A 72,089-nucleotide genomic window follows, 5' to 3' on the forward strand; every position below is an offset into this window, starting at 1 on the left:
GGTTTTGGGAGGTTAATTTAGGTGTTTCATATATTGTGTTAGGTAGCTATAATTAATAGAGAGAAGTGTCCTCTCTTATGTCCGTGCTTGGTCGACGCTACGTACTATACATACGTATAGAGAGGACTAGACACGCTAGCTAGCTAGTAAGCAAACGAAGGAAACAGAAGATCGTCATGAACATATATGCATACAGAGAGAAGTGATATCGACCATCTCTCCTTCTCCGAGAGATTGGTCGAACAACAAGTTCTCGTATATCTATCCGACACTACCGGCTACATATATACAATAATTATCTCTTACAAATATAATCATACGGACTCGTGGTCCACATAGTATTCTCCGTCTTCAGCGATCACGTGGTCAAGAAAGAATGCCGCCAATTCTTCTTAAATTGCTCGCATGCGAGCTGGTGCTAGGAGTTCATCCCGCTTCCGAAACATCTAATTTGAAGAAGGGGGTCAATACATATATATATGAATGAATGAAACTCAACACAGATGATGGTAACAAAATAAAATTGTGAATGTTGTTATTTACGTACTTCATATTGTTCGTCAGAGTACCCGCCCCGCTCACAGGTCGTGTGGCGGATGGACTCGCAGACGTAGTATCCACAGAAATCATTCCCTTATTCCTGCCACAACCACTTTACAAGAAATAGAGGTCAATCAAACTGATAAGCAAGAATGCTAAATGGTATTGATGAAACTAGCGCTTGAATCACTAGCTAGGAGATGCGCGGAACATGCTACTATAGTACTTACTTTCGGGTGTCTAAATTCCAGATCCTTCGGCAGTCCCGAAACTTTTCTGGTGAATTTTCTCCAAACCCTGCCGGACAAAGAAAACAATTACTTGATATCAGGAAATGAACAAAGTTGCTGATATGGTGGATAATGATCGATTTAACTTACTTCTTGAGGATTTCAGTCATGTCCGCATACTCCTGGGGATCTTTTCGTTTAGAGTCCAAGACAGTTACTACTCCCCGCTCAAGCCTAATCTCTAGGAGAATATAGTGGTACCTGCGCACGCATGCATAACTCATCAATTATATTACTATAACCTGGACTAATATATTATGGAAACCGAATATGCACAAGATAGTAACACTCACTTGAAGTTGTAAGGAAAGAGTATTATATCTTTGTTTTCATTTTTTTTGAATGATCGTAGCAAGTTGGCCTCGGTATCTTCAGGACGATGTTCAACCTCAGTTGCATCTATGAGATATGTGTTAACGAACCCAATATCACTGATTTGTCTTTTCTTCAATTCGGCGATCTTCAATCTGCATAATATAGTGAGGATAATTATAAATACATGCAATGAAAGAGATGAGCTATATAGAGAGACTTAATGACAGAAGTAGTAGTACTTACAGACAGTAGCAGGTGACCGTTGTTTTATCGAGGGCCAATTGATTGAAAAACTGATAGAACTCCTCAAATGGAATAGGCATCAGTTCAATTCCAACGAGGTCATGCTCCGGTTTAACTCTCGCATACAAAGTACTCCTCCCCCAGACTCTCTGCAGATTTTCAAGTACCAATCATGTAATCTTCGCATCATCGTTGTTAAAGATTTTTCATCTTTGACGAGAGGCTTCCCGTACTCGTATCTATGTATCTGCACCTCCATGGGATCATAATGTACATCGTCTGGCAGGTAATCGTCAACATTGCAATAACCGGGCACCATCCTCGGATCGACGATGTCGCTAGGCACCTTGAGCGGGGGGCACGATTTCTTCGCTTGTTCGCCGAGCTGGGCAATTTGTTTCCCAGCTGCTCGTCGTCCTTTCAGCCTTTGATCACTGATTGTACTTCCCGACCGCTCCGCTTCGGCCCATGTCTTTGCAATAATGCGCTCATAGTTGCCTTTCGGCGGAGACTTGGGTGGTTTTGCCAGGGCAGCCAGAGTGCGCTTCACTTTCACCAGATCTACCTTCTCCTCCGGAGGTGGATGTCTCTTTGCTTTCAACCCTTTAAACCAGTCATCCACTTCGGTTCGCATGATCTTCGCGTTCTCCTCCGGGGTCCTCTCGTATGGTAACTTCTGTGGACTCTTCAGATAAGGACCGAATCTGTATGTCCTCCCGCCTCTGGTTTTACTGCTAGACGTCGGCCGAGCAGACGGAGCGGTTGTCTTCTTTACTTGCTTACGAGGCGGAGGAGAAGGACTACGACGCGCCGGAGCAGCTGCCGGAGCGGCGACGGGTCTCTTCCGCCCTTGCTGACGAGGCGGAGAAGGAGGAGGCTGGCTGCTCGGGCGCGCCGGCGCAGGCGGAGAAGGAGGCAGAGTGCCGCCATGCGCCGGAGAAGGAGCCGGCCGAGGGCCCTGATCTTCACTCGCCGGAGGAGGAGGCGGTGGAGGAGGCGGAGTGCCCTAACTCGCCGGAGGAGGAGGAGGAGGCGGAGGCGTCCAGTTCAGAAGGTTGATGAGCTCCTTCCGCCATAGGCATGGAGTCTTCAGAGCAGACCCTACCCGAGTCTCCCCTTCACCGGTAGGGGGTGGTCAAGCTGGAGGTCCTCAAATCCCTCCGTTATTTCATCCACCATCACCCTAGCATATCCTTCTGGAATCGGCCGGCAGTGAAAAGTTGCGCCGGGTTCAGTAGGATAAACAGAGCCAACAGCCGCCTTGACCTTCAAATTCATCCATTGCGTCATAAGGTGGCAATTTTGAGACTCAGTGATAGCATCCACGGGATAGCTGGCAGGAGCCGTCAAGGCATGCTCCGGCTGAAGCAGCTCGGTGGAAGCCACGCTGCTTCTTCGCTGAGATGGCGGGGTAGCTTCAGGGGAAGCTTCGGCAGTACGTTTGTTGCGATTTGCTTCTCGTTCCTCTATCGCGTCTACCCTTGCTTGTAGCGCCTGCATTTGGGTCTGCTGCATTTTTTTCCTCCTCTCATGGGATTTGTAACCGCCTGCGTCCGGAAACCCAACCTTCCACGGAATGAAGCCTGGCATGCCTCGTGTCCGTCCAGGGTGCTCAGGATTCCCGAGGGCCATTGTGAGCTTGTTGTTCTCTCTGTCTGGAAAGAACGTCCCTTCCTGCGCTGCTTTGATATACTACTTAAGCTTCCTGACTGGTATGTCCATTTGATCGTTCGTCCAAATGCACTTCCATGTTACAGGGTCCAAGGTTTCGCCAGCCCCGAAGAACCAAGTCCGGCAACGGTCTGGCCAGTTAATTGTCTCTGGTTTGATCCCTTTATCAACCAGATCATTCTCAGTCTTGGCCCACTTAGGCCGGGCTACGAGGTAGCCACCTGAACCCGTGCGATGGTGAAGCTTCTTCTTCGCAGCATTTTGCTTGTTTGTCGCCGACATCTTCTTACTCTTTTCCGATGTCTTGTGGGCCACAAATGCGGGCCAGTGATCTCTGATCTTCTCATATCTGCCCTTGAATTCTGGTGTCTCATTATTTTCGACAAACTTATTCAGCTCTTTCTTCCACCTCCTGAATAGTTCTGCCATCCTCTTAAGAGCAAAAGACTTGATTAATTGCTCTTTAACTGGGTTCTGTGGATTATCCTCTGGCGGTAGGGTGAAATTTGACTTCAGCTCGGTCCAAAGATCATTTTTTTTGCATATCATTGACATAAGACACCTCAGGGTCTTCTTTACCCGGCTTAAACCATTGCTGGATGCTTATCGGGATCTTGTCCCTAACCAGAACCCCGCACTGAGCAACAAATGTGTTCTTTGTTCGGATGGGTTCAATCGGTTGGCCGTCGGGCGCGATTGCTATGATCTCAAACCTTTCATCCGAGCTCAACTTTTTCTTCGCGCCTCGTATCTTTACCGAAGTTGTGCTCGATCCGGAGGGCTAGAAAAAAGAACAAAGACTTAATTAATATGTGTACATACCAAAACAATGAATGCATCAATCGGCTAGTTAGCACAGGCTTAACTAATATATATACCTGGCCGGACTCGGTTCGGTCACCGGAGCCGTCATCACGGTCTCCTTCTTGCACCGGCATTGGGTCACCGGAGCCGTCCTCATGTTCTTCTTCTTGCACCGGCATTAGGTCACCGTAGCCAGCTTCTTCACCCTCTCCTTCCAGACCATCGGTGTCGTTGAGAAACAACGAGACGGCATCACTTCCTTCTGCGATTATGTCCCTCAACAACGCTTCTTTTGCTTCGTCTCGGGCGGTGTCCATAGTTTCTACAAATATTTACAACATAGCAATTATTATTCAAACATGACAGATGGATATATTAGTGGCAAACGTAGAACTAGCTACCTAATCATAGTAAGGAATCATATATATTAATTAGTGGCCTCGACGCTGCTTCTCTAGGGTTTGGGGTGGCCTCGACAACGCTTCAAGGGTTTGGGGTGGCCTCGAGAACGCTTCAAGGAGGGGGTAATATCGACCCCCCCCCCCCGTGTTGAAGCTATCGGGAGGGGGTATATATCGACAACGATGACACTACATCTATGTCCCCCGACGACCCTCGTTCCCGATAAAAAAAAGAGGAAGAAGAAGAAAAAAAGAGGAGAAGAAAGAATAGAGGAGAAGAACTCCTCTAATCTTTCTTCTCCTCTATTCCTTTCTTCTTCTCCTCTTCTTATTTTCCTTTTTCCTCTCCTTCTTTTTCTTCTTCTTCCTTCTTTCTAGCTAGATATATAAAACTTTTCTAAAAATGTAACTTTTGCATATATACATGGAAAAAATTGTTATCGGGGAGGGAGTATATCGACCCCCCCCCTCAACCCTCTTTTACTTCTTCTTCCTTCTTCCTTCTTCCTCTTTTCTTCTCCAACACAAAACACATCTCATCTCATCTCATTTCATCCAAAAATAATTCTTTGCATATGAACATACATACATTTACTTTTTTTCTTAAATGTTACATATGAACATTTTCTTAAATGAGCATATGAACATTTTTTGCATATGAACATATATACATTTCTTGGTAACAAAAAAAAAATGAAAAAACGAGCATTATATATACAGCATATACAGAGCATTATACAGTGAACATACATACATACATACATACATACATACATACATACATACATACATACATACATACAGTGAGCATATACATGAGCATTATACGGTGACGGCGACGATGGTTGGCGGTGGCGCGCGCTTACGGATGACGTGCGGGGACGGCAATGAGAAGGAAAAGGGGAGGAGGCAGGGGCTCACAGCGCGGGGAGGGGTCGAGGTCGCCGGCCGGAATCGGTGCGGGCGACGATGACGGCGTCGGCGGGGGCGGCAGGCGGCTTCGGGGCGGCCTGGCGAGCAGGGTAGTTCAAGGCGACGGCGGGGGCGGCGAGGGCGCCGGCGCGCGGGGGCGGGACGGGGCAGGGGCAGGGCGACGGCGACGAGGAGCGGGCGGCGATGGCGAGCACGGGGCAGGGGCGCGGGGCGACGGCGACGGCGAGCACGGGCAGCCTGGCGGCGTCGGGGGCAAATGGTCGATGAGAAACTGAAATTTCCTAAGTCCTGCTTATATACGCAGAGTATTGGTCCCGGTTCGTGGCATCAACCGGGACCAATGCCACCTTTAGTCCCGGTTGGTGCCACCAACCAGGACCATGGGTCTCTTTTCAGCAGCCGAAAGGGCGGGAAGGAGAGGCCTATGGTCCCGGTTGGTGGCACCAACCGGGACTAAAGGGGGGCATTGGTCACGGTTGGTTCCACGAACCGTGACCAATGCCCCCTTTAGTCCCGCTTGGTGCCACCAACCGGAACCAATGGCCTTGTGCTGCCCCGTGCCCAAAAGTTTAGTCCCACCTCGCTAGTTGAGAGGGCTCGGGAGTGGTTTATAAGCGCTGCTGCATCCACCCTCCCGAGCTCCTCTCAACTGCAGGCTTTCGGGCCTAATCTGTCACTGCAATGCCTGTGGGCCTACTGGGCCTGCTACGGGCCTAAATCCTGGCCCATGGTAGGGTTTCTAGTCGTATTCAGGCCGTGGTGGCCCAGTAGGTGGCATTTTTTTGTTTTTTTGTTGCTTTATTTATTTTCTTTTGTTTTTTGCTTTATTTTTTAATTCTTTATGCAAATAGTTTTAGAAAAATTATAAACTTCTTGTTAATGCCATTAGTTTTCAAATTTGAAAACACTTTTTTAGTTTTTTTGTTTTCTTTGTTGCTTTATTTATTTTATTTTGTGATTAACTTTACTATAAAAATAGTTTTTTCCTGTTTTTTTGATTTGTTTTTTGCATTATTTATTTTCTTTTGTTTTTTGCTTTAATTTTTAATTCTGTTTGCTTTTAGGTTAGCAAAATTATAAACTTTCCGTTAGTGCCATTAGTTTTAGAAAAATTATAAACTTTCTGTTAGTGCCATTAGTTTTCAAATTTGAAAACACTTTTTTAGTTATTTTGTTTTCTTTGTTGCTTTATTTATTTTATTTTCTGATTAACTTTACTAGAAAAATAGTTTTTTCCTGTTTTTTTGATTTGTTTTTTGCATTATTTATTTTCTTTTGTTTTTTGCTTTAATTTTTAATTCTGTTTGCTTTTAGGTTAGCAAAATTATAAACTTTCTGTTAGTGCCATTAGTTTTAGAAAAATTATAAACTTTCTGTTAGTGCCATTAGTTTTCAAATTTGAAAATACTTTTTTAGTTATTTTGTTTTCTTTGTTGCTTTATTTATTTTATTTTCTGATTAACTTTACTATAAAAATAGTTTTTTCCTGTTTTTTTATTTGTTTTTTGCATTATTTATTTTCTTTTGTTTTTTGCTTTAATTTTTAATTCTGTTTGCTTTTAGGTTAGCAAAATTATAAACTTTCTATTAGTGCCATTAGTTTTAGAAAAATTATAAACTTTCTGTTAGTGCCATTAGTTTTCAAATTTGAAAACACTTTTTTAGTTATTTTGTTTTCTTTGTTGCTTTATTTATTTTATTTCCTGATTAACTTTACTATAAAAATAGTTGTTTCCTGTTTTTTTATTTGTTTTTTGCATTATTTATTTTCTTTTGTTTTTTGCTTTAATTTTTAATTCTGTTTGCTTTTAGGTTAGCAAAATTATAAACTTTCTGTTAGTGCCATTAGTTTTAGAAAAATTATAAACTTTCTGTTAGTGCCATTAGTTTTCAAATTTGAAAACACTTTTTTAGTTATTTTGTTTTCTTTGTTGCTTTATTTATTTTATTTTCTGATTAACTTTACTATAAAAATAGTTTTTTCCTGTTTTTTTATTTGTTTTTTGCATTATTTATTTTCTGTTAGTGCATTAGTTTTAGAAAGTTGAAAGTTGAAAGTTGGCATGGGCCAGGGACTAATGGTCATGGTATACGAGGGCCGAACCATAAGACATGAAAGCATTTCAAATGAACTCTGAAAAAGTTGAAAGTTGGGATGGTATCATAATTTCACCCACATAGCATGTGCATGTACAAAACGGACAATGGTAGCATGTTTGTGTGTTACAAAGTTGCGGGAGAAAGTCTTCACTTTTTCTTCGCTTGTGTCATTTGCTTATTGCGCCGTAACCATGGATAATCTTCATTGTTTATCAGGATGCTTGGGTCAGCCTTGACATTGAAGGGAGGAATTTCATGAAACTTTTCATAATCTTCAGACATGTCTGTCTTGCCATCCACTCCCAGGATGTCCCTTTTTCCTGAAAGAACTATGTGGCGCTTTGGCTCATCGTATGATGTATTCGCTTCCTTATCTTTTCTTTTTCTCGGTTTGGTAGACATGTCCTTCACATAGATAACCTGTGCCACATCATTGGCTAGGACGAACGGTTCGTCAGTGTACCCAAGATTTTTCAGATCCACTGTTGTCATTCCGTACTGTGGGTCTACTTATATCCCGCCGCCTAACAGATTGACCCATTTGCACTTAAACAAAGGGACCTTAAAATCAGGTCCGTAGTCAAGTTCCCATATGTCCACTATGTAACCATAATATGTGTCCTTTCCGCTCTCAGTTGCTGCATCAAAGCGGACACCGCTGTTTTGGTTGGTGCTCTTTTGATCTTGGGCGATCGTGTAAAATGTATTCCCATTTATCTCGTATCCTTTGTAAGTCAATACAGTCAAAGATGGTTCCCTGGACAACAAGTACAACTCATCACAAACAGTGTTGTCACCTCTGAGACGTGTTTCCAACCAACTGCTGAAAGTCCTGATGTGTTCACATGTAATCCAGTCGCCGCACTGCTCCGGGTGTTTGGAGCGCAGACTGTTCTTGTGTTCATCGACATACGGGGTCATCAAGGTAGAGTCCTGTAGAACTGTGTAGTGTGCTTGAGACCAAGAATATCCGTCCCTGCATATTATTGAGTCTCTTCCAAGAATGCATTTTCCAGTCAGTCTCCCCTCATACCGCGATTTAGGGAGACCTATCTTCTCAAGGCCAGGAATGAAGTCAACACAAAACCCGATAACATCATCTGTTTGATGGCCCATGGAGATGCTTCCTTCTGGCCTAGCGCGGTTACGGACATATTTCTTCAGGACTCCCATGAACCTCTCAAAGGGGAACATATTGTGTAGAAATACGGGCCCCAGGATGACAATCTCGTCGACTAGATGAACTAGGACGTGCGTCATGATATTGAAGAAGGATGGTGGGAACACCAGCTCGAAACTGACAAGACATTGCGCCACATCACTCCTTAGCCTTGGTACGATTTATGGATCGATCACCTTCTGAGAGATTGCATTGAGGAATGCACATAGCTTCACAATGGCTAATCGGACGTTTTCCGGTAGAAGCCCCCTCAATGCAACCGGAAGCAGTTGCGTCATAATCACGTGGCAGTCATGAGACTTTAGGTTCTGAAACTTTTTCTCTGACATATTTATTATTTCCTTTATATTCGACGAGAAGCCAGTCGTGACCTTCATACTGAGCAGGCATTCAAAGAAGATTTCTTTCTCTTCTTTCGTAAGAGCGTAGCTGTCAGGACCTTTATACTGCTTCGGAGGCATGCCGTCTTTTTCGTGCAAACGTTGCAGGTCCTCCCGTGCCTCAGGTGTATCTTTTGTCTTCCCATACACGCCCAAGAAGCCTAGCAGGTTCACGCAAAGGTTCTTCGTTACGTGCATCACGTCGACTGAGGAGCGGACCTCTAGGTCTTTCCAGTAGGGTAGGTCCCAAAATATAGATTTCTTCTTTCACATGGGTGCGTGTCCCTCAGCGTCATTCGGAACAGCTAGTCCACCGGGACCCTTTCCAAAGATTACATAGTGTAAATCATTGACCATAGCAAGCACGTGATCATCGGTGCGCATGGCGGGCTTCTTCCGGTGATCTGCCTCGCCTTTGAAATGCTTGCCTTTCTTTCGACATTGATGGTTGGTCGGAAGAAATCGACGATGGCCCAGGTACACATTCTTCCTACATTTGTCCAGGTATATACTTTCAGTGACATCTAAACAGTGCGTGCATGCGTGGTATCCTTTGTTTGTCTGTCCTGAAAGGTTACTGAGAACGGGCCAATCGTTGATGGTCACGAACAGCAACACCTTAAGGTTAAATTCCTCCTGTCTGTGCTCATCCCACGTACGTACACCGTTTCCATTCCACAGCTGTAAAAGTTCTTCAACTAATGGCCTTAGGTACACATCAATTTCGTTGCCGGGTTGCTTAGGGCCTTGGATGAGAACAAGCATCATAATGAACTTCCGCTTCATGCACATCCAAGGAGGAAGGTTATACATACATAGAGTCACGGGCCAGGTGCTGTGATTGCTGCTCTGCTCCCCGAAAGGATTAATGCCATCCGCGCTTAAAGCAAACCATACATTCCTTGGGTCCTTTGCAAACTCATCCCAGTACTTTCTCTCGATTTTTCTCCACTGCGACCCGTCAGCGGGTGCTCTCAACTTCCCATCTTTCTTTTGGTTCTCACTGTGCCATCGCATGAACTTGGCATGCTCTTCGTTTCTGAACAGACGTTTCAACCGTGGTATTATAGGAGCATACCACATCACCTTCGCAGGAACCCTCTTCCTGGGGGGCTCGCCGTCAACATCACCAGGGTCATCTCGTCTGATCTTATACCGCAATGCACCGCATACCGGGCATGCGTTCAGATCCTTGTATGCACCGCGGTAGAGGATGCAGTCATTAGGGCATGCATGTATCTTCTCCACCTCCAATCCTAGAGGGCATACGACCTTCTTTGCTGCGTATGTACTGTCGGGCAATTCGTTATTCTTTGGAAGCTTCTTCTTCAATATTTTCAGTAGCTTCTCAAATCCTTTGTCAGCCACAACATTCTCTGCCTTCCACTGCAGCAATTCCAGTACGGTACCGAGCTTTGTGTTGCCATCTTCGCAATTGGGGTACAACCCTTTTTTGTGATCCTCTAACATGCGATCGAACTTCAGCTTCTACTTTTCACTTTCGCATTGCGTCCTTGCATCGACAATGACCCGGCAGAGATCACAATCATCGGGCACATCGTCTGGTTCCTCGTGATCTTCAGCAGCTTCACCCGTTGCAGCATCATTGGGCACATTGTCTGGTTCCTCTTGATCTTCACCAGCTCCCCCCGTTGCAGCATCACCGTATTCAGGGGGCACATAGTTGTCATCGTACTCTTCTTCTTCGTCGTCTTCCATCATAACCCCTATTTCTCCGTGCCTCGTCCAAACATTATAGTGTGGCATGAAACCCTTGTAAAGCAGGTGGGAGTGAAGGATTTTCCGGTTAGAGTAAGACCTCGTATTCCCACATTCAGTGCATGGACAACACATAAAACCATTCTGCTTGTTTGCCTCGGCCGCTTCGAGAAACTCATGCACGCCCTTAATGTACTCGTGGGTGTGTCTGTCACCGTACATCCATTGCCGGTTCATCTGCGTGCATTATATATAATTAAGTGTCCAAATTAATAAAAGTTCATCATCACATTAAAACCAAAGTGCATACATAGTTCTCATCTAACAACATATAGCTCTCCAGAGCATCTAATTAATTAAACCATACATTGAAACTATGTAAAACATTTCAATGCGAAAACAAATGCGATCATAATCGCAACCAAGGTAACAATTGATCCAACGGCATAATGATACCAAGCCTCGGTATGACATATTTTCTAATCTTTCTAATCTTCAAGTGCATTGCGTCCATCTTGATCTTGTGATCATCGACGACATCCGCAACATGCAACTCCAATATCATCTTCTCCTCCTCATTTTTTTTATTTTTTCCTTCAACAAATTGTTTTCTTCTTCAACTAAATTTAACCGATCGACAATAGGGTCGGTTGGCATTTCCGATTCACATACATCCTACATAAATAATATCTATGTCATGTTGGTCGGCATAATTTTCATAAACAATAAATGAACCAATAGTTATAAAGATAATATATATACCACATCCGAATCATAGACAGGACGAGGGCCGACGGGGGCGGATACCAAAACTATCGCACTATATAAGATGCAATAATAAAATTAAGCAAATAATACAAGTATCTATGTAAACATGCAAGTAAGAATATTTTTCCTTTCAGAAAGAAGATAAAACAAGAGGCTCAGCACGGTGGTGCCGGCGATGAGCTCGGCGCGGGTGATCGACGGCGGTGAAGACGGGGACGGGGCGTGACGGACCGCTAAACCTAGACAAATATTATGGAAAATGGAGTTTGGAGGTCGAGCTTGGAGAGGAGAAAGCTTAAGTAGTGTGGCTCGGGCATTCCATCGAACACCTTGTGTGCATAGGAGGTGAGCTAGAGCACCACCAAGCCCTCTCCCCCTCGGCCAGAGAAAAACAGAGCATTGGGGTGCTCTGCTCGCGAGCGAGGGGTATATATAGGCACCTCATTGGTCCCGATTGATGACATGAGCCGGGACTAAAGGGGAGCCTTTGGTCCCGGTTCAAGCCACCAACCGGGACCAATGGTGGTGGGCCAGGAGCGAGGCCCATTGGTCCCGGTTCATCCCACCAACCGGGACCAAAAGGTCCAGATGAACCGGGACCAATGGCCCACGTGGCCCGGCCGGCCCCCTGGGCTCACGAACCGGGACCAATGCCCACATTAGTCCCGGTTCTGGACTGAACCGGGACTAATGGGCTGAGCCGGCCTGGACCAAAGCCCTGTTTTCTACTAGTGTGCGAATCTGTTGTAAACGGACAGTCGGCAGGAATTTAGCTTTTGCCTTATACAAATATTTGTGTAATCAAGATAATAATTACTAGTTGTAATTTGGAAAATATTTTGTATTATTATAAATTGTACAAAAATTCTTATAATCAGAAATACTATTCTATTTATATAATTTTTCAAAAAATAAGACTTCAAACATTCGCGTGTTATTTTGCTAAATAAGTTATTTTTTGTATGTATAATATTTATAACACGCGAATGTTTGAACATTATTTTTATTACTATCATTATAATTTACATACTTTTTACAAATACCAAAAAAACTAACAAGTGCAACATGGGCCGCCCAGACAACAACCTATTTAAACCACATGAGCGTGTTCGTTTATAATATAGACTATCATTAATTATAGTTTTCACCTCCCCAAAAAATATAGGCTATTATCTCTATTCTTAATGGAGCAGTTGGTAGACTGGTACGGTTTATTTTCGTCCCACCTCCCATCTTAGCTGGGTTTTTTTTCGTCCTCCTCCCACCTCGTATGGTTTTTTTTGTCTCCCCCTCCCCCCCACGAAAATAAACAGAGGAAGCGACGCCCCTCGCACGAAAAAACAGAAGAAAACGGACGAACCGGAGTGAGGCCCCTCGCACGAAAAAAATGACGAAGTAGGCTGTCCTCGATCTATTCCTACGACGACGGGAACCACGCCCCAGCCGCCATCAATCCCTTCTATCGTCGATCCCAGTACGACGACGGGAACCACACCCCAGCCGCCATCGATTCATTCTGTCGTCGATCCCAGCGAGGCCGCATCCGATCTCATGGAGGCCGCCTCAGATCATGCACATACGTGACCGTGCCAGGTCTCGCCGTCGCCGCACAATCCCACTGACGCCTCCGCCGCCGCCGATCCGTGGGAGGCTGCCGCACAACCCCACGCACGCATCTGCCTCCGCCGATCCCAGGGGAGGGTGCCGCCGATCAGGTTCCGCCTAAATCAGGTTCGCCTAAACCCTAAACCCTTCGTCCATTCAACAGGGCCCAACACACATACGTACAGAACTCCGATGGAGCAATACCTTCCTGTACGTATGATGATTTTTTATGCTTCCGCCGGCAGCACATTCAATAAGACACTTGAAGGTTTTCGGACTTGTGAATCATACAATTTATACATATGCAACTTCTCTGAATTTTACTCAAAGCTAAATTACACCTTTTCTTTATCAATGTTCCCAGCTCGACCAGGTTCAAGCTTTTCCTGTAAGCAGTTGGTAGCTTTGTCCTCATGTAAGTTTACTTTGTGATGGACCTCTACTCCAGCTTCTCATGTTGGCCTACATTTATGATAGGTCACTCCAGCTTCTCATGTTGGCCTACATGCAAGAAAATAATAGCCAAGCAATTTCAAAATTGCGAATATGCTAGATGAGATTAATCTCATAAGATGGGGTTTCGATAAGATGTCTTGACGGTCGCACTAGCCGCTACGAGCAAAGACAAATAAAAGTAGCAATATAGCTAAACTTCTCTAAACAAAACCGAATCTAAAACATAATCTAGGGTAACTATTTATTAGAGGCAGACGTGCTGTCGAGTCGGTTCGCTGTGTCCCATCCGGACTCTGCTTCGGGCGTACGTGCACGGGCCCACGTGTAGAGGCCGCAGCGTTCCAGGGCCAGACTGAGAAACCACGATCTGATTCCTAATCCAAGTGCTTCGGTCCTGGTGCCCTCTGTCCTTGTGCACGTAACATCAAATGATGGTTGTGATGGATCATGGATGGTTCGATGGTGCATGCATGGCATGTACATGCATGTGTATGTGTTCCATGCATATGAACTGCTCCTCATTTTCACACGGCCCTTGTACAAATATTCTGGTATTCTGCATACAATAAAAGAACGTGTTGTATTTCTACTCCGAGTAACAAAATTATAATTTATATAATTATTAATAGAAATCACCTGATTATTGTATATGAGGATAATATTTTTGGTCTCATCGGTGGAGGCTATGTCCACATCATCCTCCCTTTCTTGAAAACAAAGCCGTCCTCGGCTTTCATTTATCTGAAACACATCATAGAGCAACGCAAAAATACATGCAACATATATAGGCCGTTCCGAAGGCATTAACTCATGAGGATGAAATAAATTTGCCATAACATCATTAGGAATATCATGAAAAGTTTGATCCCACACAAAGTTTATGTATGAATTATGGGGATGCAAACTAACTATATGGGTACAATGTATATCCGGATCACAAGTTGGTACACTCAACGGAAACATTTCAGAATTGATAGCAAGCATAGTGTGCATAGCATGGTCCGTTGATTTAGATTTCCCATCATTTACTATTTCATCAGGGGTCATAGGAAGCAAGTTGATGGTTTTTCCTTCAAACACAAGAGTATACGAATTTGTTCTACTATGATGAGTAACACTATTATCATATTGCCAAGGTCGACCTAACAATAAAGAACATGCTTGCATAGGAACGACATCACAGTCAACATAATCATGATACGAACCAAGTGTAAAATGGACTCTCACACGGCGCGTTACCTTCAACTTACCACAGTCGTTGAACCATTGGATGTAATATGGATGGGGGTGTCTTGTAGTGGCGAGGCAAAGCTTCTCTACCATTTCAATACTCGCCAAATTATTGCAGCTTCCACCATCAATGATCACACGAACAGAATGCCCTTTGACAACAAACTTAGTTTGAAAAAGATTATGGCGTTGAAGCATCTCATCATGCCCCACCTGGGCACTAAGTACTCGCATGGTTACAAGGCTTGGGTACTGATCTGCCATCTCAGCATTAATATGTATCTCATCCGTGTCATGCTCCTTAGAGTCACCTGCATTATTAGTGGCAAGCATGGCACGTGTATCCTCATCCAAATCACTAGCAGAAGAGTACTCACCATCTTCCCGCACAATGAATGTTCGTTTATTTGGACAGTCCTTCATCAAGTGCCCGCCACCTTTGCATATATGACACTTCATGTCCCTTGTGCGTCCAGACGAAGTGGTGGGTGCTACAGAAATTGCTTTCGAACCCTCGGATGATTGTGGAGCTGATTTTGAACTTGATGAGTGTGCACCATTGTGCAAGATAGGTGGTGTTGACTCAGTAGTGGACGGAACAGTAGGAGAGGGTGTCCATGATGAGCGGCGACCTGCAGAAAAGTTACCTCGTCCCTTGTTGTGTCGTCCCTGTACTTCCCTTTCAGCTTTACAAGAAAAATGAAACAAACGAGTAATAGAATTGTACTCCTTATAGTCCAATATATCCTGAATATCACGATTCAAACCACCTAAAAATCTAGCCATCATAGCATCTTCGGTTTCAACTAATCCACATCGCACTAAGCCAGTTTGCAATTCTTGATAATAATCCTCTACAGAACTGCTACCTTGTTTTAGACGTTGCAATTCATTTAGTTTATCACGAGCATAATATGAAGGAACATAACGTTGTCGCATAGCTCGTTTTAAAGCATCCCTAGAAGTAGGTATATTATTTGCATTAATACGACAATATTCACTCCACCACATGGAAGCAAAGTTTGTAAATTCACTAGTGGCTGCCCTAACTCATTGGTTTTCAGGAATATCATGACATGTAAATTTTTGTTCAACAGAAAGTTTCCAATCAAGATAGACATCTGAATTATATTTACCATTGAAAGCAGGCATAGTAAATTTAATTAGCACTAGAGTGGTCATAATCTCGAACATCATACCTGTGTGGACCTCGTGCCATACCTTGACGGTTGAAACGTAGTTGTCGATGAGCACAATCATTATGGTGGTTGACCATTTGGTCGTCTTCTGTGTCACCAGAATAATCCTCATAGTTGTCCCCATGTTGCTCGACGCGGGGAGGAATTTGTTGGTGTTGGTTTATGGTGGCGGCATCAGTGGCAGTAGCTGGGTGTTGTGGATGCCCCATGGGCACACGCCGAGCTCGCGAAATAGCGGTGCCATCCGTGGAGTTGTGAGGATCCGCGTTGTTGTTGATGGGGGCTGCAGTCCGCAACTCGTCAAGACGTGACAAGATGTCCTTTAGCTGTGTGTTCGCAACACCCTGTGCATCCTCTATGGCCTTGAGCCTCTCTTCGGCCGCAATCTGAGCACCCTCAAGTTGGGCGAGACGCTCGCTGGTGACTTTCACATCCGCGGTGAGGCCCTCAAGTGTGGATTGATCCTGTGCCATTGTTAGCGAAAGAGAAAAAAACACAATGTATAATCCCTATCAACTAACAGGATGTGGTGGACAAAATTCGCTCACACTCAAACTTAGTATCAAATTCTTACTTGTTCTTACCAATGCAACAGGTGGTGATCGACGCGTTGGTGTTGGCTTCAAACTACCGATGAAGATTGGATGGAGCGATAACCAGGAATCAGTAGAGCCGGAACCTGTACTTATTGGTAGAAAAAGTGTAGCTTGGCAAAGGCTTCTCAACTCACAATATTAGTGGCACAATTTAGCAAAAAGCAATGCAAGTTGAATAATTGCTCAAACTCCTAACTAGTGCTGGCAGTCGACTAGTAAGAGATAAAACAATCTAAGTCCAGATACTGAATCAAGGGAGTGGAAACGACGAAAATATGGTAGCTCTAAGTAAATAGATATAAATGAGGTATAAACGCCGTGTATAATAAACCTCGAAAGCAGATGATAAATGACACGGCAATGAACACTGTAGCAGCAAAAGAATGTCCAGAAAAGGAAATATCAGCCCAAAACAGATGCTAGCCGGCCTGATTTTTTGCAACTTTTTCTTTTAGCTTCTTTTTATCTTTTTTTTGCTCTTTTTTTTTTGCTTTTCTTTTTTGTCAAGCCGGTACTAGCAAGAAATCAAGCAGTACTACCAAAGATGAGACTGCAATAGAAAAAAAATTGAGGACACTCGTTGGAACTTGTGTGCTACTGTGAAAGCAATTAGGTCCAACTCACGGTGATGGATGGGTGCTACTAGCGGTGGATCTAATGAAGTGCTGATGGTTGAACTGATGGGGTCACGCTCCCTGGCTAGAGGCCAGAAGCTGGGACGTCCGCTCGGCAGCACGGAACAATTTTTTTAAGGCGGATGGGACGTGGGGTGCAGGTACAGCTAGAGCAGGCGCGTGTGCGAAACGGAACACAGTGGCGGACGGCAAGATTCGTCTTTCGTTTACTTTTTCAGATCACGGACGATTTTGCGTCGGAAAATATTGTGGACAAAAATAAGGTTTGATCTAGCAGATAATTTTACACCCTAACCAATCTAAACCAGCACTATTTGTAGGATGGATGCAACCAAAAATTCAACAAAGCAAATACTAGATGCAAATTGCTAAAGGCTAAAAAAGATAGGTGCAGTGAATGAACTAATTTAATTTTTTTGGACTTTTTTTTAGTGGGTTGTAGGATTGAAAAACAATCTAACCTGATAAAACTGTAAATCTCTCATCGATGAACCTGAAAACTGATATCACTTGATGTGAAGTGGGGACCCGATCTTTCGATGAGAGGGAGATAACTATGATTTTGGATGGGACTTGACCCTCACGATCCGGCTACCAACCGTACAGGGAGAACCGTACACGACTGATATCCACGGCAATCGCTGAACCAACTTCACGGCGTTATCGACCGAGCCAACGGCATGATCAACCTATCCACGAAGGATTTTTCCTGCAAGCAAATCAAAGAACATGCAAGAAAATAATAGCCAAGCAATCTCAAAATTGCGAATATGCTAGATGGGATTAATCTCATAAGATGGGGTTCTGATAGAATGTCTTGACGGTCGCACTAGCCGCTACGAACGAAAACAAATAAAAGTAGCAATATAGCTAAACTTCCCTAAACAAAACCCAAGTCTAAAACATAATCTAGGGTAACTATTTATTAGAGGCAGACGTGCTGTCGAGTCGGTTCGCTGTGTCCCATCCGGACTCTGCTTCTGGCGTACGTGCACGGGCCCACGTGTAGAGGCCGCAGCGTTCCAGGGCCAGACTGAGAAACCACGATCTGATTCCTAATCCAAGTGCTTCGGTCCTGGTGCCCTCTGTCCTTGTGCACGTAACATCAAATGATGGTTGTGATGGATCATGGATGATTCGATGGTGCATGCATGGCATGTACATGCATGTGTATGTGTTCCATGCATATGAACTGCTCCTCATTTTCACACGGCCCTTGTACAAATATTCTGGTATTCTGCATACAATAAAAGAACGTGTTGTATTTCTACTCCGAGTAACAAAATTATAATTTATATAATTATTAATAGAAATCACCTGATTATTGTATATGAGGATAATATTTTTGGTCTCATCGGTGGAGGCTATGTCCACATCACCTCTACCCCGTCTTGTTGACCTTCATTCTGGTGTAAACACAACATTGCATATAACTACCGTGTTACAGGCCATAATGAGGGTATAAATGTCGATGAATCCATCTCAGAAATCGTCGCCGCACCGAGTCACAACATTGACGAGTATTACCCAATTACTCCAGGTATGGGGCTTTTTAAATAACGTGCATTATCAAATAGTTCTTATTTGATCTTCTCATGTTGACCTACATTTGTGATATGTCACTCATCAGAACCAAAGTTAAGTATGGGAAATTCAAATAGCAAGGCACCGGAACAAAGAAAAGCATCGGATGTACCTCTACCACCTCTTGTTGATCTACATCCCCAAGGAAGTCCAGGTATACCCTCTACCCCGTCTTGTTGACCTTCATTCTGGTATAAACACAACATTGCATATAACTTCCGCGTTACAGGCCATAATGAGGGTATAAATGTCAACGAATCCATCCCAGAAATCGTTCCCGCACCGAGTCACAACATTGACGAGTATTACCCAATGACTCTAGGTATGGGGCTTTTGTAAATAACGTGCATTATCAAATGGGTTTTATTTGATCATTTCATCAATCGTGCCTAACAGATTTGGACAAAAACCATAACCCAAAAGAACCTACCATGTCAGTATTGCATATTAGTCCCTCTGAAGGGGCGATACTAGAACAGGACATCACAAATGACGATGACTTTAGACAGGCTTTACATAGTTCAACCTTAAAAAGCTAAATGGTTTGAGCCATGCGTCCATCTGCACCATACTACTTTCCACGTGTCTTAAAAAATAGGGTATCAGGCTGGCTCTGACAAGTAACAAAATACTACTTTCTGTTCTGCTTATGGACTATAACGACGGACACCTACGCATAACATCTGTCATGTGCGCCACGTAGTGTGACTAATATTCATTTACTGCCTCCGATCCATGGATTGGATACTAAGTTCTGGAATTGGTAGGAAAGAAGTGGTAAATAACAAGCACATAAAAGCATTCTAAAAGTTTTCCAAGATTTTATCAAGAAAATCTTGGTAAAATCTCCTTGCAATTCTATGAGCACGAAGAAATGCAGGACAGATGTAACATCTTGACTCCAATCTTTGTACTGTGAAGTATGTGATAAAACTTTGTGGTAACATGCTTGCAGAAAGAAACCTGTAGTAACTTAGGAAATGGACATTGGACTGCAATTGGAACAATCGCATAATGGCCGGCTAGAAACAAGATACATAGCTTCATTAACTGATCGCATCAAAATATTGGCTGTAGCTGCATTTATCCGTCCCTCGTCAAGCATTGCCCAGTAACTGGCTTGCACACCTGAAGACAATATTTACAAAAAGGAAAAATAATCTTTGTTAACTGACCGCATTTAGTATGAAACTAAACATCTCCATAAAATACAGAGACAAGATATAATTATGGACGTATATCAAGCCAACTATTTAAGGGCAAAAAAGAGAAAATGACCCTTCGGATGGATGTGATCGTGATTGTCATCATGTGGATGTGCATGTTCATCTTCCAAGTTACTCAAGCCTGTGATATATCTCTTAACTGTAACCCGGTCAGCAGGACCAAGCTCCTCATCATCTTTGAGATCACCAAAAGCTTCTAATGTCTTGTTTAGAATTTCATGTCTGGCATAATTCAACATGCGAAGCTGCAGCAGTAATCAGAATACAACTTTTATGCCGAACCTGAACAGAACATTACTACACTATATATATATTTAAGGGCAATCACATGTGAAACCATAAAGTACTGGTATTTCTGGAAGCAACATGGTATCAGTCACGCGAAACCTACTCCTCGTAGTTGTTGGATGAAGAAGTTTAACTAAAAATTGTAGTAAGCAAGGCTCACAACACCTTTGGGACTTACAAATAGGTTCAACTGAAAGAAAAAATTAATCATTTTCATGCCATGGTTATATAAGATGCTAATCCACCAACCCTGAACTCATAGGCACATAAATAAAATATGTGTAACAATCACACCATATAATCTTCCTATTTACTAATTAATCTTAGGGAAACGAAAGAGGAGTTATAGTTCAAAAGATTTCTGATTAGCACGCATAAACGCAAATTCTTTAACTCCAAGGTTAAAAAACTCACAGATGAAACCTGTAATTTTGTAAAGCTAACCTTTGTTACTGACAAGTTGTCCATACCAAGTGCGTGCAACCAAATTGTGTGGTAGAACCATTCAATATCAGTGTCAGAACCACGATGCCACCAGTGAAGAACACAAACTGCAAAAACATGGATAAAATAAGCCTTACTCAAATTAAATTTTCTGATTTTGTATTTTCTCAGGAAAAACTAACCTACCATTGTTCTTCACTGTTCTATAAAGCACATAATCCCAGTGTATTCCCACAAGAGTATGACTAAAAAATATGGACGATCAATTAAAGTATTCTGACATGAGAGCGAAATGGATAGTGGAGGGTGAGAGATAGGGAGAGGGAAATGAAAGAGAGCACAGGAGGGAGAGAGGGGTGTCGCAATCAAAACAAAAGTATTCTTACATGAGAGGGAAATGGATAATGGAGGGTGTGAGAGAGAGGGAAGTGATCTAAATAGTACAGACTTAGGGCTAGACTAACAGGGACAATATGATAGAAGGAGGTTTACATGGTAATATAAAAGGAGAGGGAGGAAGAACTGCAAAGATCTGAACCAAATAAAGATCCATCTTAAACAAAAACATCCAATGGACAATGTCGCAATGGGACGCACCTTCCCTTCTTGTGCTTATGGGTGTTCATATTCATCTGTGAGCCTAACCAGTAGCTTTTGTTCTGTTCCTCTAGGTCCAAAATCTCCACATAACGATGTCTGCCTAAATGCCCATGGTCATGATGGTTTAGGTTTTGCGCCAGCGTCTACCCCAAGTGATTCCCAGACAACATCTCTACTCCTGAATGTCGCCAAGCTATCTACCAGAAAGCATGATAAAGAATGCAGTAATAACTTGACAGAAGAACAAAGGGAGCGGAGAAACGCGCGAAGGCGAGAAAATTATCGGAAGAAAAAGGAAGAGAATACGATCAAGCTCCAAAGTGAAAGCAGAATGTTTCTCGACCCCCTCTTGGCGATATCACCAATGTTCATCAGCCTTCCCATGAGATACCGGGTATGGATCTAGAATTTATACTTGGTATAATTGTAGCGTAAATTTGGTAATGGTAGTTATGGGGCAACATGATAAAGAAAGCAACAATAACTACATAGGCGATAAAAAGAAGCAGAACAACACGCGGAGGCGAGCAGCTTATCCGAAGAAAAAGATGAGACTGTGACCAACCTCCAAGATGAAACTCAGTGTGTTTCCCAACCCCCTCTTGATGATATAACAAGTGTTGATCAACCTTCCCATAGCATATCAGGTACATGTGTTTAATTTTCCATTTCATAAATTAAGTAATCATTGGATAGAATGACCTCATTCTGCAACTTCCTGCTTGCTGAACATGGATGATATGGTTATGTTTCAATTTTATTGTTCAACCAGCCAACCCAACTAGCTCCAGCTATACATCCTTGTCACATGCTGATGCAACGTTGCCTGCTTCGAGTACTCCCATTGTTGGGTACATTGATGACAATGTACTAGCTGGGTGGCAACGTGAGAAAGAAGAACAAAGGGAGCAGAGAAATGCACGGAGATGAGAATCTTATCGGAAGAAAAGGAAGAGGGTACGATCAACCTCCAAAAAAATAATCAAGTGCAGCGTGAGCGACGAAAGGAACAACGAAACAACAGGACCCTTGATGAGCAGTGGGAGTCAAGTGCAAAGAGAAAGGCAGACTATGCTAGAAGGAAAAACACCCTTTGTGCTGAATCGATCGCAATGCCACGTCCAGATCTAACTAGTGCATTATCCAACTCTCACGCTTTCAACCCTCACGCACATTGTCCGACTCTCACACTTCCAACCATCATGCAACAATCCGACAGTGAACAGATAGATCGTGCTACAACCGTCAAGTTGGCCCCAACATAAATTCGCAACACCGAAACCAATGGTAGATATCCCATCAACGATCATCTTTCATCTTGTAATCATTCATCGGTTATTTATAATGATTCGGTAATATTGTAGGTGCATACCTAAGCAGAACCCTAGGTGATGGTGATGTAGATGGCAACCTCATAAAACCTACCAAGTGCCGACCAGCAAACCAGTGATCCGGTAACAAAAGTGGAATATGGCGCTGGCAAGCAGAGTCATGAGTCCAGAGCTCAGCGTAGGACAAGAGAGCGAGCTTGCAAGGGAAGTATGGCGGCGAATAAGCGTCAGGAGAAAATTGGCAAGCGAAAGTCATGTTCGCAGGTGCCACGTGGTGAGAGGAAGGCTCTGCTAGATCGTCGTAATGCAAGCTTTGCAGGTAGGGCGAATACCCCAGCCGTCAAGTCCATCTCCACATCAGAGATAAGCTCAACGGGACAACCTACCGTAGTTGAAGCACACGGTGCCTCAACATCATCTAGCACGCCGGAGTACACGATCAGAAGTGAAGGTAACACCCCCATCCTTACTCTCCTTGTGTCCCTTGAGACTGAACCCTCATTTGTGTTGTTTGGCACCTGGGCAGACGACATGGACGCTTACCTCAATGGTCTTATGAATGATAATGCCAATCCTGACAACCTCTTTGACGATGAATATTACATGTTTGCTGGTGAAGGTATGTACACCCACTTGAGCGTGATCCACATGTTGGGGGTATCACACTAATTTGAAACATTGTTTGCAGGCTCAGATGTTGATGACATGGAGCACAACGAATTGGAAGACTCAAGGCACAATAACTATGTCGACCATGATCCATTTGACTATGTGTACTCAAACCTCCCAGCCAACACACACATCCTGAAGCACGCCGCGAACTGCGACCACTGCAAGGCCAAGAAGTTTGTGTCTGAGGCCCCTGGATTCTGCTGTCGCAGTGGGCAGATCGAGCTGAAGCAACCGGAGCCCATCGCGGAGCTCATGAGGCTTTGGTCTAGCACTGATGTGGACTCTAGGCATTTTCGGGAAAACATACGGTTCTTCAACGGCCACTTCTCCTTCACAACCCTCGGCGTCAGCCTCGATGAAAGCTATACAAACATGAAGTCTGGGGTGTACACGTTTCGGGCGCACGGCACCATCTACCACAACGTTCATTCCTTCGGGCCAACACCCCGTCCAGAGCATCTACAGTTGTACTTCTATGACAACGACCCAGGCCTAACCCATCGCAAGGCTGCCACCAAGCAATTAGACCAAGATGTCGTCAGAAAGTTAGTGGACATACTCAGGGAAAACCCGTACTCCCAGCAGTTTAGGAGTTTGGGTGCGCACAGGGACAACCTCGATGATTACAGGATAGACCTCAACACTGACCAGAGACTAGACCAAAGGAAGTATAATAGACCTCTATCATCTGAGGTCGCTGCAATTTGGGTGGAGGGCACTGACCTAGCGAAGAGGTTCGATCGTAGGATTACACTTTGCGGGAATGACAACCAGAGGCACAATATACATGTGACGGCTGGCTCGTATGATCCGCTCTCTTACCCACTCTTCTACCCAATGGGGGAGCTCGGTTGGCACCCGAAACTACCTAAACGTGATGTCCCTTGGCCGGTTTTGCAACAACCAAGAGGTGGACGTGATGATGATGATGATGATGCAGGTAAGCCTTATGCGTATTATGTCGTTTTGATGAATTGTATAGTTCTCATATGAATCCTAACTTCCGCGTTACTCATCCATGTGCAGAGGGGAATAGCAGGTTATGCGTCTTGGTGAGAGACTACTACTGTTACATGCTGCAGACACGACCTGGGATATTCAATCCCATACTCTGTGGAGCACGATTGCTCCAACAATGGGGGGTGGACATGTACATCAAGATTGAGAGTTGTAGGTTGAAATGGTATAGGAAGAACCAGACAAAGATCCGCGCCGACCTGTATAAAGGAGTTGTTGATGCAATTACATCCGGAGAGACCTGGGCAAGCGTTGTTGGAGTAAGGATAGTGCTCCCTGGAACGTACCCAGGTGGCGACCGCGACATGAAGCGGAGGCATATGGATGCCATGGCAATTGTCCATACCTACAGAAAGCCTGACATCTTCTTGACCATGACCTGCAACCCTAACTGGGAAGAGATAACGAATGAGTTGTTTCCTGGTCAAACAGCGCAAGACCGACCTGATCTTGTGGCTCGTGTGTTCCATGGCAAGCTAGAGGCTATGAAAGAGATGTTGTTCAAGAAGAATATCCTGGGTGTTGTTGTCACATATGTATACGTAGTCGAGTTCCAGAAGAGGGGCCTCCCCCACGCACACTTTTTGTTGATCATGGATTCTGCCTATAAGCTTGTCGTTCCAGAGCAGTATGACCGACTTATTTCTGCCGAACTCCCAGACAAGCAGAAGTATCATGAACTCCATGCCTTGGTGGTGAAACATATGATGCATGGACCATGTGGTGTGCAACAGAACGAGTGCAAGTGCAGATACCCGCGGCCGTTCAATGATAACACGGCACAGGGCAAGGACTCATACCCAGTTTATCGTCGTCGAGATGATGGTCGGCAGGCTAAGGTCCGGGGTAAAATGTTGGACAACAGATGGGTTGTGCCGTATAACCCTTACCTTCTGCGTATGTTCAATTTCCACATCAACGTTGAGGTTTGCTCCAGCATAAAGGCCGTCAAATACCTTTACAAGTACATATACAAGGGCCATGATAGGGCTTCTTTCAGCATCGACCAACCCGACGCCGATGGTAACATTGATGAGATCAAAAGATACGTAGACGCGAGGTGGGTTACTCCTCCAGAGGCGATGTGGAGGATATTTGGCTTCCCCTTGTGTGCCAATGACCCGCCTGTCCTACAGTTGCCTCTTCATCTCCTGAATATGCACAGGGTGGCATTCAATGAGCAAGCTCACTTGACCGACGTAGTCGCCTCTGACAATGCTTCCAAATCCATGTTGACAGAGTATTTCAAAGCTAACCAAAACCACCCGTGGGCTAGGAATATATTGTACAAGGATTTTCCTGGAAGGTTCACATGGCAGAAGGGTAAGAAGTATTGGAAAGAGCGGGTGGAGCGTTATCAGATAGGTCGAATTGTGTCTGCCAATCCTGCCGAGGGGGAGCGATACTATCTGCGTGTGCTGCTAAACCATGTTGCTGGCAAGACATCCTATGAGGACATGCTCACCGTGGATGGTAGGCTATGCGGGAGCTTTAGAGAGGCTGCCGAAAGGTTGGGACTCATCGAGGCAGATAACACGCTCGACGACTGTCTTACCGAGGCAGAGCAGTGGGCGATGCCATGTTCGCTCAGGAGGCTCTTCGCAACAATTTTGGTGCACTGTGAGCCAGGCGACGTGCGTGGTTTATGGGATAGGCACTTTGAGCCTATGTCTGATGACTATCGGCGATCACACACGTGCCCGATTGAGGTGGAACAGATGGTGTTGCTTGACATTAGGGGTATGTTGCAGTCCATGGGCAAAGACATAGCTGATTTCGCTCTTCCATGCATTGACGATGCGTTCGACCCAAACGAGGGCGAGGCCAGAGAAGTGATCGAGGAATCCAACATCGATTTTGACATCAACGACACTAAATTGGCATCGTCGCTAAACTTGGAGCAGAGGGTTGCATACGACGAGATACTAGCTGCTGTTGAACGCGGTGATGGGGGTGTGTTCTTTGTTGATGGCCCGGGAGGTACAGGGAAGACCTTCCTGTATAGGGCGCTGCTCGCCAAGGTTCGAAGCGAGGGAAACATCGCTATCACTACCGCAACGTCAGGTGTCGCCGCTTCTATCATGCTTGGAGGCAGGACTGCCCACTCGAGGTTCAAGATCCCATTGAGCTGTGACGATGGCGCCTCATGCACCTTCACGAAGCAGAGTGGTACCGCCAAGCTACTGAGGATGGCCTCATTGATACTATGGGACGAGGCCACCATGACTAAGCGACAGGCGGTCGAGGCACTCGACAACAGCATGCGCGACATCATGGGAAGACGGGACCGACCCTTTGGAGGAAAAACTGTTGTGTTTGGCGGGGACTTCAGGCAGGTGCTTCCAGTCGTCAGGAGGGGGTCCCGGGGTCAGATAATCGATGCAACCCTCCGAAGTTCACATCTCTGGAAGGGTATGCGCCAGCTAAGGCTCGTCACCAACATGAGGGCTCATAATGACACCTGGTTTGCAGATTACTTGCTAAGGGTAGGCAATGGTACCGAGGAAGTTGACGATCAAGGAAACATACGACTCCCTAAAGATATTTGTGTGCCGTCTACAGGCGAGGGTGGCGACCTGGAGAAGCTGATTGACCATGTGTTTCCGAGACTAGATGACAACATGTCTGATCCGAATTACATGACTTCACGCGCAATCCTCTCCACCATGAACGACAATGTCTACAAGATAAACATACGCATGGTAGAGCGTTTTCGGGGGGAAGAAGTAATCTACCATAGCTTTGACAGTGCAGAAGACGACCCATATGGCTACTATGCTCCTGAGTTCCTAAATGGATTGACTCCCAACGGTCTGCTTCCGCATGCACTCAAACTGAAGCTCAACTGCCCTATCATACTTCTGAGGAATATTGATCCGGCTAATGGTCTGTGTAACGGGACGAGGCTTGTGGTGCGAGGTTTCGAGAGGAACGCCATCGACGCAGAAATCGTGATCGGACAACACGCAGGTAGGAGGGTATTCCTTCCTCGAATACCCCTATGCCCATCTGACAATGACATGTTTCCATTCAAGTTTAAGAGGAAGCAATTTCCTATAAGTCTTAGCTTTGCTATGACGATTAACAAGGCTCAAGGACAGATGATTCCGATTGTTGGCGTGTACCTACCTAATCCGGTGTTTTCTCATGGTCAACTCTATGTCGCATTGTCTCGAGCCACTGCGAAGAGAAATATAAAGATCCTCATTGAGAAGGAGAAGGACAAGGAGAATGGCAAGAAGCAAAGCAATAAATCAAAGAAGCGAAAAAGACCTACATTTTCCTTACAAACCTCGATGAAGAACATCGTCTATAAGGAAGTCCTTACAGGCTGAAGTCCGCTCTTAAATATGACAGAGGATTTACTCTCATGCTACAGATAAGTTGGTGCTCTTCGGTGTTCTTGTACAGATATCTTATCTTTCGATGTTAGCAATTAAACCTTATTATGTTTATACAACAAGTCAAATATTAATAATATTGCCTCGGATTTGTGACTTTGCAAGTTGCCAATTTTTTTTGTATGTGACATTATTTTCCCTTTTGCTGGATTGCTTATGTATATTATTCTTTTGTTTTTTTGTAATCAATCATCTACTACATCTAAACTCGGCTTTGTTTTCCTGCACAAATTTTGCACACTGCCTGGGTCACCCGTTGTTGTAAAACTAGACTCCACTAGAGTGTTCTACATTAGATAAGTTTTTATGATGCGGCCCCAAAGCATGCAATTCTGAACATGCAGAAAACAAAAAAATATAAGCATGCAAACAATAATATTACACCAAAAATATCACAACTATATAAACTTTCATCTCTGTTACTAATTAGGAAGAAGGTCATTTCTACTGAAACTACAATGACAATGTCACTAGACTAGAAAACAACTGAATCTTTAATCCCAGTGCAGTAGTGAAACACTTAACCTTTAGGCATGTTTGCATGCTTTCAGTACTGTCACAATTCAGGCCATAATCGTTTGACATAATTTTCCTGGTTTGGTGCTGAAAATTGGCAGTGTATTGTGAAATAACATTACTCACAGATTATTCTACTGTTATTTATCTAGAGATGGGAGTCGGCTGAATTAGAGCAGGATTGGGCATATGGATACACGCAGAAATCGAGTTGAATTGCTTTTTAAACTTGTAGATGCTACTCCTTGCTGTACTTTTTAAAAATACTCCTTGATGTGCATTCAGACTCAGAATTCAGAGTGGCTAGAATTTAGTTGCAAATCAATCAGATACGGCGCACCAGCGAAGTGCTTCCACAAGTACACCTAGCAGTTCAGAACTGCAACTACTCCTACTGCAAACAAAATTCAGTAAATTTCAGTGCATCTACTGCAAACAAAATTCAGTGCATCAACTCCATGTACTCCTAGAGTACTCTTTCTTTGAAATTCAGTGCATCTACTGGAAACAAAATTCAGTAAATTTCTAGCAACTACTCCTACTGCACAAAAAATTGAGTGAATTAAGCATGCAGAGATACCTGCCACAACTTGATTCACATGTTTGGATTCAGTTGCATTGATGGATTCAGAGTACTACTGCCCGCACTCCCTGTTTCTTGGCTTGCTGAAGAAAGAAAGCAAACAACCAACAAATTCAGAGGAGGGGCTCGCAAGCAAGCAAGCAGGCCAAGAGAGCAAAGGAGGGGCTTACCATCAGCAATGCGGGAGCCGGGCCACATAGCGCTTGCTGAGACGGTCGATGGAGATGCCGAGGTCGCCGGGCGCAGGGGGCGTTTCGGTTTCTTGGCCTGCTGAAGCAGCCGGAGGCGGGCCACGACGGCGCGTGCTTCGAGCTGGACGAGCGTGAGGTCGTGTGGCCGGCCGGCGGCAGCTATGGGGACGTGGACGGGTGGTCGGCCACGCCGGTGGCTGAGGCGGCGGTGCCCCCACGGCGTGTCGCTCAGCGCACGCCGTGCCGCAGAGCTTCGAGCTGTCGTCGCTCCTCGCGGAGGGCGGCGGCGTCGGGGAGCTGTTGTCACCCTGGTCGTGCCTATGAGGCCGGTTCACGGCGCCGCGGCACATCAGGGGCGACAACGACGGGGCCAACGGAGAGGCAACAACGGCCCGAGAGGGAGAGGCGCCGGTGATGCGGGTGAGGGAGAGGTGCCGGCGAGGCGTGCGAGGGAGAGGCGGCGGCGGCGGTGGGAGACGAGGCCGCCGGTTGTGCGGCTGTGGGGGCGAGAGCGGAGGGAGTGTGGGTAACTCCGCCGTGATATGGATTGTGTGCGTGAGTGGAAAGGGAGTGGAGAGAGTGAGGAGAAGGAGTTGGTGGGTGCTGGTTGGCACATGATGCGAGTGGGCTTGGGCTTCTTGGGGCCTTGGATCAGCAACCTTTGTTGTAAGAAAACAAATGCCTAAAAAAATGATGTACGAAAAAAGATAGTATATATTAAAGTAAAAAAGGATATAGATATATTAATTAAACATGGATCATCCAAATAAATCTTTTTTATAATTATTCCATATATTCAGAATATCACACAAAAAACACAATTTTGAGTGAAGAAACAAAGTATACTTGGTTTATGTTGAAGAAGGGCGACGCTAAAAAGGGACGAAATTCACCGAGTTTTTCACAGCATAATGATGTGGAGGCGGTGATATCTCATAAAACACCAAAAAAGTATGCCAATTTAAATGTTATGGCACAAGGTATTCTTTTCAATGTTATTATCGATCTTTCTTTCATCATATTGCCTTTTGTATTCAACCAATTTGTCTCATTTTAATACAAATTTGGCTCATTTTTGTATCATGACGATAGACTATGTTTGTATCCCTAGAGATATTATAGTCATCGAATCAACCATGTCTGCCCCAAGAAAACCAAGTTCGTGGACATTGAAGATGCCTTGTTATCAAACGACGATTTGGAATGCTTTATGAAGGATGGTATGTTCTTACAGGATGGTGTAAGACCAATTGCATAAACTTTGTAATTAATAATATAAACAATATATAATATTGTAAAACATATATATTATGGTCATTGTGGAATTACAGCTGGCTCATGATCATCTATGAGATAGGGCGGGTGAAAAGGTACATATTATTAGCACGTTTGTTTCTGCCAGATGAAAGAAGACGGAGAAAGAGACATAGAAGCATCAAAATTTGTTAAGTGCATCAAGTATATCTCAGTAATTTTTAATAGATTTTTAGTTGGATCATCCCTTATATGTATACATTGTTAATGTGCTATTTTGTTATCACTTTAGATTACAAAGTTAAGTGGACTTAAATTATTATGTAATTGGGACCGTGTTATAGTGTCTCTATCTTTGACGATTTCAGAAGCCAGTGGCAACGCACGGGCATTCTACTAGTTATTTTTAGTTGACAAGAAAACATGAATGGTGTATTGGTACGGATCGACGTTAGTTATCTTGACTTCGTAAGTTTGAGACCAGGCGGGGACTGTTTTGTATTGTTTAATTTCCTTTTATTTTGACATGTGAGGCCCACTGGTCATGGAGACGTACATTAATGCTAATTAAAATACGGTGTCATGTGAGCGCATTATACATCTGTGGATTGGATTAGCATCGTATTTGCACGTTCGCTCCAAGTTTTAGAATCAGTTCGGCACATTTTTCAAGTTTATGCACTAAAATGAACATTGATGGCAAATTTAAGCACCATGGTGATATTACCTCGTTTATAACCTTCAACAAGTATGTTTTTGCTCATATTCCGCAAAAAAAGAAAGAAAGAAGAGATGTGTCCTGCTTGCAGACATGCTAGTACCACCTGTATTAGTTTATAACCTTCAATAGGAAAACTGGTCACTGATGCGCAGTGGCAGATCAATCAGACCCGTACTTCATTACGCACAGTGAGCTACTGTCCCCCTCCCATCAACTGCCAAACTGCTTCACGAATTGACGAGATCGCAATGGATGGATGCGGATGCTCTCCACCGGTCGATCCCGTGGAGATCTGGATCACATCTGGACAAGTCAACGGCCGATTCGATCCTTCGAATCAAATCGAATATCTTCACGCCATTGCCACCCGTTGGCCAAGAGTTCCATTTTCTTGCAAGTAATTTAAACAGCTCGTGCAACACACCGACGCTTCGTAGTCGTGCGCATACGCGTCGCCATGCCCGGTCCGATTTAGAAATGTTGGAGGCCGGAGACCCCGAGCATTTCTGTCCATGCCCTCCGCCATCCATGATTGATGTGGGTACGTACACGCTACCTACCGGACCTACATCACATCACATATAGTAGCCTCAGCTCCGAGCTCCGGCCGGCCAGAAGTCTGGAGTTTCTACCCGTCGGTGTCGATCTCATTCCCACCATGGCGGGGGCTGTGACGACGACTCTGCCTTTGCGGCTCGTGGTGGCCGTGCTTCTTGCGTTTTTGGCCACCACGGCGTCGGCGTCGGCGTCTGCGCCGGCCAAGTCAAACATGAGCAGCAGCAGCTCCTGCCGGCGTCTGTTCAGCTTCGGCGACTCGCTGATCGACACCGGCAACTTCATACACTACTCCAAGGCGCCGGGCTCCGTGTCGCGGTCGCCCTACGGCGAGACCTTCTTCGGCCGCCCCACCGGCCGCTGGTCCGACGGCCGCCTCATCGTCGACTTCGTCGGTACTCCTTCACATGCATGCATGCGTAATTAATCCGCACTTCGTTATATCAGTTGTACTCTAACATGCAAATGACTGATGTGAGTGCGTACGTGCATGCAGTGGAGAGGCTGGGGTTCCCGTACTGGCCGGCGTACCGAAGTCGCCGGCGACGAAGGGTGACTTCCGCTACGGCGCCAACTTCGCAGTGGCGAGCGGCACGGCGCTCAACCAGCTCCTCTTCAGGAAGAAGCGGCTCAACGTGGACCAGATCACCCCCTACTCCCTGGGCATCCAGATCGGGTGGTTCAAGAAAGTGCTCGCCGCGATCGCCTCCACCGACGAGCAGCGGCGGGAGATCATGGAGAGCTCGCTGTTCCTGGTGGGGGAGATCGGCGCCAACGACTACAACCACCCCTTCTTCCAGAACCGGACGCTCGGGTTCGTCTGGCCGCTGGTGCCCCCGGTGATCCGCTCCATCGCGCTCTCCGTGGAGGCCCTCATCAAGCTGGGCGCCAGGAACGTCTACGTGCCGGGCATCTTCCCGCTGGGCTGCGTGCCGCGGTACCTCTACTTCTACCGCGGCGGCGAGCCCGGCGACTACGACTCCGCCGGATGTCTCCGGTGGCTCAACGGCCTCACCGCCGACCACAAACGCATGCTCAAGGGCAAGCTCCGGCAGCTCGGCCGCGCCCACCCCGGCGTGTCCATCACCTACGTGGACTACTACAACGAGGTGCTCAGCCTCATCACCAACCCGGCGGTGAACGGGTTCGCCGCGGGGACGGTGCTGCACGCGTGCTGCGGCGGCGGCGGGCCGTACAACGCCAACCTCACCCTCCACTGCTCGGACCCGGGGGTGGTGCCGTGCCCGGACCCGGCCAAGTACGTGTCGTGGGACGGCCTGCACATGACGGAGGCGGTGTACAAGATCATGGCCCGCGGGATGCTCCACGGCCCCTTTGCCAAGCCGTCCATCATGTCCAAATGCAACCACGGCTAGCTACGCACTATACAGTACTACATCGTGTGCTACAAAGTTCGTCTCATTCGCTTGGGATTTTTCTCGGTTTATCACATTTTATTGCGAGCATCACATGGTGTGCTGAATAATTCTATTTCCAAATAAATCAAGACTATATAGTATAAAAAAGAACTATATTGTTACAATATTCTATTTCCAATAGCTTTTTTTAACACGGTACAGACGCAGACGCTCATACATACGCACATACACTCATCCTTATAAACGCATGCACGCACACCATACCCCTATGAGCACCCCGAGAGACTGAGTCGGCACATCATCTTGAGATTGATGAAGTCGCTACAGACGTCTTCTTAGTCGGCGGGGCGTTTCCTTCCACTGATGGTACATCGCTGAAAGACATGGGATAAATCCATGAAAATACGAGCATTAATGTCAAGTTTAGGACTTGAACTCTGATGTGTTAGAGATACTATTATCCTCCTAACTATCAAACCACGGGTTGGTTCGCTGCTTGACCCAATAGCTAAATCCAATAAATCATGCCCACGTATGGCAAGAGGTGGAGGTGCAATCTTTAATCCAATCCCGAAAGGTGAGGTGACACGAGACTATTCGTTCTCTAATATATTCGATCTGGCAGCCATCGCAAATATAACACAACAAATCGACTTAAGGTTTTTGTCTCCTCTCACTGTTTGAGCCGTCATTATAGTCTACTCCATCTCAAACATTGGCGTGCTCGCAAGCAGGAGAACGTGTCTATGAAACCTCTCGCTCTTGTGTCCTACATTAGAAGAGAAGAGGGAAAATTAGCTTTTAGGAAACTCTACGCGTGACTGCTCATATTTGTCACTGTGGATCATCTTCCTTCCAAGTCAGGTGGTGTCACGCATTGTCGCCTCGGCCATCCATTTCGTGTCATCAATACATGCGTTGTGATCTGATTTAATCTTTAATTATGGCTATTGTTGCAGAGAGAATATCCTATGAAAACCAAGTTTCAAAGAAAACTTCATGAAAATCAAATTTAAAAGTTTCAGAAAAATTTGAGAAAAATACAGGATGTTAAGAGGATGATGTTCTATCGGCATGAAAATTTTCAAGTTCAAACACATTACCATTTATGAAAATTCAGCAATGAATAGTGATGTGTACTGTTCGGCACTATTCAATGCTGATTTTGTTTTTTTTGGTAGCTCGTAAATGCTAATGTGTTTGAACTTGGGAATTTCACATGGTTATAGAATATCACATTCTTAGCGTCTCACATTTTTTAAAGATTTTTTCGAGACTTTAAAACATCGTTTTCATGTGGTTTTCACCAGTTTCCACTAAAACTTGGTTTCCATGTGATACTTTCTCATTGTTGCATGTGTGATGCTATTGTTCATTCTATTTAGTGAATCTAGTATTTTTTTTTAAATGTACTCCCTCCACCCCACAACATATGACGTTTTGCAAGCTCTCCCTCCTTCCTATAATATAAGACATCTTTGCAAAATGTCTTATATTGCGGGATGGAGGGAGTACATGCTAATTGGTCCCTTAACCATGATTTATATTCTAAAATTAATCAAGAAATTGCCTAACTTTCTAATAATCCAAAAACCTAATAGTAGGCAATTTCCTGAGTTGCTGGTTTTGTCGATGCATTACGACCAGACAAATTCACCGGTGTGCTCTTTAAGAGGTGGCAAGGTAAGACCACGTTCTGGTTTACCGGTTGTCAAAACTACTACCTCCATGAAGAAGAAAAATAACAAAGCTGACCTATAGTGCTTTACCTATGGAAAGCCCGACAAATTTTCGAGGAATTCTCAAAATTTGCAGACCGCGGAAGGTAAAGGGTTCCAAGACTGTCAACGTTGTGGCCGCTAGCAATACTAATGTGTGTGGTATTTACCAATTATCCATCAGTATTTCAATCATCATATTGGTGAATTTATACGAGTTGTAATGTTCACATGTGTTGACGTATCTATGTTCACTTCTTATCAGGTCGCCCGGGATTATTTTTTCCTAATTGGGAATGGGCCACATCTTTGTTCGTGGTGTTGGCATGGTAGATTCGAAGCTTACTTCGAGAGAGATTGTGCAGCTAAGGAACGTGGAGCATGTTCCTACTATGAACACGAATCTTGTTAGCAGCTCTCTTATATGTAGAGATAGGTTTAAGGTAGTGTCAGAGTCGAAGAAAATAGTTGTGTCGAAGCATGGATAATTTATAGATAAAATCTTTGACTGCGAAAGCTTGCTCTGCTTTTATCTTTTGATTTTTGCAACAAGGCCACTCTGACACAATATCATGATTTGATCCAGACCACGCGTTGAGATTATTTTATTTCGGTAACCGTTGAACTATGTCCCACATGTAAGAGCAAGAGGAGGGTGAGTGAACTCACCACCAAGTTAAATTTTTAGAAATAGGAAAGATATATTAATCTAGATATACCTTTTAGCACCAAAACCAGGACAACTATTGCTTTTCCTCTCATGAAACACATTAACTGAGAACACACACTTATAGATGCAGACGAAGGCATGTTTCATTCATTGATCAAATGCACGCATGCTAAGAGTTTTTGGAGGGAAGCAAGGGAATGGTTGCATATCAAGCTTTCGGAACTCCATGTATGTAGTTGTTCTAGAGATATTCTCTGTGATCCCATGTTTAATGATCTGGACCGAGCTAAAATTGTCACAGTTATGTCAGCTATCTGGACACCGAGGAACAATACTACCAATGACAAGGTGAGTATGGAACAAGTTCAGTCAATGAAGATGATCAAAGAAGCACTCTCGATGCTGGAGCTTCCGGGAGAGTATGCAAACTTATTGCAAGGTCATGGGTGGAGACCACTGGATGCCGAGCAGATTAAAATCAATACTGATGTAGGTATATCCTGTGAAATAAGGAAGCGTGTTAACCTACCGTAGTAGGCCGCTGGTTTCGTGTTATATAGGATAAGAAAGCCCTGATCAAGGCATATACAAGATATCGTTACAGACTTGGGTTACAAGAATATAAAGAGATAACAACGAATCTAAACAACTCTAGGCAGGGTTCGGTTTTGGTTTTATCCCAACCAAACCGAGTACAACCAGAATATCTAGAACTCTCTAGACTATTCCTAACAGCACCTCTCAATCACACCTTGGTCAAGGTGAGATTGCGCCTAAAGTTCTCCAAGTCCCTCTGAGGCAATGCCTTTGTAAAACCATCTGCAACTTGATCCTTAGAAGAAACAAACCTTATATCAAGTAGTTTATCAGTCACTCTTTCTCTGACAAAATGATAGTCAATTTCAATATGCTTAGTTCGAGCATGAAACACAGGATTAGCTAACAAGTAGGTTGCACCAAGATTATGGCACCAAAGACAGGGAACTTCTCTTATAGGAACTTTAAGTTCCTTAAGAAGCGACTGCAACCAGATAAGTTCTGCAGTAGCATTGGCCACAGACTTGTATTCTACCTCTGTACTTGACCTTGATATAGTGGGTTGTTTTCTTGCACTCCAAGATATAAGATTTGAACCAAAATACACTGCAAAACCACCTGTTGACCTTCTGTCATCAATATCACCTGCCCAATCTGCATATGAGAATGCACTCAATAAGGTAGAAGATGACTTCCTATATGCTAAACCTGAGTTTATTGAGTGCTTGCCGTATCTGAGAATTCTTTTAGCTGCAGTCCAGTGAACTGTGGTTGGTGCATGCAAATACTAACATATTTTGTTTACTGAGAAGGAAATATTTGGCCTTGTAAGAGTCAAATACTGTAATGCACTAACAATACTTCTATACCTCGTACCATCTTCTAGTCCAAGTGGTTCTCCATCATAAGCTGACAATTTTTCAGTACCGGACAAGGGTGTAGGTGCTGCCTTACAATCTTTCATACCTACTTTAGTTAGAAGATCCAAAGCATATTTCTCTTGTGTTAGCACAATACCATCATTGATTTTCCTTACCTCTATTCCAAGAAAGAAGTGTAGATCTCCTAAATCCTTTAATGCAAAAGCTGAACTCAAATCCTTCAATAGTGCTGACACTGCTTCCTGAGAGGAACTTGTCACAATAATATCATCAACATAAATGAGAACAAATATTATCACCCTATATTTATTGAACATAAAGAGTGAAGTGTCAGCCTTGGAAGGAATGAAACCAAGTTGTTGCAGTTTTGAGCTCAGTCGAGAATACCATGCCCTTGGGGCTTGCTTAAGCCCGTGAAGGGCCTTGTCCAACTTGAATACATGAAAGGGTGATTTCTTGTCCTCATATCCTGGTGGCTGCCTCATATAGACCTCTTCTTCCAGAACACCATGAAAAAACACGTTCTGCACATCTAGCTGTCTCAAGCTCCATCCCCTCGATACAGCAATAGAAAGAACAAGCTTGATAGTAGCAGCTTTAACAACTGGACTAAAGGTATCCTCATAATCTATATCGTAACGTTGTTTAAAACCTTTGGCTACTAATCTAGCTTTGTTTCTATCTATGCTACCATCAGATTTTTTTAAATTCTATAGACCCACTTACAATCTATAATATTTTTACCACTTCTTGGAGGAACAAGATGCCATGTCTTGTTTCTTTGAAGTGCTAGAAATTCCTCATCCATTGCTTTTCTCCATCTTGAGTCATTCAATGCTTCTTGGACACTTTGTGGCTCACCTGTTGAACAAAACGAACCATATTTTTTATAATTTTTTTCATACCGAACAGTATCATCTGAGGGAATCAGTGGTTTCATGATTCCTGACTGAAGTCGTGTACATCCTCGCACAGGAGTCTGCACAATCTGGGAATCAGCCTCCTCCACAGAAGATCCGGGTGCTGGCACGTCAGACACATGCGCCAAATCCTCAGAACCAGCAGCCGAATGCCCACTGTTGGACAGCGACTGCATGGGCCCAGACGAGCCCACTGGATCGGCTGCTCCACGGGCGTGAGTGGCGATGCAGTGCCGGGCAACGTGGCAGCCTGGTGTTGGTTGCCGCCGCTTGAGGGCATGCGCACCCGCCCAGACGGGATCTGCTGCGGACTGGGGCCAGGCGACTGCGCGGGACTTGATGACGACGTGGTGTTGTGACGTTGGCGGGTGCCACTGCGCGTTGTCTCCTCTGTGCATGCATCAGCACCGGATCGGGCGCCGATTTCTTCATGGGATCGCACGCTCGTATCTCCTTTGGATCGCGTGCCTGGATCAGCACCAGATCTCGTGCTGTTGTCCTGTCGCCTGACATGCGATATGTACTCATTTTCTTCCATATATTCATTATTTGCCATTAATTCTAGATCATTTTGTTCCAAATTTTGACCTGTATAATCATCCACAAATCCTGCATCATCTGGAGAGGGTGTGTGAGCAGTACAAATATCAGTCACATTACTTTGGTCATTGCCATTATTGCCCCTGTGATCAAAGGAAGTGGATGGGTGGAGATGTTCAGGAAGGAGCAAGATTTCCTTCCGGAGGAGGGCCCCTGCATTTGGATGGAGAGACGCAAATGGAAACACATTCTCATCGAATACGACATCTCGGGAGATGTATATGCGACCAGTAGATATATCAAGACATTTGACCCCCTTATGACGCGGACTGTAGCCTAAGAAGACACATTGTTTGGAGTGAAAAGAAAGTTTACAAGAATTATATGGCCGAAGATTTGGCCAACAGGCGCATCCAAACACACGGAGAGAGTTGTAGGTAGTTTTTTTTGTGAAAAAGATGTTCATAGGGGGTTTCAAAATTGATAACACTACTGGGAAGTAAATTGATGAGGTATGTGGCAGCAAGAAAAGCCTCGTCCCAATATTTTAATGGCATAGAGGAGTTTGCAAGAAGAGCAAGTCCAACTTCAACGATGTGGTGGTGTTTTCTCTCAGCCGATCCATTCTGCTGATGAACATGGGGGCAGGAAACATGATGTGCAATGCCAATATTTTCGAAAAATGAGTTTAGTTTCTCATATTCCCCACCCCAATCAGATTGGATGGCAAGGATTTTGGCATTACATTGGCGTTCAACATGTGCTTGGAGATTTTGAAAAACCTCAAAGACATCAGATTTTTTCTCAATAAGATAAATCCATGAGAATTTGGTGTAATCATCAATGAAACTCACATAATATTTATATCTACCAGCAGAAAGAGGGGCATCTCCCCATACATCAGAAAAGATCAACTCAAGAGGTTTGGTAGGTACACTAGTAGGCACTGGATAGGGTAATTGGTGACATTTTGCTGGTTGGCATGAGTCACATACCGACTCAACATCTAACTTCCCATTGAAAGGATCGATATAGTTGACTAGAGGGGGGGGGGGTGAATAGGCAACTAACAATTTTTAGCTTTTCTTTATCAATTTAAACTTTGCATCAAAGTAGGTTGTCTAGATATGCAACTAGGTGAGAAACCTATATGATGCAACAACAACAAGCACAAAAGCAAGCAAGGGATACCACACAATATAAGCTTGCACAAGTAAAGGTACAAGATAACCAAGAGTGGAGCCGGTGAAGACGAGGATGTGTTACCTAAGTTCCTTCCTTTTGAAGGGACGTACGTCTCCGTTGGAGCGGTGTGGAGGCACAATGCTCCCCAAGAAGCCACTAGGGCCACCGTATTCTCCTCACGCCCTCACACAATGCGAGACGCCGTGATTCCACTATTGGTGCCCTTAGAGGCGGCGACCTGTGATACGTCTCCAACGTATCTATAATTTTTGATTGCTCCATGCTACTTTATCTACTGTTTCGGACTATATTGGGCTTTATTTTCCACTTTTATATTATTTTTGGGACTAACCTATTAACCGGAGGCCCAGCCCAGAATTGTTGTTTTTTTGCCTATTTCAGTATTTCGAGGAAACAGAATATCCAACGGAGTCCAAACGGAATGAAACCTTCGGGAACATGATCTTCTCACCGAACGTGATCCAGGAGACTTGGACCCTACTCCAAGAAGTTTCCGGGAAGGTCACGAGGGTGGAGGGCGCGCCCCCCTGCCTCGTGGGCCCCTCGGAGCTCCACCGACATGCTCCTTCCTCCTATATATACCTACGTACCCCCATTAGACCAGAGACGGAGCCAAAAACCTAATTCCACCACCGCAACTTCCTGTATCCACGAGATCCCATCTTGGGGCCTGTTCCGGAGCTCCGTCGGAGAGGGCATCCATCACGGAGGGCTTCTACATCAACACCATAGCCCTTCCGATGAAGTGTGAGTAGTTTACTTCAGACCTTCGGGTCCATAGCTAGTAGCTAGATGGCTTCTTCTCTCTTTTTGGATCTCAATACAATGTTCTCCCCCTCTCTCGTGGAGATCTATTCGATGTAATCTTCTTTTTGCGGTGTGTTTGTTGAGACCGATGAATTGTGAGTTTATGATCCAACTTATCTATGAATAATATTTGAATCTTCTCTGAATTCTTTTATGTATGATTGAGTTATCTTTGCAAGTCTCTTCAAATTATCCGTTTGGTTTGGCCAACTAGATTGGTAGTTCTTGCAATGGGAGAAGTGTTTAGCTTTGGGTTCAATCTTGCGGTGTTCTTACTCAGTGACAGAAAGAGTTGCAAGGCACGTATTGTATTGTTGCCATCGAGAATAACAAGATGGGGTATTTATCATATTGCATGAATTTATTCCTCTACATCATGTCATCTTGCTTAAGGCGTTACTCTGTTTTTAACTTAATACTCTAGATGCATGCTGGATAGCGGTCGATGAGTGGAGTAATAGTAGTAGATGCAGGCACGAGTCGGTCTACTTGTCACGGACGTGATGCCTATATACATGATCATACCTAGATAACCTCATAACTATGCTAAATTCTATCAATTGCTCAACAGTAATTTGTTCACCCACCGTAGAATATCTATGCTCTTGAGAGAAGCCACTAGTGAAACCTATGGCCCCCGGGTCTATTCTCATCATAGCAATCTCCATTACTTTATTTTACTTGTTTTGCTTTTGCTTTTACTTTTCACTTTGCATCTTTATACCAAAAATACCAAAAATATTATCTCTATCAGATCTCACTCTCGTAAGTGACCGTGAAGGGATTGACAACCCCTAAGTGTTGGTTGCGAGTTGCTACCGTTTTGTGCAGGTACGAGGGACTTGCGCGTGACCTCCTACTGGATTGATACCTTGGTTCTCAAAAACTGAGGGAAATACTTACGCTACTGTGCTGCATCACCCCCTCCTCTTCGGGGAAAACCAACGCTAGCTCGAGACGTAGCAAGAAGGATTTCTGGCGCCGTTGCCGGGGAGGCCTACGCCAAGTCAAGTCAAGATTTACTCTCCCATCAACGAGCCATTTCTAGCGCCGTTACCGGGGTAGCCTACGCAAAAGTCAACATACCAAGTACCCATCACAATCTCTATCTCTCGCATTACATTATTTGCCATTTGCCTCTCGTTTTCCTCTCCCCCACTTCACCCTTGCCGTTTTATTCGCCCTCTCTTTCCCTTTGCCTTTTGTTTGCTCGTGTGTTAGTTTGCTTGCTTATCGTGATGGCCCAAGATGCTACCAAATTGTGTGACTTCACCAATACCAATAACAATGATTTCCTTAGCACTCTGATTGCTCCTCTTGCCACTACTGAATCTTGTGAAATCAATACTGCTTTGTTGAATCTTGTTATGAAATATCAATTCGCTGGCCTTCCTAGTGAAGATGCCGCTACTCATCTAAATGGCTTTGTTGATTTATGTGATATGCAAAAGAAAAAGGATGTCGATAATGATGTCGTTAAATTGAAGCTATTTCCTTCTTCGCTTAGAGATCGTGCTAAAGCATGGTTTTCATCTTTGACTAAAAATAGTATTGATTCTTGGAACAAGTGCAAAGATGCTTTTATCTCTAAGTATTTTCCTCCCGCTAAGATTATCTCTCTTAGGAATGATATTATGAATTTTAAGCAACTTGATCATGAACATGTTGCACAAGCTTGGGAGAGAATGAAATTAATGCTACGTAATTGTCCTACTCATGGTTTGAACTTATGGATGATTATACAAAATTTTTATGCTGGATTGAATTTTGCTTCTAGAAATCTTTTAGATTCGGCCGCGGGAGGCACTTTTATGGAAATCACTTTAGGAGATGCTACTACACTCCTAGATAATATTATGGTCAATTATTCTCAATGGCATACTGAAAGATCTACTAATAAAAAAGTGCATGCTATAGAAGAAATCAATGTTTTGAGTGAAAAGATGGATGAACTTAGGAATTTATTTGTTAAGAGTGTTTCTTCTGATCCCAATAATATGCCTTTATCTACTTTGCTTGAGAATAATAATGAATCTATGGATGTGAATTTTGTTGGTAGGAATAGTTTTGGTAACAACGCGTATAGAGGGAATTTTAATTCTAGGCCTTATCCTAGTAATCCTTCTAATAATTATGGAAATTCCTACAACAACTCTTATGGAAATTTTAATAAGATGCCCTCTGAATTTGAGAGTAGTGTTAAAGAATTTATGAATTCGCAAAAGAATTTCAATGCTTTGCTTGAAGAGAAATTGCTTAAAGTTGATGATTTGGCTAGGAACGTTGATAGAATTTCTCTTGAGGTTGATTCTTTAAAGCTTAGATCTATTCCTCCTAAGCATGATATCAATGAGTCTCTCAAAGCCATGAGAATTTCCAATGATGAGTGCAAAGAAAGAACCGCTAGGATGCGTGCTTACAAAGATGCCTTTATTAAAGCGTGTTCTTCTAATTCCTATGAAAATCAAGATGAAGATCTGAAAGTTATTGATGTGTCCCCTATTAAATCATTGTTTTGCAATGTGAATCTTGATGAATCTGATTATGATCTTCCCTTACCTAGAAGGCGTTCTAAGAATTCTGAGTTTTTAGATCGTGATGATGAAATTGATAAAAAAGGGATTGAAAGAAATAAAAATCTAGATATTGCTAAACCCACTATTTTGGATCTCAAGGAATTTAACTATGAAAATTGCTCTTTAATTAATTGTATTTCCTTGTTGCAATCCGTGTTAAATTCTCCTCATGCTTATAGTCGAAATAAGGCCTTTACCGAACACATTGTTGACGCCTTAATGCAATCTTATGAAGAAAAGCTTGAGTTGAAAGTTTCTATCCCTAGAAAACTCCATGATGAGTGGGAACCTACAATTAAGATTAAAATTAAAAATTACGAGTTTTATGCTTTGTGTGATTTGGGTGCTAGTGTCTCTACTATCCCCAAAGCTTTGTGTGATTTGCTAGATTTCCGTGACTTTGATGATTACTCTCTAAACTTGCATCTTGCGGATTCTACTATTAAAAAGCCTATGAGAAGAATTAATGATGTTCTTATTGTTGCAAATAGGAATTATGTACCCGTAGATTTTATCGTTCTTGATATAGATTGCAATCCTTCATGTCCTATTATTCTTGGTAGACCTTTTCTTAGAACGATTGGTGCAATTATTGATATGAAGGAAGGGAATATTAAATTCCAATTTCCCTTAAAGAAGGGCATGGAACACTTTCCTAGAAATAAAATAAAATTACCATATGAATCTATCATGAGAGCCACTTATGGATTGCCTACCAAAGATGGCAATACCTAGAACTATCCTTGCTTTTATGCCTAGCTAGGGGCGTTAAACGATAGCGCTTGTTGGGAGGCAACCCAATTTTATTTTGTGTTTTTTGTTTTTGGTTCTGTTTAGGAATAAATAATCCATCTAGATTCTGTTTAGATGTGGTTTTATCTTTTAATTAGTGTTTGTGCCAAGTTAAACCTATTAGATCTTCTTGGAAGATAGTTATTTGATCTTGCTGTAATTTCCAGAATCTTTGCGCTCAGTGCCCGAATTGTTAAAAATCACCAGAGCGTGATAAAATAGTGATTACAATTGCTGCTGATCAACAAACAAATTTCCCAGGTCGTCTAATTTTGGTAGAATTTTTTGGGTTCCAGAAGTTTGCGTTAGTAACAGATTACTACAGACTGTTCTGTTTTTGACAGATTCTGTTTTGCGTGTGTTGTTTGCTTATTTTGATGAATCTATGGCTAGTAAAATAGTTTATAAACCATAGAGAAGTTGGAATATAGTAGGTTTAACACCAATACAAATAAAGAACAAGTTCACTACAGTACCTTAAAGTAGTCTTTTGTTTTCTTTCTCTAACGGAGCTCACGAGATTTCTATTGAGTTTTGTGTTGTGAAGTTTTCAAGTTTTGGGTGAATTCTTTTGATGGATTATGGAACAAGGAGTGGCAAGAGCCTAAGCTTGGGGATGCCCATGGCACCCCCAAGATAATCCAAGGACACCAAAAAGTCAAAGCTTGGGGATGCCCCGGAAGGCATCCCCTCTTTCGTCCACTTCCATCGGTAATTTACTTGGAGCTATATTTTTATTCACCACATGGTATGTGTTTTGCTTGGAGCGTCTTGTATTATTTGTGTCTTTGCTTGTTAGTCTACCACAATCATCCTTGCTGCACACACATTTTGAGAGAGCCATGTATGAATTGAAATTTGTTAGAATACTCTATGTGCTTCACTTATATCTTTTTGAGCGTGATAGTTTTTGCTCTAGTGCTTCACTTAGATCTTTTAGAGCACGGTGGTGGATTGTTTTAAATAAACTTGATCTCTCATGCTTCACTTAGATTATTTTGAGAGTCGTTAATAGCATGGTAATTTGCTTAATGTTAATATACTTGGTATTCAAGATATGTGAAACTTTCTTTTTAGTGGGTTGAATACTAAGATAAGTTTGATGCTTGACAATTGTTTTGAGATATGGAGGTGATAATATCATAGTCGTGCTAGTTGAGTAGTTGTGAATTTGAGAAATACTTGTGTTAAAGTTAGCAAGTCCTGTAGCATGCACGTATGGTTAAAGTTGTGTAACAAATTTGAAGCATGAAGTGTGCCTGGCTTGTGCATCCTTATGAGTGGCGATCGGGGACGAGCGATGGTCTTTTCCTACCAATCTATCCCCCTAGGAGCATGCGCGTAGTACTTGATTTTTTATGACTTCTAAATTTTTGCAATAAGTATATGAGTTCTTTTGACTAATGTTGAGTCCATGGATTATACGCACTTTTACCTTTCCGCCATTTGCTAGCCTCTTCGGTACCGTGCATTGCCCTTTCTCACATTGAGAGTTGGTGCGAACTTCGCCGGTGCATCCAAACCCCGTGATATGATACGCTCTTTCACACATAAACCTCCCTATATCTTCCTCAAAACAGCCACCATACCTAGCTATCATGGCATTTCCATAGCCATTCCGAGATATATTGCCATGCAACTTCCATCATCATCATCATCATCATCATCATCATGACATGCTTTACTTTTGTCATATTACCATTGCATGATCTTGTAGTTGACATCGTATTTGTGGCAAAGCCACCATGCATTATTTTTCATACATGTCACTCTTGATTCATTGCACCATCCCGGTACACCGCCGGAGGCATTCATATAGAGTCATATCTTGTTCTAGTATCGAGTTGTAATCATTATGTTGTAATCAATAGAAGTGTGATGATCATCATTATTAGAGCATTGCCTAATCAAAAAAAAGAGAAAGGCCAAAAATAAAAAAAGAAAGGCCCCAAAAAAGGAGAAAATAAAAAGGGCAATGCTACTATCTCTTTTTCCACACTTGTGCTTCAAAGTAGCACCTTGTTCTTCATGTAGTGAGTCTCATATATTGTGCTTCAAAGTAGCACCATGATTTTCATATAGTGAGTCTCATAAGTTGTCTTGTTCATACTAGTGGGAATTTTTCATTATAGAACTTGGCTTGTATATTCCAACGATGGGCTTCCTCAAAATGCCCTAGGTCTTCATGAGCAAGCAAGTTGGATGCACACCCACTAGTTTTCTTTTGTTGAGCATTCTTAGCTCTAGTGCATCCGTTGCATGGCAATCCCTACTCCTTGCATTAACATCAATTGATGGGCATCTCCATAGCTCATTGATTAGCCTCGTTGATGTGAGACTTTCTCCTTTTTTGTCTTCTCCACACAATCCCCATCATCATATTCTATACCACCCATAGTGCTATGTCCATGGCTCGCGCTCATGTATTGCGTGAAGGTTGAAAAAGTTTGAGATTATTTGAGTATGAAACAATTGCTTGGCTTGTCATCGGGGGTATAGAAGTTGGGAACATCTTTGTGTGACGAAAATGAAGCATAGCCTAACTATATGATTTTGTAAGGATGAACTTCCTTTGGCCATGTTATTTTGAGATGACATAATTGTTTGAGTAGTATGCTTGAAGTATTATCATTTTTTATGTCAATATGAACTTTTGTCTTGAACCTTCCGGATCTGAATATTCATACCATGATTAAGAAGATTTACATTGAAATTATGCCAAAGTATCACTCCGCATCAAAAATTCTCTTTTTATCATTTACCTACTCGAGGACGAGCAGGAATTAAGCTTGGGGATGCCTGATACGTCTCCAACGTATCTATAATTTTTGATTGCTCCATGCTACTTTATCTACTGTTTTGGACTATATTGGGCTTTATTTTCCACTTTTATATTATTTTTGGGACTAACCTATTAACCGGAGGCCCAGCCCAGAATTGCTGTTTTTTTGCCTATTTCAGTATTTCGAGGAAACAGAATATCAAACGGAGTCCAAACGGAATGAAACCTTCGGGAACGTGATCTTCTCACCGAACGTGATCCAGGAGACTTGGACCCTACTCCAAGAAGTTTCCGGGGAGGTCACGAGGGTGGAGGGCGCCCCCCTGAGCGCGCCCCTGCCTCGTGGGCCCCTCGGAGCTCCACCGACGTGCTCCTTCCTCCTATATATACCTACGTACCCCCATTAGACCAGAGACGGAGCCAAAAACCTAATTCCACCGCCGCAACTTCCTGTATCCACGAGATCCCATCTTGGGGCCTGTTCCGGAGCTCCGTCGGAGAGGGCATCCATCACGGAGGGCTTCTACATCAACACCATAGCCCTTCCGATGAAGTGTGAGTAGTTTACTTCAGACCTTCGGGTCCATAGCTAGTAGCTAGATGGCTTCTTCTCTCTTTTTGGATCTCAATACAATGTTCTCCCCCTCTCTCGTGGAGATCTATTCGATGTAATCTTCTTTTTGCGGTGTGTTTGTTGAGACCGATGAATTGTGAGTTTATGATCCAACTTATCTATGAATAATATTTGAATCTTCTCTGAATTCTTTTATGTATGATTGAGTTATCTTTGCAAGTCTCTTCAAATTATCCGTTTGGTTTGGCCAACTAGATTGGTAGTTCTTGCAATGGGAGAAGTGTTTAGCTTTGGGTTCAATCTTGCGGTGTTCTTACTCAGTGACAGAAAGAGTTGCAAGGCACGTATTGTATTGTTGCCATCGAGAATAACAAGATGGGGTATTTATCATATTGCATGAATTTATTCCTCTACATCATGTCATCTTGCTTAAGGCGTTACTCTGTTTTTAACTTAATACTCTAGATGCATGCTGGATAGCGGTCGATGAGTGGAGTAATAGTAGTAGATGCAGGCAGGAGTCGGTCTACTTGTCACGGACGTGATGCCTATATACATGATCATACCTAGATAACCTCATAACTATGCTAAATTCTATCAATTGCTCAACAGTAATTTGTTCACCCACCGTAGAATATCTATGCTCTTGAGAGAAGCCACTAGTGAAACCTATGGCCCCCGGGTCTATTCTCATCATAGCAATCTCCATTACTTTATTTTACTTGTTTTGCTTTTGCTTTTACTTTTCACTTTGCATCTTTATACCAAAAATACCAAAAATATTATCTCTATCAGATCTCACTCTCGTAAGTGACCGTGAAGGGATTGACAACCCCTAAGTGTTGGTTGCGAGTTGCTACCGTTTTGTGCAGGTACGAGGGACTTGCGCGTGACCTCCTACTGGATTGATACCTTGGTTCTCAAAAACTGAGGGAAATACTTACGCTACTGTGCTGCATCACCCCCTCCTCTTCGGGGAAAACCAACGCTAGCTCGAGACGTAGCAAGAAGGATTTCTGGCGCCGTTGCCGGGGAGGCCTACGCCAAGTCAAGTCAAGATTTACTCTCCCATCAACGAGCCATTTCTGGCGCCGTTACCGGGGTAGCCTACGCAAAAGTCAACATACCAAGTACCCATCACAATCTCTATCTCTCGCATTACATTATTTGCCATTTGCCTCTCGTTTTCCTCTCCCCCACTTCACCCTTGCCGTTTTATTCGCCCTCTCTTTCCCTTTGCCTTTTGTTTGCTCGTGTGTTAGTTTGCTTGCTTATCGTGATGGCCCAAGATGCTACCAAATTGTGTGACTTCACCAATACCAATAACAATGATTTCCTTAGCACTCTGATTGCTCCTCTTGCCACTACTGAATCTTGTGAAATCAATACTGCTTTGTTGAATCTTGTTATGAAATATCAATTCGCTGGCCTTCCTAGTGAAGATGCCGCTACTCATCTAAATGGCTTTGTTGATTTATGTGATATGCAAAAGAAAAAGGATGTCGATAATGATGTCGTTAAATTGAAGCTATTTCCTTCTTCGCTTAGAGATCGTGCTAAAGCATGGTTTTCATCTTTGACTAAAAATAGTATTGATTCTTGGAACAAGTGCAAAGATGCTTTTATCTCTAAGTATTTTCCTCCCGCTAAGATTATCTCTCTTAGGAATGATATTATGAATTTTAAGCAACTTGATCATGAACATGTTGCACAAGCTTGGGAGAGAATGAAATTAATGCTACGTAATTGTCCTACTCATGGTTTGAACTTATGGATGATTATACAAAATTTTTATGCTGGATTGAATTTTGCTTCTAGAAATCTTTTAGATTCGGCCGCGGGAGGCACTTTTATGGAAATCACTTTAGGAGATGCTACTACACTCCTAGATAATATTATGGTCAATTATTCTCAATGGCATACTGAAAGATCTACTAATAAAAAAGTGCATGCTATAGAAGAAATCAATGTTTTGAGTGAAAAGATGGATGAACTTAGGAATTTATTTGTTAAGAGTGTTTCTTCTGATCCCAATAATATGCCTTTATCTACTTTGCTTGAGAATAATAATGAATCTATGGATGTGAATTTTGTTGGTAGGAATAGTTTTGGTAACAACGCGTATAGAGGGAATTTTAATTCTAGGCCTTATCCTAGTAATCCTTCTAATAATTATGGAAATTCCTACAACAACTCTTATGGAAATTTTAATAAGATGCCCTCTGAATTTGAGAGTAGTGTTAAAGAATTTATGAATTCGCAAAAGAATTTCAATGCTTTGCTTGAAGAGAAATTGCTTAAAGTTGATGATTTGGCTAGGAACGTTGATAGAATTTCTCTTGAGGTTGATTCTTTAAAGCTTAGATCTATTCCTCCTAAGCATGATATCAATGAGTCTCTCAAAGCCATGAGAATTTCCAATGATGAGTGCAAAGAAAGAACCGCTAGGATGCGTGCTTACAAAGATGCCTTTATTAAAGCGTGTTCTTCTAATTCCTATGAAAATCAAGATGAAGATCTGAAAGTTATTGATGTGTCCCCTATTAAATCATTGTTTTGCAATGTGAATCTTGATGAATCTGATTATGATCTTCCCTTACCTAGAAGGCGTTCTAAGAATTCTGAGTTTTTAGATCGTGATGATGAAATTGATAAAAAAGGGATTGAAAGAAATAAAAATCTAGATATTGCTAAACCCACTATTTTGGATCTCAAGGAATTTAACTATGAAAATTGCTCTTTAATTGATTGTATTTCCTTGTTGCAATCCGTGTTAAATTCTCCTCATGCTTATAGTCGAAATAAGGCCTTTACCGAACACATTGTTGACGCCTTAATGCAATCTTATGAAGAAAAGCTTGAGTTGAAAGTTTCTATCCCTAGAAAACTCCATGATGAGTGGGAACCTACAATTAAGATTAAAATTAAAAATTACGAGTTTTATGCTTTGTGTGATTTGGGTGCTAGTGTCTCTACTATCCCCAAAGCTTTGTGTGATTTGCTAGATTTCCGTGACTTTGATGATTACTCTCTAAACTTGCATCTTGCGGATTCTACTATTAAAAAGCCTATGAGAAGAATTAATGATGTTCTTATTGTTGCAAATAGGAATTATGTACCCGTAGATTTTATCGTTCTTGATATAGATTCCAATCCTTCATGTCTTATTATTCTTGGTAGACCTTTCCTTAGAACGATTGGTGCAATTATTGATATGAAGGAAGGGAATATTAAATTCCAATTTCCCTTAAAGAAGGGCATGGAACACTTTCCTAGAAATAAAATAAAATTACCATATGAATCTATCATGAGAGCCACTTATGGATTGCCTACCAAAGATGGCAATACCTAGAACTATCCTTGCTTTTATGCCTAGCTAGGGGCGTTAAACGATAGCGCTTGTTGGGAGGCAACCCAATTTTATTTTGTGTTTTTTGTTTTTGGTTCTGTTTAGGAATAAATAATCCATCTAGATTCTGTTTAGATGTGGTTTTATCTTTTAATTAGTGTTTGTGCCAAGTTAAACCTATTAGATCTTCTTGGAAGATAGTTATTTGATCTTGCTGTAATTTCCAGAATCTTTGCGCTCAGTGCCCGAATTGTTAAAAATCACCAGAGCGTGATAAAATAGTGATTACAATTGCTGCTGATCAACAAACAAATTGCCCAGGTCGTCTAATTTTGGTAGAATTTTTTGGGTTCCAGAAGTTTGCGTTAGTAACAGATTACTACAGACTGTTCTGTTTTTGACAGATTCTGTTTTGCGTGTGTTGTTTGCTTATTTTGATGAATCTATGGCTAGTAAAATAGTTTATAAACCATAGAGAAGTTGGAATATAGTAGGTTTAACACCAATACAAATAAAGAACAAGTTCACTACAGTACCTTAAAGTAGTCTTTTGTTTTCTTTCTCTAACGGAGCTCACGAGATTTCTATTGAGTTTTGTGTTGTGAAGTTTTCAAGTTTTGGGTGAATTCTTTTGATGGATTATGGAACAAGGAGTGGCAAGAGCCTAAGCTTGGGGATGCCCATGGCACCCCCAAGATAATCCAAGGACACCAAAAAGTCAAAGCTTGGGGATGCCCCGGAAGGCATCCCCTCTTTCGTCCACTTCCATCGGTAATTTACTTGGAGCTATATTTTTATTCACCACATGGTATGTGTTTTGCTTGGAGCGTCTTGTATTATTTGTGTCTTTGCTTGTTAGTCTACCACAATCATCCTTGCTGCACACACATTTTGAGAGAGCCATGTATGAATTGAAATTTGTTAGAATACTCTATGTGCTTCACTTATATCTTTTTGAGCGTGATAGTTTTTGCTCTAGTGCTTCACTTAGATCTTTTAGAGCACGGTGGTGGATTGTTTTAAATAAACTTGATCTCTCATGCTTCACTTAGATTATTTTGAGAGTCGTTAATAGCATGGTAATTTGCTTAATGTTAATATACTTGGTATTCAAGATATGTGAAACTTTCTTTTTAGTGGGTTGAATACTAAGATAAGTTTGATGCTTGACAATTGTTTTGAGATATGGAGGTGATAATATCATAGTCGTGCTAGTTGAGTAGTTGTGAATTTGAGAAATACTTGTGTTAAAGTTAGCAAGTCCTGTAGCATGCACGTATGGTTAAAGTTGTGTAACAAATTTGAAGCATGAAGTGTGCCTGGCTTGTGCATCCTTATGAGTGGCGATCGGGGACGAGCGATGGTCTTTTCCTACCAATCTATCCCCCTAGGAGCATGCGCGTAGTACTTGATTTTTTATGACTTCTAAATTTTTGCAATAAGTATATGAGTTCTTTTGACTAATGTTGAGTCCATGGATTATACGCACTTTTACCTTTCCGCCATTTGCTAGCCTCTTCGGTACCGTGCATTGCCCTTTCTCACATTGAGAGTTGGTGCGAACTTCGCCGGTGCATCCAAACCCCGTGATATGATACGCTCTTTCACACATAAACCTCCCTATATCTTCCTCAAAACAGCCACCATACCTAGCTATCATGGCATTTCCATAGCCATTCCGAGATATATTGCCATGCAACTTCCATCATCATCATCATCATCATCATCATCATGACATGCTTTACTTTTGTCATATTACCATTGCATGATCTTGTAGTTGACATCGTATTTGTGGCAAAGCCACCATGCATTATTTTTCATACATGTCACTCTTGATTCATTGCACCATCCCGGTACACCGCCGGAGGCATTCATATAGAGTCATATCTTGTTCTAGTATCGAGTTGTAATCATTATGTTGTAATCAATAGAAGTGTGATGATCATCATTATTAGAGCATTGCCTAATCAAAAAAAAGAGAAAGGCCAAAAATAAAAAAAGAAAGGCCCCAAAAAAGGAGAAAATAAAAAGGGCAATGCTACTATCTCTTTTTCCACACTTGTGCTTCAAAGTAGCACCTTGTTCTTCATGTAGTGAGTCTCATATATTGTGCTTCAAAGTAGCACCATGATTTTCATATAGTGAGTCTCATAAGTTGTCTTGTTCATACTAGTGGGAATTTTTCATTATAGAACTTGGCTTGTATATTCCAACGATGGGCTTCCTCAAAATGCCCTAGGTCTTCATGAGCAAGCAAGTTGGATGCACACCCACTAGTTTTCTTTTGTTGAGCATTCTTAGCTCTAGTGCATCCGTTGCATGGCAATCCCTACTCCTTGCATTAACATCAATTGATGGGCATCTCCATAGCTCATTGATTAGCCTCGTTGATGTGAGACTTTCTCCTTTTTTGTCTTCTCCACACAATCCCCATCATCATATTCTATACCACCCATAGTGCTATGTCCATGGCTCGCGCTCATGTATTGCGTGAAGGTTGAAAAAGTTTGAGATTATTTGAGTATGAAACAATTGCTTGGCTTGTCATCGGGGGTATAGAAGTTGGGAACATCTTTGTGTGACGAAAATGAAGCATAGCCTAACTATATGATTTTGTAAGGATGAACTTCCTTTGGCCATGTTATTTTGAGATGACATAATTGTTTGAGTAGTATGCTTGAAGTATTATCATTTTTTATGTCAATATGAACTTTTGTCTTGAACCTTCCGGATCTGAATATTCATACCATGATTAAGAAGATTTACATTGAAATTATGCCAAAGTATCACTCCGCATCAAAAATTCTCTTTTTATCATTTACCTACTCGAGGACGAGCAGGAATTAAGCTTGGGGATGCCTGATACGTCTCCAACGTATCTATAATTTTTGATTGCTCCATGCTACTTTATCTACTGTTTTGGACTATATTGGGCTTTATTTTCCACTTTTATATTATTTTTGGGACTAACCTATTAACCGGAGGCCCAGCCCAGAATTGCTGTTTTTTTGCCTATTTCAGTATTTCGAGGAAACAGAATATCAAACGGAGTCCAAACGGAATGAAACCTTCGGGAACGTGATCTTCTCACCGAACGTGATCCAGGAGACTTGGACCCTACTCCAAGAAGTTTCCGGGGAGGTCACGAGGGTGGAGGGCGCCCCCCTGAGCGCGCCCCCTGCCTCGTGGGCCCCTCGGAGCTCCACCGACGTGCTCCTTCCTCCTATATATACCTACGTACCCCCATTAGACCAGAGACGGAGCCAAAAACCTAATTCCACCGCCGCAACTTCCTGTATCCACGAGATCCCATCTTGGGGCCTGTTCCGGAGCTCCGCCGGAGAGGGCATCCATCACGGAGGGCTTCTACATCAACACCATAGCCCTTCCGATGAAGTGTGAGTAGTTTACTTCAGACCTTCGGGTCCATAGCTAGTAGCTAGATGACTTCTTCTCTCTTTTTGGATCTCAATACAATGTTCTCCCCCTCTCTCGTGGAGATCTATTCGATGTAATCTTCTTTTTGCGGTGTGTTTGTTGAGACCGATGAATTGTGGGTTTATGATCCAACTTATCTATGAATAATATTTGAATCTTCTCTGAATTCTTTTATGTATGGTTGAGTTATCTTTGCAAGTCTCTTTGAATTATCCGTTTGGTTTGGCCAACTAGATTGGTAGTTCTTGCAGTGGGAGAAGTGTTTAGCTTTGGGTTCAATCTTGCGGTGTCCTTACTCAGTGACAGAAAGAGTTGCAAGGCACGTATTGTATTGTTGCCATCGAGAATAACAAGATGGGGTATTTATCATATTGCATGAATTTATTCCTCTACATCATGTCATCTTGCTTAAGGCGTTACTCTGTTTTTAACTTAATACTCTAGATGCATGCTGGATAGCGGTCGATGAGTGGAGTAATAGTAGTAGATGCAGGCAGGAGTCGGTCTACTTGTCACGGACGTGATGCCTATATACATGATCATACCTAGATAACCTCATAACTATGCTAAATTCTATTAATTGCTCAACAGTAATTTGTTCACCCACCGTAGAATATCTATGCTCTTGAGAGAAGCCACTAGTGAAACCTATGGCCCCCGGGTCTATTCTCATCATATCAATCTCCATTACTCTATTTTACTTGTTTTGCTTTTACTTTTCACTTTGCATCTTTATACCAAAAATACCAAAAATATTATCTCTATCAGATCTCACTCTCGTAAGTGACCGTGAAGGGATTGACAACCCCTAAGCGTTGGTTGCGAGTTGCTACTGTTTTGTGCAGGTATGAGGGACTTGCGTGTGACCTCCTACTGGATTGATACCTTGGTTCTCAAAAACTAAGGGAAATACTTACGCTACTGTGCTGCATCACCCCCTCCTCTTCGGGGAAAACCAACGCTAGCTCGAGACGTAGCAACCTGACCTTTACAAAAAAGGTTGGGGCAATCTCCACAACTTAATTTGAGGCTCCCAACAACACCACGAAGCTTCACCACAATGGAATATGGCTCCGCGGTGACCTCAACCGTCTAGGGTGCTCAAACACCCAAGAATAACAAGATCCGCAAGGGATTAGTGGGGGGAATCGAATTTCTCTTGGTGGAAGTTTAGATCTTGGCCTTCTTAACCAATCCCTAGAAAATCAACAAGTTTGATTGGCTAGGGAGAGAGATCGGGCAAAAATGGAGCTTAGAGCAACAATGGAGCTTGGGGGTGGAAGAGGTAGTCAACTCGGAGAAGAAGACTCCACTTATATAGTGGTAGAACACATCCAACCGTTATCCACTTACTCAGCCCGCGACGAGCAGTACTACCGCACCCGACAAGCGGTACTATCGCACGAGCCCACGGTACTACCGCAAGGCCCTGCGGAACTACCGCTGCCGCAGCAGGAGCTAGCCCAGGCTTGTAGCATAGGAGCCGAGGGTGGTAGAGCCGCTGGCGCGGTACTACCGCTCCCCCTTGCGGTACTACCGCAAGGCAGGGTTGGTCTAGACTGGGAAGGCACGGACATATAAAAATACATCCGTGGCTACTTCCGCTGAGTTCCGATCTATGCAAAAATCCGACATGGTACTACCGCAAGCCTGGAGCGGTACTACCGCGTAGGGCGCGGATGTAAAAAATTGTATCCGCCCCTGCTTCCACTCATGCTGTTGTGCCTGGCCAGAGCTCATGGTACTACCGCGCCCATGATGCGGTACTACCGTGTAGGGCGTGGATGTAAAAAATTACATCCACCCCTATAACCGCTCGAGTAGCTGAGCCTGGCCTGAGGCCACGGTACTACCACTCCCAAGGAGCGGTACTACCGTGAGCACCTGCGGTACTACCACACCTGAGGCTGGTACTACCGCAAGGGCCTGCGGTACTACCGCTCCGAAGAGCAGTACTACCGCATGCCCCAGTTCAGCAACACTAGGAGTCCTTCATTTTGCAGAGACACGGAGAAACGGAGAATGCCCCAAAGAGCCAAAGGAAAGGTGGTGCAAAAAATGAACAGACGTGTACGTGTTGATTCCACCCAAACCTTTCCAACGCGTACCCCCTCTTAATAGTACGGCTTTCCTACGACTCAAATCCACCAAAACGAAACGTAGAGAAATGCCATCTTCAATAGTCTTCGAGGGGCACCAAATCGTCTTGTGCCTAGTCATGATATGTCTGAGATGCTCAATGCACACGATTAGTCCGCAAATGCATTGTCATCAATCACCAAAACAACTAAGGGATAAATATGCCCTTACAATCTCCCCCGTTTGGTGGATTGATGATAATACGGGATTTGCACATAGGGATATAAAATAGAACATAGGCAAACTCCACATCTATAAAATATAAACGGGAACCCCCTAGATGTGTGCTTTCTAGAGAAATGCTTTGGACTGCACGGCACACATACTAGGATCAACACTCCCCCTATATTTTATAGACAAGGCATATCTTGCAAAAATATAGCTAACACTATGCAAGCAGGCAAGATAATAACTATGAGCATAAAGTAAAGGGCACAAGATAGCATAGGCTCACGGGCTACTAAGTAGGAAAGACAATAAGGTACGCTAGAGTGCATATGTCTCACACCATATGAAAGAGAACCTGGTCTCACAAGCACAAAACAAACCAAAGCAAACGAGGTCCAACTGAATGAAAGCAAAGCGACAAAGCAAAACAACACGACACACGAAACGCAAATCCTACACTCTCTCCCCCTTTGGCATCGAGACACCAAAAAGGCAGAGAGGACACCTATGACACAAGTGGTGGCTCAAGCTGAAGCGATCACTCGTCACGCTCTTCGTCGGACTCGGCAGCGGGGATGGGCTCCTCCTCAGATTTAGTCCATTGGTAGCCCTGCTTCGTCATCCATTCTGCCTCTGGCGTGATGTGCTTCTCGGACTCACATGATATCTCCTCGCCAAACGTCCTCAAGATCCTCTTGTCGCGGCGGCGACTCTCCTTGGAAGCAACATGGGTCCGGTACTGGCCCTTGGCCTACATACAAAACATAGCATTCATCTTGTTCTTCAGCTTCTTAGCCCAAGAAGGCTCAGAAGAGGGAGGAGCATATCCAGCAGAGCTGTCCTCATCCACTTCCTCCTCGTCAATATCATCCTTGTCCACGTCCATTTGAGCAAGCTCTGCCTCAGCACGGGTAGTGGTGTTAGCCCACTGAGGCTTGATGCGGAGCTTGACGGGCTCATGACGAATCCAGTCGGGGGCAACAAACTCATCATCGGGATAGAGCTTCTCCCAAGTCTTCGTGATCAAGAGAAACAGGTAAGGTCAATAGATGGGAACCTTCTGGGTGAACACAGCAAACCGGAGCTCACACCACATGATATGTGAGACATCAAGTGGTTGCGTCTGAGCATGACGCGCTTCCTCACAAATGAGCATCATATCCACGAGATAGGCATGCACCTTATCCTTGTCACCAATGTGTGGAAAGAGGAAGTTGCGGAAGATCCGATGCATGATGTCAAGGAATGAGTTCAGCACCCGTGCCTTCTTGCCACTGGGAAGCGTCTTCTCAACATAGTAGGGCTGAAGCTTGTTCTTGTTGGCTGACTCGGGGTTTGCATGAGGGCGAACACCAACGGGCGTGTTGAGCCCCTCATTACGAACCTGAAGCAAATCCATGAAGTCCTTCCACTTAGCAGTCATCCGTTGTCCATTGGACATCTAGGTCAGGGTCCGTTCCTCATCAGTATGGAAGTGGACCGAGGCAAAGAACTGTGCCACAATCTCAGGGTCAAAGTCCAGGTGGAAAGAGATCACGTCCTCAATGCCAAACTACTCCACCAGGTCCAAAGCCTCACCAAAATAGTCACGATGCTTATCCTGCCTCATATGATTCATGTCAATCCAGTGCACATCCATGTAGATGTTCTGCTTGGCCTTGATCACATCCAGATAGATAAGATTCTGCTGCTTCGTCCAGAACAAGTCATTCCCTCTGAAGTTTGCACGGAGATTCACATAGGGGTTGATCTTCCTTTGAGTGACAAACTCAGCGAGTGGTATCTCATCCATGCCCATTGATGGTTCCTTGTTCTTGGTGGCGGTGGTCTTGGATCTGCGTTGGGGGCATTGGAGCCCTCTGGAGCTTCATCTTGGTTACGCAGGCGCTTCGAGCCCGTGTCGCTGACAGGATTGGACCGACGAACGTTGGAACCGGAGCCACCACCTATGACACACAACACAAGAACACGCAAGAGAAGCGAGAAGGATCAATGCAAAGACCACAACAGAACAAAGGAAACAAGTAGAAATAACATTGGGTAGTTGCCACGAGGAAGGTTTGAGGTCAACGGTAGTACTGCTCCATGAAGCGGAACTAAAAATTTAGTACCGCTCTAGCCGCGGTAGTACCGCACCGAGATGGCACGGTAGTACCATGCCTAGAGCAGAGGTAAAATTTTACTTCCGCGCCGCGCGCGATAGTACCGGTCCGAAGAAGCGGTAGTACCGTACGAGGCGAAAGTGGCCAGAGCAGTAGTACCGTACGGGAGTTGCGGTAGTACCGCTCGGATTATATTTGAAATGAATCAGATCTAGGAACATCCGTGACAATGGAGTGGTACTACGGTTGATCAAAACTACCGAGTAGCAACATACCAAATAGCATCTTACAGCACTACAACTCTCCTACATCCTACTCTTGCAAAGATTTGGCCTTAAATCTCAAGAACACAAAGTATCTCCCTAAGACCTAGACGCAAAACAACGAAACAGAGAGAGAGAGAGATTTGGGGAGAAACCTTGTTCCATGGCAAGAGGTCGAGGTGGGGAACGATCCCACCGGTCAGAATGCGAGGAGAGCGGCCGGAGATGGAGATCCAGCGAGGTCCTCCGGCACCGTTCTTGGGCAGGACAGAGAGAGACGACATGGGGAAAAGGAGTTGAATGGGTATGGGGGAGTTAGAACCCCCCCTGCCCGCTCTTAACCCCACGCGCTCACGACTGCGGGGTAGTACCGCGGGTCATCACGGTAGTATCGCCCGAGCGGAAGTACCGCACCGGGGGCGGTAGTACCACTCTTCCAGCGGCAGTAAAAAATGACTGTCGTGCTGGTTGCGATAGTACCACGCGCAGCTCCTGCGGTAGTACCGTGGCAAGCCACGGTAGTACCGTAGACCCAAGAAAATGCAAGTTTCGCAAACAAGAGAATAAACCAGCCTTTGCAATGCAACCTTCAAGCAAAAGGACACACCAAAGAGCTAACACACGAGGCAACGCAAGCACAAACTCGGCACGAAGAAAGAAAGGCAAGAGACAACAAAGACCAAACACGAGACACAACCTCTCCTAAGAGAGGGTGGTGGCCGGAGCCACCTATGTGTGAGTCAGTTGGTATGGCACCGCGAAGAATTATCCTTGGGCCCATGACCAAAACTCATCTTTGAAGCACAAGTACCATAAAATATGGCTAATGTGAAAGAGTTGATCAATTTATGCATAATGGGGGGAGGGAGAGTTCATTGAGAGAACAACACTCCCCCTATGTCCATGCCTACACCTAAACAAGATAACAAGTTGAGTATGGTGGGGTGTGCAAGGGTTCAAGCAACATTGCTCGAATCAATGATATTTAGCTCATGCCTTAACTCGCGAAATCTTGCTTCATCCAAGGGCTTCATGAAGATATCTGCAAGGTTATCATGAGTGTTGACATAGTTGAGCTCGATCTCCCCTCGCCTAATATGATCCCGGATGAAGTGATACCGAATCTCAATATGCTTCGTCTTGAAGTGTTGCACCGGGTTGAGAGAAATCTTGATGGCACTTTCATTGTCACACCAAAGAGGCACTTTGTCACAAATGACACCGTAATCCTTTAAAGTTTGCCTCATCCATAGAAGTTGTGCACAACAACTACCGACCGCCACATACTCCGCTTCGGTGGACGAGAGAGATACACAACTTTGCTTCTTAGAAGACCAACTCACCAAAGAGCAACCAAGAAATTGGCATCCTCCGGAAGTTGACTTCCTATCCACTTTGTCTCCCGCCCAATTGGAGTCCGAATATCCTACAAGGTTGAAGCTTACTCCTCTTGGGTACCATAAGCCGAGACTCCTCGTCATGTCCGTGATCACATCCGGGACTCCGAACAAACTTCGGTACATCAAAATGCATAAACTCATAATATAACTGTCATCGTAACCTTAAGCGTGCGGACCCTACGGGTTCGAGAACAATGTAGACATGACCGAGACACGTCTCCGGTCAATAACCAATAGCGGGACCTGGATGCCCATATTGGTTCCTACATATTCTATGAAGATCTTTTATCGGTCAGACCGCATAACAACATATGTTGTTCCCTTTGTCATCGGTATGTTACTTGCCCGAGATTCGATCGTCGGTATCCAATACCTAGTTCAATCTCGTTACTGGCAAGTCTCTTTACTCGTTCCGTAATACATCATCCCGCAACTAACTCATTAGTTGCAATGCTTGCGAGGCTTAAGTGATGTGCATTACCGAGAGGGCCCAGAGATACCTCTCCGACGATCGGAGTGACAAATCCTAATCTTGAAATACGTCAACCCAACATGTACCTTTGGAGACACCTGTAGAGCACCTTTATAATCACCCAGTTACGTTGTGACGTTTGGTAGCACACAAAGTGTTCCTCCGGCACACGGGAATTACATAATCTCATAGTCATAGGAACATGTATAAGTCATGAAGAAAGCAATAGCAACATACTAAACGATCGGGTGCTAAGCTAATGGAATGGGTCATGTCAATCAGATCATTCAACTAATGATGTGATCCCATAAATCAAATGACAACTCTTTGTCCATGGTTAGGAAACATAACCATCTTTGATTAACGAGCTAGTCAAGTAGAGGCATACTAGTGACACTCTGTTTGTCTATGTATTCACACATGTATTATGTTTCCGGTTAATACAATTCTAGCATGAATAATAAACTTTTATCATGATATAAGGAAATAAATAATAACTTTATTATTGCCTCTAGGGCATATTTCCTTCAGTCTCCCACTTGCACAAGAGTCAATAATCTAGATCACATCACCATGTGATTAACATCGATAGTTCACATCATCATGTGATTAACACCCATAGTTCACATCGCCATGTGACCAACACCCAAAGGGTTTACTAGATTCAGTAATCTAGTTCACATCGCTATGTGATTAACACTCAAAGAGTACTAAGGGATGATCATGTTTTGCTTGTGAGAGAAGTTTAGTCAACGGGTCTGCCACATTCAGATCCGCATGTATTTTGCAAATTTCTATGTCAACAATGCTCTGCATGGAGCTACTCTAGCTAATTGCTCCCACTTTCAATATGTATCCATATTGAGACTTAGAGTCATATGGATCAGTGTCAAAACTTGCATCGACGTAACCCTTTACGACGAACCTTTTTGGCACGTCCATAATCGAGAAACATATCCTTATTTCACTAAGGATAATTCTGACCGCTGTCCAGTGATCTACTCCTAGATCACTATTGTACTCCCTTGCCAAATCAGTGCAGGGTATACAATAGATCTAGTACACAGCATGACATACTTTATAGAACCTATGGCCAAGGCATAGGGAATGACTTTCATTCTCTTTCTATCTTCTGCCGTGGTCGGGCTTTGAGTCTTACTCAACTTCACACCTTGTAATACAGGCAAGAACTCTTTCTTTGACTGCTCCATTTTGAACTACTTCAAAATCTTGTCAAGGTATGTACTCATTGAAAAAACTTATCAAGCGTCTTGATCTATCTCTATAGATCTTGAAGCTCAATATGTAAGCAGCTTCACCGAAGTCTTTCTTTGAAAAACTCCTTTCAAACACTCCTTTATGCTTTACAGAATAATTCTACATTATTTCCGATCAACAATATGTCATTCACATATACTTATCAGAAATGTTGTAGTGCTCCCACTCACTTTCTTGTAAATACAGGCTTCACCGCAAGTCTGTATAAAACTATATGCTTTGATCAACTCATCAAAGCGTATATTCCAACTCCGAGATGCTTGCACCAGTCCACAGATGGATCGCTGGAGCTTGCACATTTTGTTAGCACCTTTCGGATTGACAAAACCTTCTGGTTGCATCATATACAACTCTTCTTTAATAAATCCATTAAGGAATGCAGTTTTGTTTATCCATTTGCCCGATTTCATAAAATACAGCAATTACTAACATGATTCGGACAGACTCTAGCATAGATACGAGTGAGAAACTCTCATCGTAGTCAACACCTTGAACTTGTCGAAAACCTTTTGCGACAATTCTAGCCTTGTAGATAGTAACACTACTATCAGCGTCCGTCTTCCTCTTGAAGATCCATTTATTCTCAATTGCTTGCTGATCATCGGACAAGTCAACCAAAGTCCAAACTTTGTTCTCATACATGGATCATATCTCAGATTTCATGGCCTCAAACCATTTCGCGGAATCTGGGCTCATCATCGCTTCCTCATAGTTCACAAGTTCGTCATGGTCTAGTAACATGACTTCCAGAACAGGATTACCGTACCACTCTGGTGCGGATCTCACTCTGGTTTACCTACAAGATTCAGTAGTAACTTGATCTGAAGTTACATGATCATCATCATTAGCTTCCTCACTAATTGGTGTAGTAGTCACAAGAACAGATTTTTGTGATGAACTACTTTCCAATAAGGGAGAAGGTACAATTACCTTATCAAGTTTTCTACTTTCCTCCCACTCACTTCTTTCGAGAGAAACTCCTTCTCTGGAAAGGATCCATTCTTAGCAACGAATGTCTTGCCTTCGGATCTGTGATAGAAGGTGTACCCAACAGTTTCCTTTGGGTATCCTATGAAGACGCACTTCTCCGATTTGGGTTTGAGCTTATCAGGTTGAAACTTTTTCACATAAGCATTGCAACCTCAAACTTTTAAGAAACGACAGCTTAGGTTTCTTGCCAAACCATAGTTCACACGGTGTCGTCTCAACGGATTTAGATGGTGCCCTATTTAACGTGAATGCAGCTGTCTCTAATGCATAACCCCAAAACGATAGTGGTAGATCGGTAAGAGACATCATAGATCGCACTATATCTAATAAAGTACGGTTATGACGTTCGGACACACCATTACACTATGGTGTTCCAGGTGGCGTGAGTAGTGAAACTATTTCACATTGTTTTAATTGAAGGCCAAACTCGTAACTCAAATATTTTACCTCTGCGATCATATCGTAGAAACTTTTATTTTCTTGTCACGATGATTTTCCACTTCACTCTGAAATTCTTTGAACTGTTCAAATGTTTCAGACTTATGTTTCATCAAGTAGATATCCCCATATCTGCTCAAATCATCTGTGAAGATCAGAAAATAATGATACCTGCTGCAAGCCTTAATATTCATCGGACCACATACATCAGTATGTATGATTTCCAACAAATCTGTTGCTTGCTTCATTGTTCCGGAGAACGGCGTTTTAGTCATCTTGCCCATAAGGCATGGTTCGCAAGCATCAAGTGATTCATAATCAGGTGATTCCAAAAGCCCATCAGCATGGAGTTTCTTCATGCGCTTTACACCAATATGACTTAAACGGCAGTGCCACAAATAAGTTGCACTATCATTATTAACTTTGTATCTTTTGGTTTCAATATTATGAATATGTGTATCACTACGATCGAGATCCAACGAACTTGTTTCATTGGGTGTATGACCATCGAAGGTTTTATTCATGTAAACAGAACAACAATTATTCTCTGACTTTAATGAATAACGGTATTGCAATAAACATGATCAAATCATATTCATGCTCAACGCAAAAACCAAATAACACTTATTTAGGTTCAACACTAATCCCGAAAGTATAGGGGAGTGTGCGATGATGATCATATCAATCTTGGAACTACTTCCAACACACATCGTCACTTCACCCTTAACTAGTCTCTGTTTATTCTGCAACTCCTGTTTCAAGTTATTACTCTTAGCAACTGATCCAGTATCAAATACTGAGGGGTTGCTATAAACACTAGTAAAGTACACATCAATAACATGTATATCAAATATACTTTTGTTCACTTTGCCATCCTTCTTATCCGCCAATCACTTGGGGTAGTTCCGCTTCCAGTGACCAGTCCCTTTGTAGTAGAAGCACTTTAGTCTCAGGCTTAGGACCAGACTTGGGCTTCTTCACATGAGCAGCAGCTTGCTTGCTATTTTTCTTGAAGTTCCCCTTTTTCCCTTTGCCCTTTTCTTGAAACTAGTGATCTTGTCAACCATCAACACTTGATGCTCTTTCTTGATTTCTACCTTCATCGATTTCATCATCATGAAAAGCTCGGGATTCGTTTTCGTCATCCCTTGCATACTATAGTTCATCACGAAGTTCTACTAACTTGGTGATGGTGACTAGAGAATTCTGTCAATCACTATCTTATCTGGAAGATTAACTCCCACTTGATTCAAGCGATTGTAGTACCCAGACAATCTGAGCACATGCTCACTAGTTGAGCGATTCTCCTCCATCTTTTAGCTATAGAATTTGTTGGAGACTTCATATCTCTCAACTCGGGTATTTGCTTGAAATATTAACTTCAACTCCTGGAACATCTCATATGGTCCATGACGTTCAAAACGTCTTTGAAGTCCCAATTCTAAGCCATTAAGCATGGTGCACTAAAATATCAAGTAGTCATCATATTGAGCTAGCCAAATGTTCATAACGTCTGCATCTGCTCCTGCAATAGGTCTGTCACCTAGCGGGGCATCAAGGACATAATTCTTCTGTGCAGCAATGAGGATAAACCTCAGATCACGGATCCAATCCGCATCATTGCTACTAACATCTTTCAACACAATTTTTCTCTAGGAACATATCAAAATAAACATATGAAAGCAACAACGCGAGCTATTGATCTACAACATAGATATGCTAATACTACCAGGACTAAGTTCATGATAAATTAAAGTTCAATTAATCATATTACTTAAGAACTCCCACTTAGATAGACATCCCTCTAATCCTCTAAGTGATCACGTGATCCAAATCAACTAAACCATAATCGATCATCACGTGAAATGGAGTAGCTTTCAATGGTGAACATCACTATGTTGATCATATCTACTATATGATTCACGCTCGACCTTTCAGTCTCAGTGTTCCGAGGCCATATCTGCATATGCTAGGCTCGTCAAGTTTAACCTGAGTATTCTGCGTGTGCAAAACTGGCTTGCACCCGTTGTAGATGGACGTAGAGCTTATCACACCCGATCATCACATGGTGTCTGGGCACGACGAACTTTGGCAATGGTGCATACTCAGGGAGAACACTTTTATCTTGAAATTTAGTGAGGAATCATCTTATAATGCTACCGTCAATCAAAGCAAGATAAGATGCATAAAAGATAAACATCACATGCAATCAAAATATGTGACATGATATGGCCATCATCATCTTGTGCCTTTGATCTCCATCTCCAAAGCATCGTCATGATTTCCATCGTCACCAGCATGACACCATGATCTCCATCATCTTGATCTATATCAATATGTCGTCACATGGTCGTCTCGCCAACTATTGCTCTTGCAACTATTGCTATCGCATAGCGATAAAGTAAAGCAATTATTTGGCGCTTGCATCTTATGCAATAAAGAGACAACCATAAGGCTTTTGCCAGTTGCCGATAACTTCAACAAAACATGATCATCTCATACAACAACTTATATCTCATCACGTTTTGACCATATCACATCACAACATGCCCTGCAAAAACAAGTTAGACGTCCTCTACTTTGTTGTTGCAAGTTTTACGTGGCTGCTACGGGCTTAAGCAAGAACCAATCTTACCTATGCAACAAAACCACAACGATAGTTTGTCAAGTTGGTGCTGTTTTAACCTTCGCAAGGACCGGGCGTAGCCACACTCGGTTCAACTAAAGTTGGAGAAACTGACACCCGCCAGCCACCTGTGTGCAAAGCACGGCGGTAGAACCAGTCTCGCGTAAGCGTACGCGTAATGTCGGTCCGGGCCGCTTCGTCCAACAATACCGCCGAACCGAAGTATGACATGCTGGTAAGCAGTATGACTTATATCGCCCATAGCTCACTTGTGTTCTACTCGTGCATATAACATCAACACATAAAACCTAGGCTCGGATGCCACTATTGGGGAACGTAGTAATTTGAAAAAAATTCCTACGCACACGCAAGATCATGGTGATGCATAGCAACGAGAGGGGAGAGTGTGATCTACGTACCCTTGTAGATCGACAACGGAAGCGTTTGGTTGATGTAGTCGTATGTCTCCACGGCCCGACCGATCAAGCACCGAAACTACGGCACCTCCGAGTTCTAGCACATGTTCAGCTCGATGACGATCCCCGGACTCCGATCCAGCAAAGTGTCGGGGAAGAGTTCCGTCAGCACGACGGCGTGGTGACGATCTTGATGTACTACCGTCGCAGGGCTTCACCTAAGCACCGCTACAATATTATTGAGGACTATGGTGGAAGGGGGCACTGCACACGGCTAAGAATATGATCACGTGGATCAACTTGTGTCTCTAGGGGTGCCCCTGCCTCCGTATATAAAGGTTCAAGAGGGGGAGGCCGGCCGGCCATCATAGGGCGCGCCAGGAGGAGTCCTACTCCCTCCGGGAGTAGGACTTCTCCCCCAATCCTAGTTGGAATAGGATTCGCGAGGTGGGAAAAGAGAGAGAGAGAGAGAGAGAGAAGTAAGGGGGCGCCGGCCCCCTCTCTCCTTGTCCTATTCGTACTAGGGGGGAGGGGCGCGCGGCCCAGCCCTGGCCGCCTCTCCTCTTCTTCCACTAAGGCCCATTAAGGCCCATGTACCTCCCGGGGGGTTCCGGTAACCTCCCGGTACTCCGGTAAAATCCCGATTTCACCCGGAACACTTCCGATATCCAAATATAGGCTTCCAATATATCAATATTTATGTCTCGACCATTTCAAGACTCCTCGTCATGTCCGTGATCACATCCGGGACTCCGAACAAACTTCGGTACATCAAAATGCATACACTCTTAATATAACTGTCATCGTAACCTTAAGCGTGCGGACCCTACGGGTTCGAGAACAATTTAGACATGACCGAGACACGTCTCCGGTCAATAACCAATAGCGGGACCTGGATGCCCATATTGGTTCCTACATATTCTACGAAGATCTTTTATTGGTCAGACCGCATAACAACATACGTTGTTCCCTTTGTCATCGTTATGTTACTTCCCCGAGATTCGATCGTCGGTATCCAATACCTAGTTCAATCTCGTTACCGGCAAGTCTCTTTACTCGTTCCGTAATACATCATCCCGCAACTAACTCATTAGTTGCAATGCTTGCAAGGCTTAAGTGATGTGCATTACCGAGAGGGCCCAGAGATACCTCTCCGACGATCGGAGTGACAAATCCTAATCTCGAAATACGTCAACCCAACATGTACCTTTGGAGACACCTGTAGAGCACCTTTATAATCACCCAGTTACGTTGTGACGTTTGGTAGCACACAAAGTGTTCCTCCGGCACACGGGAGTTACATAATCTCATAGTCATAGGAACATGTATAAGTCATGAAGAAAGCAATAGCAACATACTAAACGATCGGGTGCTAAGCTAATGGAATGGGTCATGTCAATCAGATCATTCAACTAATGATGTGATCCCGTTAATCAAATGACAACTCTTTGTCCATGGTTAGGAAACATAACCATCTTTGATTAACGAGCTAGTCAAGTAGAGGCATACTAGTGACACTCTGTTTGTCTATGTATTCACACATGTATTATGTTTTCGGTTAATACAATTCTAGCATGAATAATAAACTTTTATCATGATATAAGGAAATAAATAATAACTTTATTATTGCCTCTAGGGCATATTTCCTTCAAAGCTCTGATTACCATGTGAAATAAGGAAGCGTGTTAACCTACCGTAGTAGGCCGCTGGTTTCGTGTTATATAGGATCAGAAAGCCCTGATCGAGGCATATAAAAGATATCGTTACAGACTTGGATTACAAGAATATAAAGAGATTACAACGAATCTAAACAACTCTAGGCAGGGTTCAGTTTTGGTTTTATCTCAACCAAACCGAGTACAACCAGAATATCTAGAACTCTCTAGACTATTCCTAACATATCCACGGAGGCACATATGGTAGGGGTAGGAGGAGCAGCGATATCCTCTTCGGCCTTCTTGGGCGCTTGCTGCAATCCATGCTAGGGCATTGCAAATCCTTTGGTTGCAGAGATTTTTGCTCTCCGTGAAGGTGTGGTGTTTGCGAAGCGTTGAGATTTTGCGCCTGTGGAGATGGAGGCCGATAGCTTAGAGGTGGCGAACCTCTGGAACTCGGGCCATGATTCGCACTCTGTTATAACGCCATTACTCTTAGATATTGAAGAGTTAGCTTCTAGTTTTAGTTTTTTCTTAAATTGTTTGGATTGCTTATCACAGAAGGAGACATGCTAACGCACCGAGCCACCTTTGTGCAAAGTAAGCTTGCACTCTGGAGGTCACAAAATGTTGAATGGACTCCCCTCCCCCAACCTAGTTTTGTGGTCACGAGCCTGATGGCTGACATTGCCGGAGCCGTTTCATACGAATAAAGCTCTTTAGGCTGGTTGTAATGGGGAGTATCATATACTAGTATCATGCATATGATACTAGTGTATGATACTACCTCCCTAATGCATAGTATCATATATTAGTATCATGTAGTACTCTATTTATTGCCATGCATGACACAAAGTAACATAGCATTTAATATAATACGGTATCATGATATGATACTACACCCTCTCTTTCTTCATTTAATGCCATGACACGTCATCAAAATTGTCTAGTTGGCATGCATGATACTAGCTATGATACTACCATTACGACCAGCCTTAGATTCCCACACACAAAAAACAAAACACATATAGATAGTACAATACTAAGATACGGTCCACAACGTTGTACCTAAGCATATATTTAATGTATATAATATACTCCCTCTGTAAAACAAATATAACACATTTTAGATCACTATTGTTTACGGAGGAGCAGCTTTTTTGAGAAATTAGAGCATCTACAGCCGTGCGCCCTAAACACGTCTCAAACGCTCGGGCGGTCTGGCCGGTCACAAAAAATCGACCCACCCGAGAGCCTCAAACGCCCGGACTGACTGGCACCCCTCATATCCAGCCTAAATATGGGGCGGTCCAAGCGCGTCCGGGCGTGCCCACCACGTTGGCTTGGCCCAGCCTGGCCCATGCCTGCCTTACAAATATCATCGTCCGGAAAACCCTAGACCACAGTCAATCCGAACTCCACTTCACCCCCCTCTCCATCCACTCCACTTCCAATCCTCTCCAAAAGCATCCGATGGCCAGCGACCGAAGCAGCGCTGCCTCCGGTGGGGACTCCGGCTCCGACGACGACTGGTCTAGCCTACTGCGCGAAGCGGAGCCCGACGATGTGGAGGAGGTCGCCCTCTGCATCACATTGAGGCGTTCGTTCGTCGACCAAGGCGGGTCGGCAGCGGCGGATCCACTTCGTCAGCGCCCGACGCAGCGTCGACATCGCCGACCCTTCCCACCCGGCACGCAGCTCCGACCACTCCGCTCCGCTCCTCTAGGTACGCCGCCCACCACCAGCACCCTCTGCTCCGGAGGTGGTGCCCGGCCACCGTTGGGTCCTCGTGCCCGCGCCGGGGACGGCGCGCGCTCAGACGCCCGAGTTAGAGGCACGAGCAGCCTGGCGCAAGCGGCAGCGGGCGAGGGAGAGAGCAGCGGTGTCCGAGGCAATGTCAGCACGCCGTTCACGCGCGAGCACGCCGGTCGATCCTGAGGCAGCGCTCCTCGCGTCTGTCCTCCATCACTCGCTCACAATTGCGGAGACGGATGCGCGGTGCCTGCGCCGCAAGAATGCCAAGGAGCTCAGACTCGCCAACGAGTTGTCGGAGCGGGAGGCAACAAAGGAGCAGGAAGACAACTTACATTTGTTTGTTATCAGTCAGTTAAGAGTCAATTACACCACTGGTGTCACAACTTGGCGTGAAAAGTCAGTTTAGTGCTAAAACTTGCGGCATACATTGAACTGGTGCCACAACTTGGCTTTGATGTGCATATACGGTGCAAATCACGTTTCTATACGAACAGAGTGCTTTTTTTTAGGGAAACATACGAATAGTGCTGATCAGGCATGCCAACATGGCATGGAGCCCACTGTCAGCGACTGGACGGCAAAGTGGACGTGTGGCCTGCTTTTTTGCAAAAATAAAATCTCAAGAAGAAATTGTCACGAAAAATACTATGCCACGACCACAATGGTCCACTTGTCAGCTTCCCACAAATAAATGAAAAATTGGTACCTATAGACAGCAGTAGCGCAAGGCTAACCACGTGACTCTCAGGCATTTTATGTAATAACGGGATGCTGCTGCTATATATTCTTTGTCTATTAAGCGGGCTGCAGACCCTACATCCCATTTTGTTCTTTTTCTTTTTTTCAGAAATTTATAGAATATATATAAATTATTATAGTGTGTTATAAATAATATATATATAATAAATTACATTATAAAATAATCATGAATGGAGTTAGCATTTATCCATATAATAAATCATGGATTACAAAGTTGTTCATGTAATAATTTGCATATTGAATAAGAACTTATACTCAATAAACTCTTATATAAGTTTAAAATTGTTCATAGTTGTAACAAAATATTAATTTACAAATATAATCATGCTTTAAGTAAGTGTTTACGTTTTTATATATTTTAATAAATGCTTATATAACTTTAAAAATATTCAAAGTTAAAAAATATGCATGTAGTGTATAAAAGTGTTCCTGCTTTAAGAAAGGTTTTTATTTTACTATATATTTAATAAATTCTGAAATAAGTTTTCTAATATTCACAGTTTTAACAAAATATTCATGTAGTATATAAAGTGTTCATGCTTTAAAAAACATATATTCATATAATGTAAAAATAGTTGGCTGGGATTAGAAGCAGTGACATCTAGTCAGCATGTCCGAGTGGCCACCACACCACCCAGCAGCGTTACCTTTCTTTAGGAATTTATAAAATATTTTTCTATTTCAATAAATGATAATATAAGTTTAGAATGTTCATGACTTAAATAAAAAAATGTAGTATATAAAAGTTTTCATTGTTATTTTTAAATTTATTTTATGTTAACACACAGTTACAATTTACATGTATTTCATTTATTTATTTTAAAAATAACAGTGTAGAATGGGTCGCTGGGACTCCAGCCGGCTTAAGTGTTAATGGTTATATGAGTTTCGTAAATGATGTTTGGTGTATTGGTTTGTCGGCGGAATTACAGGCGTCATGTCATGTGATCGAATCCAAGAGTGACAGTTTTTGCACAATACTAGCCTCCATCTATGAGAAAAATATGGGCCCCTGCCAAGGGCTTTTCATGAGAAAAAAATGCACGAGGTTTTCTTTTTTGCAAAATAACAGGCACATGTCGTCCAGTCGCTGACAGCGGGCCTCATGCTACGTTGGCGCGCCTAATTAGCACCATGTTCATATATAAACATGATTTGTATCGTATATGCACGCAAAAGCCAAATTGTAGCACTAATTCAATATATGCGCAAGTTTAAGCACTAAACTGACTTTTTACGTCAAGTTAGTGGCACCAGTGGTATAATTGACTCGCCGGTTAATTTGACGGATGGCGAGGCGGCTTACACTTGTTTGTTATCAGCCGGTTAATTTGTAGCACTGGCCAAGATATGATGCATTGAGTGTGCCCTAGTGCGGTTGCCGACAATGTATATGTTATCCAGTAACAGATATTGGCCCTGCGTGTACGCCTTGTGTGCTATGCAGGTTGTGTACAAGTCAACTGCGCCAACAGTCGATCGATCAATTCCTCGAAGTCAAATCTCGTTACTCCATTGCCTCGTTTGCCACGAGTTCTGTTTTGCTAGCTGTAGTATCTCCTACCAGTACCACATCATTGTTGGAATTTATTTTCAAACAATCATCACGGAGATAAGACAAGATAGCTGCGTGCGTATTACATATGGCGGAGGCTAGCTAGTGAGCTAGCCTCACTCGGTCCGGCTGCAAGTCTGGGCTGCAGGGCAGAACTGAGTGAGGCTAGCTAGCCCGATATCAAAACCATTACTTTCTATCCATCCACCACAATGGCGGAGGCGTCGGCTCTGCCTCTGCAGTTCGTGGTGGCCGCGTTCCTTGCGCTGTCTGTGGCCACGACAGCGTCGGCGTCGCCTGCGCCGGCGAACCGGAGCAGGTGCTACAAGCATATGTTCAGCTTCGGCGACTCTCTGATCGACACCGGCAATTTCATCGTCCACTACGCCAATGCGTCGGGCCCCGTCCTGGCGTTGCCCTACGGCGAGACCTTCTTCGGCCGCCCCAACGGCCGCT

At 43.5% G+C, this 72,089-nt stretch overlaps 1 protein-coding gene, 1 long non-coding RNA gene and 2 pseudogenes across 5 annotated transcripts; 3 read left to right on the forward strand and 1 right to left on the reverse strand.

Moving 5' to 3' along the window:
• Nucleotides 1–17,819: 17,819 nt before the first annotated feature.
• Nucleotides 17,820–29,503, reverse strand: LOC147984077 (uncharacterized). 3 transcript variants are annotated; one of them, XR_015615838.1, is made up of 9 exons: nucleotides 28,898–29,503; nucleotides 28,725–28,810; nucleotides 20,608–20,714; nucleotides 19,928–20,120; nucleotides 19,613–19,777; nucleotides 18,762–18,837; nucleotides 18,567–18,668; nucleotides 18,383–18,471; nucleotides 17,820–18,302 (listed from the first exon to the last, which is right to left on the reverse strand). It is a non-coding gene; the product is annotated as an uncharacterized LOC147984077 (long non-coding RNA). The 3 variants fall into 3 exon arrangements; XR_015615839.1 differs by having other exon boundaries at nucleotides 17,820–18,471; nucleotides 18,593–18,668; nucleotides 28,898–29,502; XR_015615837.1 differs by having other exon boundaries at nucleotides 17,820–18,471; nucleotides 28,898–29,501.
• On the forward strand, nucleotides 22,749–27,562 carry LOC147984078 (uncharacterized). The gene is made up of 3 exons (XM_087545654.1): nucleotides 22,749–23,157; nucleotides 23,227–24,150; nucleotides 24,237–27,562. Exons 1-3 carry the CDS (start codon nucleotides 22,749–22,751, stop codon nucleotides 27,560–27,562), a joined length of 4,659 nt encoding a protein of 1,552 aa, XP_087401780.1.
• A 1,874-nt stretch (nucleotides 29,504–31,377) lies between the features above and the next one.
• Nucleotides 31,378–32,991, forward strand: LOC125541136 (GDSL esterase/lipase At1g31550-like; annotated as a pseudogene). The gene is made up of 2 exons (XR_015615029.1): nucleotides 31,378–31,843; nucleotides 31,945–32,991. The product of XR_015615029.1 is annotated as a GDSL esterase/lipase At1g31550-like (transcript).
• Nucleotides 32,992–71,820: 38,829 nt separating this feature from the next.
• Nucleotides 71,821–72,089, forward strand: part of LOC125535195 (sinapine esterase-like) — a 2,773-nt pseudogene continuing 2,504 nt past the window's right edge.

Source organism: Triticum urartu, chromosome 2A (genome assembly GCF_056163025.1).
Source record: "Triticum urartu cultivar PI428250 chromosome 2A, HENAU_Tu73, whole genome shotgun sequence".
NCBI lineage: Eukaryota > Viridiplantae > Streptophyta > Magnoliopsida > Poales > Poaceae > Triticum > Triticum urartu.

Bases quoted from the DNA above. Each gene is read 5' to 3' on its own strand.
- LOC147984078 (XM_087545654.1), top strand. From the start codon at position 22,749: ATGGCGGCGAATAAGCGTCAGGAGAAAATTGGCAAGCGAAAGTCATGT. The intron at 23,158-23,226 runs GTATGTACACCC...CATTGTTTGCAG, and splicing joins TTACATGTTTGCTGGTGAAG to GCTCAGATGTTGATGACATG. The intron at 24,151-24,236 runs GTAAGCCTTATG...ATCCATGTGCAG, and splicing joins TGATGATGATGATGATGCAG to AGGGGAATAGCAGGTTATGC.